The 68,390-nt window shown below is 44.3% G+C and overlaps 2 protein-coding genes across 3 annotated transcripts in view; both read left to right on the forward strand.

Moving 5' to 3' along the window:
• LOC124692188 (50S ribosomal protein L21, chloroplastic-like) overlaps positions 1-1,291 on the forward strand; it is a 2,476-nt gene extending 1,185 nt beyond the window's left edge. Inside the window, exons 3-5 of the mRNA XM_047225511.1 lie at positions 625-726; positions 812-886; positions 982-1,291. Coding sequence (XP_047081467.1) covers positions 625-726; positions 812-886; positions 982-1,062 — 258 coding nt within the window. The 3' untranslated portion in view covers positions 1,063-1,291. The remainder of the gene's footprint in view (positions 1-624; positions 727-811; positions 887-981) is intronic.
• Positions 1,292-36,999: 35,708 nt separating this feature from the next.
• Positions 37,000-42,162, forward strand: LOC124692189. Of its 2 annotated transcripts, none has more exons than XM_047225512.1 (3): positions 37,000-37,216; positions 38,740-38,802; positions 39,620-42,162. In XM_047225512.1, exon 3 carries the CDS (start codon positions 39,897-39,899, stop codon positions 41,772-41,774), a length of 1,878 nt encoding a protein of 625 aa, XP_047081468.1. In that variant the 5' UTR covers positions 37,000-37,216; positions 38,740-38,802; positions 39,620-39,896; the 3' UTR covers positions 41,775-42,162. The 2 variants fall into 2 exon arrangements, with proteins under 2 accessions (XP_047081468.1, XP_047081469.1); XM_047225513.1 differs by lacking the exon at positions 37,000-37,216 and adding an exon at positions 37,294-37,430.
• Positions 42,163-68,390: the final 26,228 nt, after the last annotated feature.

Below are 68,390 nucleotides of genomic sequence, written 5' to 3' on the forward strand. Positions count from 1 at the left end.
TGTGGTTAGGAAAGTATCCCACCTGCGGTTCAGTTAACTTTGTCGATTGGAATGTATAACTTCTGGGAATGAAATCTTGAGGCGTGATAAGATTGTCAAAAGAATACATTGAAAAACAATTTTTTTGGAGGATTGATAAGGTTAGCTGACTTATATTGCTCAATATAGTCGGTTGTGTTAAGCCTGTAAACAAAGATGGTATAAGATGTTGAGGGTGATGAAATAGAGAAAAAATACAAACAATGTAGGTCTACTACGATTATGTTGAATTATCTGTGAAGTAAAGGGACAAACATTGAAAAGATGCTGCAGATAGTACATTGAGAAGTTATGCAGAATTGGTATTGAGTTAGTACATTCTAGGATATAAGGAGTCATTATCCTGCAAGTATAGAAATGTCTTAATGTCAGCAAATGTCTGTGTAGATATTCTGCAACATCACCTTCATCGGGACCTCCAGGGCCTATCTAGTTGGTCCCGGTGTAGTGGTGTATTAGCTTCATTATCTTCCCCATGGATGGCATTCTAATCCAAAGCCTAAAATCTCACACATTCTTATGGATCCTCGACGCCCCTTTGTATTTTGCCAGAAATCTAACTCCCAGATAATGCTCGCTATGCAGATCATATTAAACAAGGTACTACTGGTGTCAACTAGAGACAAAGCTTACATTGGCATGCCAGTGGTGACCAATGCTGCTGTTCATGCGGTGGTTGAAGAACAGGTATGACCAGTGCAAGCTGTGGGATTGATCGTGAATATACAAAATTAGCTAATACGGGTTTCTCTCCCTACTATCTGTTACCCAGGGACTGGATGATAAGGTGATTATCTTCAAGTTCAAGAAGAAGAAGAAATACCAGAGGAAAGCTGGTCACAGACAGGTAAGTATATCTATTTGCCGCCCCCATGTTAGGTGGAAGTATTCGAGTCTAGTCATAAGAACTGATTAAATTCATATTTTGTTTTTGATTTGCAGCCAAATACAAGGTTAAGAATTACTGGCATAAGTGGATATGAGGAGTATCCTGCTGACCCAATACTTCAGGTTCCAGCTTAAGTGTAATTGTAAGTTGTTTAGTGACAAACGGCTGGTAGTACATTAGATTGCAAGAGCCTTTTTTCCCCACTATTTGCTAAGTTGGTGTATTCTAAATGCTGCCAGTCATCCAGTTGTTCCATCCTTTGTTTATTCCACCATCTCTCTTGTTCCACCAACTGTACTATCTCTGCCTAAAGACACGGAAAAGCATTTTACTACAGTGCCAATGCGGGACATGTTAGCTTCAGACTGCAATTCTTACAGCTGTCGAGATCTGAACTACATAACATTGCTAATATTACCAGTGTTCTGGATGACGTCTGTAATCTGCATGCGCTTAGCTTTATGTCTTCAATTTTAGTATTTGGAGTTGTGGTGTTGCAGAACTCGTAGCAAATAAACATGTTTCTGTAGTACTTCGTGCATTACATTCTTTCTGGCAGTTCTGACTTTATTAGTCCTTCTATCCTAGTGCTAGTCATGCTTTGGGTGTTGTTCGTTGTGGTTCTGCTGTAATGGTTTTTGCCTGGTTTTCCGTTAATTAACTGGGCTCTCTTCTTCTTAATTAATAGTTAGGGACAAAGCTTTTGCCTCTGTTTCAAAAAAAAAAAAACAGTTCTGGATCCTACTTGTTTCAGACTTCTCTAGGCCAATTTCAAACTTCTCTGAGAGTAACGTCGTAGCGGATCTAGCGCCCATACTGCCCGGGCTTCCGGCCGTCCGGCACACCGTATTTGATAAAATTTAGCAAGCCTTCAAATGTACTGTTTGCCCGGGTTTTCAAAAATTCTTGGGTCCGCTACTGGTCGTAGCCATGGTAAGGGTTACTTGATCACAACTAATCAATCGTGGTAGCCACTTTCCTGAAGAGAAAACTTGTTGTTTGCCGACAAGTGCATATACCTATACGGATGGGTGAATATAGAAAAATGGACATGCATGTCTATACTTTAGTGTCTGTAGATGTGAAAGTGGCAAATTCAGGTGGAAGAAAATAAAAGGCCTTTTTTTCATGCATGCAGTACAGTTTTTTGTTGTGCCAGGTTTGTTCTTGTAAAGTTGTACTCGGTAGTTATAATCATGTTAATGCCTGACACCCTTGACGGCTGTAGTAGGAACAGGTAGTGAGGGCATCTCCAACCGGGTGACCTATCTCGCGCCCGCGCGTCCGGATGGGTCGAAACGGACAAAACCGCGGCCCAGCGCGCGGACCCATCCCTAAAACGGATGGCCGCGGCGTCCGGGACGACCCAAACCCGTCCTAAATCTTGGACGAGTTTGCGTGGCCGCGGACGCGAAAGGCTGGTCGCTCGCGTCCTCCCCTTGTCCCCCCCTGGCCCGCATGTCTGCCTCCGAAAACAGAAACACTCCACTGTACTCCCAAAACCTAGAGATGGCCGACGAAGCGACTGCCACCGCCACCATCGGAGAGGAGGCACCCGCGGCCGTTGCCGTGGAGGCCGAGCTCCCCCCCGGCCGCCGACGAAGAAGGCGAAGGCCGACCTCACCCCGGAGCAGAGGAAGCTCGAGAGCAAGAAGAGGGCCGGCCGCCGCGGGCGCTCGACCAACGGAAGAGGAAATCGCTGCCGCGGAGGAGCGGCGGCGCGGCGGCGGAGCGGCTTCTCCAACTCAAGACGGAGGCGAAGAGCACCTGTCCTTCAAGAGCAGCGCGGCGCGAGGCCATGCTCTTTTACGGCCACGCGGCGCTCGGCCGGCACATGATCATCCCGGCACCGGCGCGGCCTCGGGGGGAGCTCGGCCTCCTCCGTGACCCCGCCCCTTCCTCCAAGGTCAAGCGCCCCACCGACCGCCCCGTTTGGGCACGAAATGGGGGCGCATGGGCGGCACACGTACCGGCCACGGGATGGGTCACCGGAGGTGGGCGAGTCCATGACGGGCCGTCACCTTCGTCCATTGACCTCGAACCGTGCGCCGGCGAACTCCAAAGGCCCCAAGAACCCGGGAGCAGCTGCGATGTCCGGTGCGCGCAACCTGTTCGACGATTTGTCGGCCGCGCGCGCGCGATCACCTTCCACCGTGCGAGCCCCTCCGTCTTTCGCGCGGACAATGTCGACGACCACCGCCATATCCTTCGACACGAGCAGGCTCCCCGGCCCACCTCCCATTGACACACGGGAGGGCACAACCGCCCGTCCCGGCGACGATAAACATCGAGGAGGAGCCGTTGTTCGGTGAGGGCCTCACACAAGCCGCAGCTGCACAAGCTCGAGGTCGTCGGGTAAGCAAACGAACCGCCAACTACACGGAGAAGGAGGACAAGGTGCTCATCGATGGATGGTTGACCATCGGGCAAGATGCGTTGACGGGTGCCGAGCGAAGGGGACCGCGTTGCAGCGCCGGATCTATGAATACTTCCATGAACATCGCAAATATGGACAGGAGCCATTTGAGAGCGACCGCATCGAAATATCGCTCCAAAAGAGGTGGGGAGCAATTCAAACGGAATGCAACAAGTTCCAGGCGGCGTATGATCACGCGAAGCGGATTCCCGTTAGTGGCATGGGTGTGAAGGACTTGGTATGATTCTTAACCTCAACTTATTCATCCGATGTTTGCACATCTGTTTATCGTTGTTGTCTCGCTTTGCTCTAGGTGTGGCGAGCTTTGGAATTCTACAAAGTTAACAATGGAGAGAAGACCTTTGCCTTCCCTCATTGTTGGAAGGAACTCCAAGGCACCCCCAAGTTCCAGGAGGGGTACGAGGGGTACATGGCGACCTTGACTGGCAACAATCCCGCCAAAGATGCCACGGTCATTGACCTTGATGGTGGGCAGCCTTGCGGTAGCTCCGCTTCTCGTGCTAGTCGTCCACGCGGCCACAAGTCAACCAAAGCCGACATGAAGCGTGATGCTTCGTCCATGCTATTGTATGGCACTTTGAAGGAGATGCATGCGGACAGAGAGGTGTCCACGGACAAGAGGGATGAGAGGAGGCGCCGGGAGAAAGAAGAGGACAGGAAGAAATTCTTTGATGTCCAGCGAGAAGAAGCTTGAGATTGAAGAGGTCAAGGCCAAAACCAAAGCTAAAGAACTTGAGCTCAAAGAGAGAGAACTTGAGCTCATAGCAATGGCAAGGGCCAAAGAGGTGGAGCTGAAGGCGAAGGAAGTTGAGCTCAAACGCCAAGCCGAGGACAACCTCATCATGAACGCCGACTTGACCAACATGAGCGAGGCAAAGAGAGCTTGGTTCGAGAAGAGACGAAGGAGATCCTCGAGCGCCCAAATTGAGTTAGACAATCTCAATTGTAATTTTTATATTTTTCTCAAACTATGGCACATTTTATTTGATTTATCATGGTACATTTGATAATATTTTATGGTATTTGATAATATTTTATGTTTATTATATATTATTCTATGTTTACGAGATATTATTCTATATTTGTTAGACATTGTTTAAGGATCTGTGGCCAGAGGACCTATTTTCCAAAAAAAATAGGCCAAATGGCCAAATGGCCAAATGGCCAAATGGATGGTCGCTGCGTTGGGTGCAGCGTGCGACCCAAACGGACGCGCGGACGCGGGGCTCCGTCCGCGCGTCCGCTCGGGCACGCAAACGGCCCAAAACGGACGGCCCAGCGCGTTCGTTTGGGTTGCTCGGTTGGGGATGCCCTGAGGTAGCGGATTTAACTCATCGTTGGATAGCACCACTTCCATCCTTCCTAAAATAAAGATGAAAGATCGTTTGTCTGACAGAGCAATGGTTGTGCTCCATTGTCTAAGCAGGCATCAGCATCCACTGGTTGCGTATACGTGAATGAATTTACCTCCAACCAAAAAGTGGATTAAACATGATCAGATGATGATGGTCTTCGAGTGCATCAGCAAGCTCAAAAAAATACTACGCTAATCTGGGTAGACAGCATGTGCGACTGAACCTCCGCAGTTTCCTACTAATTACAAGTCATCCGAGAAAATCTTCAACATCAGCAGACAATTGCCGATATGAAACAATGTCTGGGTTATCTAGATTAGTCCAAATGTTTGTAATAGTCAAAAGTAATGCTGTCTGAGGTTGTCATAATCCAACATTAAAGTGATAGCTTCCCGGAATTTCATAGATGAGCTAACCTAATACCCTGGCAGTATGTGAGACTCTTACCAAAGCCTGAAGAAATGCATTGCTCGTTTTGGCCCTATGCAGAAAATTTTGGTTCAGTCGTCGTCGTCTTGAGTATGAAACGAGGAGTACCACGTATAAGTGACGTATCAAAACCACAGTTTTGATGGTTAGATTAAACCTCATCAGTCTTTTTCTCCTCCCAATTCCCAAATAGCATAGGAAAAAAACAGCCCATTTCCAATCTCCCAGATACCTACTCCACAGAATTGGGCCTTCCTTTCCTTTGCTCCTAGACACAGCTCCGGCCGAGTTGTTTGTCTTTCCCTTCGTGCGGTGGGCTGTTTTTTCCTGGTCATTGACGAGGTTTGATGGAATCCATACGCGTGGAATCGTTTGGCCGACCTTTGATTACGTGCTCTAGTCCTTTTAGATCTTGGATTTAGATACTCGTCGCGACGGTGCGCCGTGAGTAGATTCCACGTCAAGAGGGAAAGTGACGCCCAGTTTCGAATCTCCCAGGCTCGTGGGGTATATTCTGTTCTCCATCATGGACGAACCACCGTGCAATTCTTCTTCTTCTACTAGAGCCAACTCTTGACGTGGAACCAATGTGAATAAGATACGTTGTCGCACATACACTGTAATTTCCAAAACAAGCTACAGTGTCTCCAAATCTCGAACGGGCGAGCAGTTCGTCATTACATTGCTTACTTGGTTAGGATTCATTTTAGGTTCAGCATGAAAAAAAAAGGTTCAGCATGTGAGTGTTGTCCCTTGCGGCCTTGCACCAACTATCATTTCTTCCAAGAAATCTCTCAGGAGAGGTCATGGGACGTCCAGATGCACCAACTACTTCCTTTGTTCTAAAGTATTTTATATTAGTGAACGAGAGGGGCATTAGATTATCAACTTTTTTAGGACATACAACTGACATACTATTTATCACATAAATTCATTCAGTGGCAACAGACGAAAATAATCTGAGGTAGGACGAACTTTTAGAAAATGTTGCAAAGACCAAAATAGTCCCAAGACATGTGTTATATATGATTCTAATACAGTCACTTAGAACAATATATATAGAAACGTATTTGATTATAAGTAGAACCTATAACCAACATATAATTTTATGTATTATATCAATGAAGATTTTTTGAATATCCCTTGCTCGATGAGTAACTTGGTCTTGATGATCTTTCTCGCCGGAAAATCCCTTTTGATTATTGCCGTCTCCACCGGTAAAAAACAAAGCCAACAAAATGAGGCGAAGAAGTTGTCGGAGGACACATGGCGTGCCTTTGAAATATCGACAAAAGTCTGCGATTCTCCACGTACTACATCCGTTTCAATGAATAAGGAACACATGTATTCCAAGACGAACTTTCACCAAAATGTTGAGCAACAAAATGTTGATTATATTGCACATAATTAGTACCGTTAGATTCATAATAAAAACACTTTCTAATGATGTTGATTTTATACCAAAAATCTTTTTATATTTTAAATATTTTTTGGTCAAAGAAAAAATATGGAAAACATGGACGTCTTATGCACAGGAATGGAGTATGAATATTAAATGGCTCAAGGTTATCTTCTATATAGTAAGATCCATGCTAAATATTTGTAAAATAAGCAATCTTATTCACATTGAACCTAGAAAATTAGTCTATATTTTTGTCATAATTAGTCTCTTTTTCAGTTCGAAGTCAGTTTTACTCGTAGTGTTCACAAAAAAGCATAACTTTTTCATACATAGTCTATCTTCGACGTATGATCACTCAAATTGTTTAGAAAAAAATATGTGCATCTAAATGTATCCACTCAAAGTCAAGGTAAGGTGAATGCCCTACCTTACCCTACAGGGAGATTCGCCCTCGAATTCAAGCTTGTGGTTCATCTCATATATAAAGATACACCTTCAACCTTTTGTAGAGTTGTATTAAGAGCCAAATGAATATTGTCCAATTTCAATGGTACGAATCACAACAATTCCACTCTTATTTATTTTTTGCACTACAACACGTTGTTGTGGTGTTAGTATTATTTAGGCATCTATCATTCGTCGGGGGAGTGAGGGTGGTATGCTCATTGATCACATTGTGGAGGAGAAATGGAGATGAAAAGAAGGAGAGCATGGAGAAAGAGGAAGAGAAAAACTAGCTGCCGCTCACAAGGAAAAAAAAACCACGGAGGCTTGTTGAGTTTCGACAAAGCACCAATTCTTTTTTCCTAAAAAGTTGGCGGGAGAGACCATGGGACGTCTGATACGGTGAACCCATCCGTGTATCCTTCCACACGCACATTATTCAATCCGCACCGAACTTATATTTTGTTAGAAAGAATCTTTATAAACGTCAAGTTCTCTTAGGGTTAAGAACAAACACACATTTTCATACAACCATGGTACCACTAACATCGAGAGGGGGGGGGAGGAGGAAATGTTACTAGCCAATGGTTGAAAGGCGAAAAATAGGAGATACGGAAAAAATGTACTAGATCACGGCGAGTTTTCATAATACATTGTTTGAACCACATGAGTGGCTACGTACCCTCCTCAAATTACTAACATCGAGAGGGGAGGGGAGGGCGGGGGGGGGGGGGGGGGGAAATGTGACTAGCCAATGGTTGAAAGGCGAAAAATAGGAGATAGGGAAAAAAAGTACTAGATCACGGCGAGTTTTCATAGATTGTTTGAACCACATGAGTGGCCACCCTCCTCAAATTACTATTTCTACGGAAGATGTCGCAGCCATGGATCACAGAATTGGAAGAGTCGAGATGTAGTGAACCATCCGTGCCTCCACTGACCAAGGGACGTCCAGGTGCAATGAACCATCGCACTTTGCATGGCTAGGTATTGCTCACTCCACATTGGTCTTACCTTTTATTTAGCCCTTAATTACAGGCCTTTCCTACGCAAATCTCCCCGGCGGTTAACAACAAACAAGCCTTTTTCTTCCACGGTTTCACCTAGCTAGTGGGGAAATAGAAAAACACGCATTGCATCATCGCTCTGTCAGGTCGAGATTAGGTTAATATCAGACATCAAAGTAATTAATTAACCAGCCGGCAGCAGGCATATTAAAAACGTAATGCGAGGTGAGCCAGCTGCTCAAAACCTAACAACGTGGTGCTTGGATTTGAAAATTTTAATGGCGCGCGTCAAGTGTGCTAGCTTGAGGCGAAAGGTAGCTAATCGTTCACGTCGATCGCCAGTTGTTTACGATGATGGCCGCTTGGTCATCCTCGAAAGGTGCTACCATATGGAAGGATAAAAAAGACGCCGCGAGTCATCGTCGTCGGTGGCAGTCACCAAGGACCGAGGAGATCTTTATTCGGAGCAATATTCTTGTTTAGTTTCGTGCGGAATTAGCTAGCTAGCATCGACGGATCGCCGTCTCAGGTTAGTGGGAGGCATCGTTACGTCCGAACGATCCTTTTCAGCCGTTGATTGATTCTAAGATATCGTTGGAGCTTCCTTTTACAACGCAATCCAAGGTTGGTTCCTTTTCTCTTGGAAAGCAGTGAGGTGATTAGAGCATCTTCAGGTGCATCTTCTTATCGTCGAGCAACATCATTGGATGAGCGTTATTGAAGACGCCTATAAATGTTGCTTCCTATGAGGTTCACAATGTTCCTTTTCATTCGAAATTTAACCGTGTTCTTAAATAATTTTGCAAAAGTTTCAACACATAAATAGATTACTTCAATAATAATAATAATAATAATAATAATAATATAACTTATACAATTCAAATGAACTAAAGCTCAACTAGATCACTCAAGTGGCAACATCTTCTTTGAGCGTCCGATAGATGCTCTATCAGATCAAGCATATCGAGGAAATCAACAACCTCAGCCAACATCTCGTGTCTAACAACGACAAGAGGACCTTGCTCTTCCTTCTTCCAAACTCCGAACATCCATGTTTGGGAGAGACATTCTTCAACTCGTTTCGCTTGTATTTGTAGAAGACAAGCGAGGATCCTCAAGTCCTTGTCTTCATCCGCGGTGACATTGGTTCCTCTCTCGTGAATTGATGGATCATCAACTAGTCGTTGCTATCCATACTTTATGGATAATGCAATGAAGCAACCAATCAAACCAAATGGCAACAAGAGAGGCTTGGTGGTGAGGGAGGGGAGGGGGCATGGTCTTCTTCGAAATCTAGAAATGAAGCCTACCGATGCAAGCGGCCAAACATCTTGCGTGCAAGGCGGGCTGTGTATGTGTGGCTGAACTATCAACGTCGAAGGGTGTGGGGGTGTGGGGACATCCTCGATTTAGTGGGATGGTAGAGGCTCGATCAAGGGAGAGGTGTGGTGGCAGGGGAGCATGGGTTGGTTGGCAAAATGGTACCAGCTTGTCGGTACCTGACTAGTTGCAGCATGTATCCGTCACTTCTAATAGGCTCCCTACTGGGATTGGCATGGGAGCGCCGAATGCGCGAGACACAAAATCACTATTAGCACCACGACTCAGAGTGATTTTTTATTCGACGCTTCCCCACAACACTATTGGAAGGCTTAAGTCATCTCCAACGGAGGCTGCAAATGTACATTTGGTGTATGAAGCTATCCGCGGGAACTAAATGTGAGGCCCAACAGTGACCCACAAACGGGCCGTGCCCCGCTGATAGGTCAGTTTAGGTGCATTCCTAGCAAAAAAATTTTTGGCTGGCTTTGTGGTCCGGTGGAGGGGCCGCAGATGGGTTGCTTGTCCCTCCATGCATGGGCGGACGCAGCGGGGGGGCCGAGGGGTCCGTGGCCCACCCAGAAATTCTGCCGGCCCAACTTATACCCCTTCGAAAAAGGCCCATTTCATGGAGATAGCGTCGTCTGCTCGAGGTCACGACGACGAGGCTTCAGTCTCACGCATCGCATTCTGCACTGGGCACTTCCCCACGGTTCCCCACGCCCCGACCGCCGCCGCCCGCCGCCCCAGACCCAGCGCCGCCGCTGCCCGTCGGCCCCGCCCGCCCTCGACTCAGTCCGGCTGTCCGCCCCGCGCTCGCCCGTCCTCGACTCAGTCCGGCTATCCGCCCGACGCTCGCCCGCCCTCTGCAGCTTTGCCCTCACGGCGTCACCCAGCCCCGCCGCCCCGGCCGCCGCAGTGCCGCACTGACCGCCGGTCGCCGACCGCCGCACTAAACGTCGAGCGCCGCCCTGATCTTCCCAGAAGTGAGCCCCTATTCGGCTATTCCTGCCCTATTCTGCTATTGAGCTGTATGTTAAGTCTTATCAACTGCTAATGTTTGTTCTCTGTACATGTGAACTGCTCTCTGTACATGTCTCTATATGTCTGTTCTCTGTATGTTAAATCTTATAATGATGAAGAATACATAAAATTGCTAATGTTTGAATGTTTTAATTGTGTAGAAATGAAGAGGAATAGCCAAATTCTGCTACTTTTTCAGAAACAAGCATCGAAGAAGATATTGCATGCTAAAGTCAAGGATTCTTCACATGAATACCTTGTACTATTTAGGTTTTGCATGATGCCTTCCTCTCTAGATACCGCAAAATTCACACACCAAAATGCTTCATGATACACTCGTCTGAGAAACTAAACCATAAGATATTGCATGCTTTCCATATCTGTTTATGAAATTTATATAACCAGTGATTTATTGATGAAGTGGTGAATAATTTTGAACTGATTGATGGTGTTGATTTCCATGGATCCAAGTGAACTTTCAGAGTCCAACATTGATGTTACCAAGTGTTCATGGCTAGTCAATCTACTTTAGAACTATAGAAAGCCCGTTAGTTCCTATGTTGGTTCAGCGCAGAAATGTTGTTTACTTAAATTAACCTCCCAGGGGTATGCTGCTTGCATTTGAGTTCTGGAAAACTACAATTCGGTACCACAAATTAACTTTTCAAGCATCCTCTTGCAGAAAGATACCGCACCTCAGTTGAAATTGTCAAGTACCTATCAAAAGACTAGAAAGATTAAAGTTGCAAATTGGCAGTCTAATGTCGCAATTCATAGGTGTTGTATAAATTCCGGTAACATAACCTAACTTTTTAAGCACCATCTTATAGAAAGATCTAGCACCTCGGTTGAAATTTCACATTTTGGGCGGGCGCAAATTTTTTTTTTATAGGTGTGCCCCCCTCCAATTCTTTCCTGCTTCCGCCACTGCCTCCATGGTCCGCAAGTCAGTATGTGCTAGGAAATCGCATTCATTTTCTCGATAGGAATTACGCGTTAAACACAATTAACCTAAAACTAAACTAAGTCGAGCTATTGTCGCCCACATCAGCGTAGCTAGTTTCATCGTTAGTTACTGCCCACGGCACAACTTATTTATATCAAAAGTTGATGAAAATTTAATCACGGTGTGACAAGGCTTGACGAAAATCTTGGATCCACCACTGGTTGTGCTGCGGAGGGGCGAGATCCCGATAGCTAGAAGAGGGGTGGGATGGGCGGGAAATTACGTTCGGGTTGAAGATGGTGGCACCGCTAGCATTTTATTGTACTACCTCTGTCCGTTTTTAGATGTCAAAAATTTATCTAAATTTGAATATATCTAGATATTTTTAGGTGGATATCTATTAACAAACGGAGGGAGTATGACAGACTGTTGATGAACCACAAAAATTGATACGGCCCTGTGGCCAATCCAGTAATCCACGGGTCACCACAGACAAACCGTTTCGATATACTATGATGGCGTAAGAGGGGGGTTGCGATACCTGTAGCAACCGAGGAACATGGTTGGCAATGCTACAGGAGACGCAGTTGCGAGTAAACATTTTGCTTGTTGTCAAGACCAACTTGGCTTCGTTGGCCATCTCAGTTAAAAAAGGTTGAAACGAGCTGGACCAACGCAAGTTGTTAATTGGCACGTAAAAAAAGGAGACGAACTGTGCGCAACTTGGCGGGGGCGTGACTCAGCAGGGCGACACGAGGCAGCGAGAGGATACGTCCTTCCGTGACGTGGGCGAGCACGATCAACGGCGGCAGGCGGTGGCACGTCATCTCCCGCGCCGACCACCAGTTCTCGCTCGGTCGCGGGGCCCAGCCCAGGAGCTAGATAGCCAGCCAGGGTGCCGCCGCAGGCTATGCACGGATCTAGTATTGCTCCCTGGGTGCGGCGTCGCGTCACGCATGACGAGCCGCCCGGCAGCGACGCGTAGGGGGGCCCGCCGCGCGCCATGGACGTCGCTGACGCCTGGGTCCCGCGCATCGGAACAGGGGGTGGCCGTGCGGGAAAGCAAGATGCGCCGCCGAGCGTTGCGTGCGTAGGCTGCGGGATTCTTCCGGGCGGCTTCGTTTTGTTTCGTACGTTGAGCACCCAGGCCCTCTCCAAACCTACAATTTGGTGTTTTGCACCTCCTCTCCCGTTTCAGTTTTCACTCACTCGCTCTTTCTCTTGTGAAGAGGAATAAATCACTCTTTTGTATACGACGATCCGAGCAACCTCACTGCTTTGTTCCTATCTCTGTTTTAATAAAGCAAGCACCGTCCTGCGTTTAGAATCATCCAAAACCTCCGTTGCTCTGTTCCTTGCTTCGTGCTATTTCAGTTTACTTTATAGGTGTTGTTTCTTCTCCTCGTTCATCCGTGCTACTATGTCCGGTGGGCGCATTGTTTTTAATAAAAATAGGTTTTGGTACCATGTGAAGGTACGTCCATTTTTTTATATTGCTTGTACTTCGTTGTTCTAATGCATACATGCGTGTGTGTGCTTAGTAGACGTAAGAATTATTACATGTAACTCGTGAGTAATAAGAAAAGTCATGTAGTACGCTTAATTTATAGATAATATATTACATCAACTATGGGACTTCTTCGTCTAGCCTCCCCCCCCTAGTCAGTGAAGTGGCGTGACTACATGTGGTGACCCGGCATACCACTGCATGGTGTAGTATGCAAGTCTGATATAATACCAATGAAACAATCGTTCCACGAGTATTATATCGCTCGAGTGGTACAACGAAACATATGCGGGTCCAAGGCATGTCTATAGAATTACAACATTGACTCTGTTACATAAGATCATCACGACCTCCTACTTTACAATGAGGTAAAGCTGCGGATAACTCCAGAAGAACGACTCGTAGTCTAATCCTATCACGAACTCTATTTGTAGAGTATTTGACTAGCTATAAAGGCTAAGAATAGATTCTAGCTAAATAGGAGCTAGGTTTAGGTAGCTAGTTCCCTTCTATGGCTATTCTAGGTTTTCTCCTTGTTGGATGAGGTATCTGACTCTTCTGGCAAGGTCCTGTCTCGTGAAGTAGTTGTTGACTCCTCGGCCTTCGAGTTGTACTGTAGATCCTCCTTCGATGTCTCCATATCTAAGCAGGGGATTTAAGAGTGGGATGAGTACGAGCGTACTCAACAAGTTCATTATAGGAAAGAGAGGTGTTTAATGCACTAGCTACAGCATTAGACCAGAATAGTCTAATACCAATGCAGGTTTTCATAATCATTTCTTCAAAAGGTTGCTTTTATTCAGAAGAACTATGTCCGTCAGCCTTCACCGGTTTACTAGAACTTCATGGAGCTCCTTTCCGGCCGCGTTCGCGAGTTCCATATCCCGGAACAGGGAGTGACAGGTCACGGTTCTTTACACTCGCGAGAGGTGTGTTGCTTTACCCATAAGAGATCTTAACCTTGGTGCCAACCGAGCAGCTTTCCCGTCCACACTTCCTTTGGTGTGAGGCCCGGTATAAGGTCTAGCCAATCATGTTCCTCCGCTACCTCGAACACCCACCCTTTGTTGCATACCCCGACCCCGGGTCCTCGTCGGTCCCATTATTCCCGTAATTTCGGGGTGGACCCCGACCACGACAACGGTTTGGGACTCGTTAACCAAACTCCTTCGCCGTAGGCCGCAACCCATCATAGACCACATTACCGTGGGGAATTAGAAGGGGATCCCCACCCACCAATTGTTCCGCAAGCGACAACGCGTCTACGGTAAGCAACAGCTATACCGTGGGGAATTAGAAGGGGCTCCCCACTCCACCAATTGCTCCGCAAGATACAACCGTCTACGGTAAGCGCATCCGTTGATGAACGAGAGGTGGAAACACTTTTGACTACTCCGTCCCACTCCGGATCTTATGGTTAACACGGGTATTACGGCACAAGAATCACTGGCGACATTTGTTGTTTAATCCTAGATGGATATTAACCCTTGCAATGGAACCTCCACCATATCAACACAATCCATGGTTCCATTGCCCACCACATAGTCATATTCATAATTATGAAAGTAGTGGTTTTGGTTTGTATGCAATAGTGATAACCATAATACTTTACAAGTAATTTGATAGAAATACTCGAATGACATGAGCAAGTGATGAACTTGCCTTTCTTGACTGCAAGATTATGCAGGCAAGGTCTTCGATACGCAATAACTCCAAATTCTGAAATAGCATCATCGTCCGGTAAGGACGATGCTTAAAAGATTGGCAAAGATGCAATAATGCATAAGTATGAGATGCAATCGCTCTAAGCGTGACCTAACCCCGATGATTTAGGATTAGTGAGTGGTAATGATTGGTTTAGGGTGTGTTGCACTTTTAGAGTGATTCACAAACAAGGTTCTTATTCAAGTGTGATTACTTGGTATCATGAACAGGTAGATAATAAAGTACAGTAATCAATTGAGCACACAAAGAATGATAATTGGCATAATGTTAACATGTAAAGATCAGTTGTCAGTTTTAGTACTATATGGCATGGTTAATGATTACTTGTTATATTCTTCAAAAGAATAACTTTTGAAGAACATGTTCTTTAATGAAGAACAAGTATGACAATTGGGTTTGTGTTTTGTTATAATTTATTCTGGTTCCAAGTAGTTTCGGAGTAAGTATAAGATGGATCACAACATAGTTGGATTCATCAGCAACTACGGCTTGTAAGGTTGAAATAAGCTTAGGCATCTTAAGCAATTCATTATGCATGGTTGTTGTCAGGGTTGGTTTATCTTGCTAGTGATAGCTGGCTAGGGTTTATAGGTCCTTATAAGCAGGGTTGGTGATGATTCCTTATTTTTTTTAAAAGAATAACTTTTGAAGAACATACTTCTTAAATAATAAGAAGTATATCAATTTGGGTTGAGGTTGTCTAGGTTTTGCTACTGGATCCACTAAGTAAGGAATTATTGACTCCTAAATAGGATGGTTCATAATTATGAAGTATTTGTAGGGTTCAGTGGACTATGGTTATGTAATGATAAATATTGAGCCTAGATGCTATTTGGGTTCATCACAATGGTGTGATGCTAAGCATGGATGAATAAGGATGATGGTTTTGACAGTAGAAGCTAGGATTTAAACTTGGTTGATCCAACTTGATCAACTAGGTTTAGTGATATGCATACATGGAATACTAAATTGCTAGTGATAGGGTTCTACATTTTATGTGGACATAGGTATGTCTTTTAGTTGCTAAGGGTGGCTCTATGATTTGAATTGAAGTACCATGATCACCTGTTCTAACCTTGGGTTTAGGTTAGAAGCAAATTAGGGTTCATATGTAATAACAGAACTAGAGTTCCTAATTAATTTAGGGTTTTAGGCTTCCACCTGAAATTAGATGGTTAACACTTTGTTTTATAATGGAACTAGGGTTTCCTAATTACTCTATAATTCTTGTATTAATAACTTCATTAATAAAGTTGAAGTTATTAATAACTTTGGAATTAAAATAATATTGGATTTGTCCTTTTATTATTTTTAAAGAATTAATAATTAAAGTAAATATTAATTAGGATTTAAATCCTCCTATTAAGGATTTAATAAATTATAAGCAAAGGAAAATTAGTTTTATTATTTTCCTGATTTACTTATTGGTTTTTATTAATTTTTAGAAGTTTTTGTTAATTATTGAATTTTAATTAAATTTGGAATTAAAATTAAAGGTTTAAATAACAAGTGTTAAATTTAAATTTTTATTGAAAATAAAAATTTCCTTTTATATTTTTATTGGGTAGAATTTTCCTTTATAAGAATTTTAAGATCTCATTTATATTTTTCTGACTTAATTTGGATTTTCTAAATTCATTTGAAGTTGCAGTAATTTACTGGAATTAAATTTAAACTAAAATTACTATATGTACCGGGTTAGGCTACCCACCTGGTCACTGACCTGTGGGCCAGAGACACGTCAGCGACCACGGTGGCGTTGAATGGTCAAAATGGGGAACGTGGCCAGGGGGTTTACTGCCGGCGGGTTGCCGGTGACGGCGCCGGAGCTAGGCTGCTCCCCGGGACGAGCGACTACGCCTAATCGAACCGCGGCACGGTGAGGAACCTAATGGTGGCGGCGCCGCTCCCTAATTGTCACCGGAGCGTGAACGGCGGCGACGTGCTGGGGCGGCGCGCACGGGCCAGCGACACAGAGGCGATGCAGGGCAGAATCGAGCAGGCCAGGGACACGATGAGATGCAGGAGCTCACCAGGAGGCCGTAGGGCTTGGTGGCGAGGCCGGGGATGGTCGGAATCGTGGTAATCGGCATCTCCCGGTGGCGGAGAAGACGAGCTCGACGACGGCTCTACAGGTTGCTCTGGACCGATTCCTCTTGCAGGCCGAGTATGTCGAGCACGGCGGTCTCAGTGGTGGTCACGGCGAGGCTTAGGGTTGCTCCAGTCGACGGCGAGGTTGAATGGCCGGCGACTAGAGTTTCGGCATGGATGAATTTTTGGAGCAGAAAGAGAGGAAAAGAACGATGGCTAGGGTTCCTCTGGGTATTTATACCCCTCCGACGGTCTTCGTTGGTCGAGGAAGTCCACTTCGGCGGCCGGGACGTGGCTCGCCGGAGTCGTGGCGCTCTCCTGCGCGTCGAGCAGGCAGAGACGAAGAGGAAGACCTCCTCCTCGCTCTTATCCGCTCGAAGCGGTAAGTTGGACCGTTTCTGGTGGGCTTGGCCTTTTGTGTGTGCTCCATGGGCTGCCTGGTGGGCTGTGGTGCTGGGCTGCGGTGGCCTGTGAGGTCTGGTAAGCTTCCTCTCCTTTTCTTCTTTCTATTTTTTTTATTTTCTGTTTTCAATTTGCCCATTTGAATTCATATTTGAATTCTGTTTTATTTGCAGGTGTTTTATATGTTAATTCCACTTCGATGTTGTGTGATAACTATCACATCATTATTCTATTTGAAACAAGTGTTTCACAGTAGATTATATTACATACTAATGGGTGATTCAAAATAGCAATTAGACATGAATTATACTTTCACTTTGATTTCCCTTTTATTATGAATTCCCTTTAATTTAGAAATGTAAGAGTTGATACTTTCTTCTCAAGGTATTTCTGAAGTTGTTATTATATCTTAGTTCCTATTTGACTAATTAATCACTTGCATGTTATTCTATGTGAGCAATTTTTATTAAGGTTTTGTAGGTTTGTTGATAACCCTTATTAAAATTAACATTGGTGTTATGGTCTATTAACACGTTGAAATACCTAGAGTAGATATTACTCTCCTCAAGGTTGGGTCTTAAGTAAATAGATAAGTGGTTGATAATTACACTTGTGGTTTTAATTATAAGATGTATCACAATGTTTTTTCTCAGGTTTAATAATTGAAGCATAAGATTTTATTAATATGCCACACTAGGGTTCTAGTGATATTTACCTAATGGCAATTGGTTTGGAACTCAAATGTGAATTAGGTTTATAGTGGTGATCACCCAAGTGATACACAAACTAGGGTTGAGATACAATTCTAGTTTATAGAATTGGGATGACATTATATTGCATGTGCTAGGGTTAATCTCCCCTAACCATGATAAAGTGGTTACTTGCTTAATATTTCATGTGCTTCCCTAATTGCTAAGGATTTGAGAATTGGTTTTATCTTGTACCAATTAACTTCTATTATTATTCTCAATTAATCATTAAAATAACTACAGTGGTTATAGTTCTTTTTATAGTTAACTTTGGTCATATGGATGGATGGTTTCTCACCATATAAAGTATAGAGTTTGACTCTAAAGGTTTTCTTGTGGTTCTTAAGTGAAGAATAGGTGGAATATAAATGTGGTAGGATTCTACTTATGATCACCAAGTGATTTATAAGTTAGGGTTGAGATATGGGCCTAGGGTTACTTACTAGTGATCTCCCTATAATTTCATGTGGTGAATTATATCTATTTATCATATAGGGTTTAACTTCTGGCTTATCCTTCTATTTCTCCATCTCATGATTATGGCATTATCTTGGTCCACTATTCTGAATGGCTTCTACTCCCAATTCTTAGAGTATATGATCATTACCCAATTTGTAATGATCAAAGGTTTGGCTTCCAAAGTTATCTCTCAAGAATTAGGTTTCTCTCTCAAGATCAAGTGTTGTCTTGATCAAGTAAATATATACTTTCTTTTGTAGTCTCTTGAATGGGCATGGTTATGGTTGTCTTAATTATCTTGAGTATAACACCATAGGTTGAGCTTTCTCATTTAGGAATGGTTATTCTAGGGTTTATGGTGTACTCCTAATATCTCCTTAGGTATCTAGGCTAAGGTTTCATTTGTCTAGTTTAATTGGGTTAGTCTCTTCCTCACCTCATCAATTCAGGGTATGATATTATTTCATGTGATATTAGGTTATCTCACCACTCCAAGGGAAATGGTTTTCAACCTAATACTTTAATTCAAAGGTTGTCCTTTATTCTTAAATAGGTAAAGCTAAGAGTGGTATGAATGGTCTCTCTCATTTTGGAAAGGACTTTAATACTAACTTAAGGTTAGGCTCCATAGGGATTGATGTGATCATCAATATCTATGTTTAACATAAATGGTTTCTCTCTCTAGGAATGTCTTGAATAATATCCTAGGGTTCCTCTTAAAGATGATGATTTGAGTACTTGGATGTATATCCAAAGTTTAGCTCAAGGTTTGTTATTGCTTCTCTAATAATTATAATAGAACTCTCACCTCTCTAGGTTTGATGTAAAACTATTTGGAATAGAGAAGAATATATATTTCTTAAGTTGAATCTCCTTATCTTGTTTCCAGGAATAAAGTAGAATGAATACCATGAGGTTTATGTTAGGATCATGGATTTGTTTAAGACATGGAGAAGATAAGTGAAGAATAGTTTCTCCAATTATTGTTACTTGATTTCCAATTAAATGGATGTTCATATGGTATGGCAAGGAATATCATGTTGTGATCTTTAATAAGATCAAGTAGTTGATCCTTGATTAATAAGTTCTTGTGTTGATTGTATTTCCATTTGATCTAACCCCTTAGATCAAATTATCTCTACCCAAAACAATGTTTTAACAGAGTCACATTGAGGTTTATAGCGCTTGCCTTGATGAGCTACTTCAATTCCACCAAGGTCAAGTGAAACTTCAGTTACTGTGACTGTTTTACTTTAAAGCGCGAAAATTCCCCAGATTTTCTATGCATGAATGCAATGCACACATCTCGTTTCCTCTATTTTTTGTAACCCCGTTACCGGGATATTACGGTCTCTACCCCTTAAACTAAACTTCGTCCTCGAAGTTTGATATCTCTCACGTTTCGGAGTGTGGATCAGACTTGTGCAGACTACATCTTTTCTCAAACTCCTTGGTGATCTCACTGGATATAATTGAATATATCCCTTGTCCAGACTCTTCCTGGAATCCATTAGGGTTTGTCTCTGAACATTAGTTCTTACTCCAGTTCTATGATTTTCTTCCTGGAATCCAATAATACCTGTCTCTGAACCATGGCTCTGTACTTCAATTCCATGATTTCTTTCAATATTATAATCTCGTTTCCTTTCTCATTGAGGATTCAATGATCGGGACTTCTTCTTGTCCTGGCAGTATTTATTGAGGACTAATTGGATAACATTCTCCTATTTGATAAAATAGGTCTTTGTTTTTCCCTTACTACCAAAACTTCAATATTGGTACTTAGTAAGGTACTGACCATGGAAATGGTCGTGATGGTTTATTTCCTTAAGAATGAATTAGACTCATTTAGTCCATCCAATCATGGTTTATAGTTGATACCTATAACTATTTTAGGTTATTTAGGTTCCATGAAAGGAATCTTTCAACTAGACTTTAGTTTTGGTATGTTCAATGTACTTCGATCTTTGGCCTCCTTGAGTTGTATTTGGTCTATAGTATTTTCTTCATCCAACTTCTTTATGCTTGACTTGAGCTTTCGTACTTCTGAGTAAATACTACTCACTTGCTCAAGTTATAATCCCTTCTTACGTCCTCGAGGTATGAACCTCGGCTTCTGTCTGAAATCCTTCTGAAAGTATTGTCCAACGATCTTATGAGAATAAGATCGAACTTCCTCTCAGTTCAGACCTTCCTCAACTATCTTGCTCAAAATATTGAGTTGTTGTACATCCAACTCAATATTTTACTCTACCCCTTAGAGTTTTCTTATGGTCTTCAACTCCATTTCTTCCAACTATTGGACTTATGTTAGAATATTGGTATAGGTCTTGTTTCTAATTTATATTCCTCTAAGGTTTTGCGAAGAAACTTTGTGGTGTATCCACTCAATCGTGGACATCCAATGTGAATCCTTTGACTAAATGTTTATAGATCTAGCTATTTGGCTGACAAGATTTTTATTTGTTCACAAACTTTTGTTACAACTAATTAAATCGTGGACTATTTGTAATACCAACTGATACCAGTTGTGGTTATTATACCAACTGTGGCTATTTGATATCTAAAAAATGGATTCTATTATAGGTTCTGATCAACTGGACGAGACATCTTCTACTTTATCTCGCAGTATTGATACTATACCAATTGTGGTCTTCTGATATCAACTATGGTCTTCTTATAACTGCTATATTTTCATAAATCATCTTCCTTCATTCAGGGTTTATTTTGCAAGAAAACCCCTAGCTGACACTATGAATATAGTATCCTAAGGGATTTCCCCTGCATTCCCTCTTCTATATTGACTATGGATCTGCTTCAGCTTCACCATAATCATTATATTTCTCACCTTCATGCTTCTTTCGTACTAAAGTACTCCTCTGTTGAGGCTAAGCATGAGTTATGGTGGGTACTTCCTTCAGAGTTTTATGGTTGTTTCCCACAACTTTACTCCTTCTTCTGATGAACCTTCATCTTGTCTTCAGAATCTTTAGAATTCGTCACTTCCTCACACGAATACCATTACCCTCTAGATCTATAGCATCAAGTAGGAACTTGATATTGCAACATGCATTTGCATACCAAAGTCAAACTTCATGTATGGATCTAGTCAAACAATGAAAATCCAATAAAATCCAAGAAGATTCAGCTTTGTGCATATAATACACACCATCATAAACCTGAATATATTAGTTGAGTAAGACATCTCTAAACATCAGGCTGAGATGTGTAGTATATAACACCACATAAATAGGGTTGTATCGTGATACTTAGCACGAATAGATGGGATTCTACTATTTGTCTCAACTTTACCTTAATTGCACATTTGCAATGAGATAAACTTGAAACAAAGTGGGCTAGGATAGTTAAAGTTAACCTAATTTTCTCTGGAAGTACTACTTAACTTCCATTTTGTTGAGGACTATCTCACATGATATGTCTAGGTTCTAACATTGCTACTCTAAACACATACTATGGAAATATAGCTCCTATGCTTCCAAGTGTTTATATTATCATAAGACTATGGTCATGATGTGCTTGGCACACTTCCCATGGTTTTGGAGCACAAATCTTGCACTATTATTGAACACCTGACTTATTATTGTACTCCTCTTAAGTATTTATGATGTTCTAGTACATCACATAATGAATCTCAAGTGAATCATATGTGATTACTATCTCTACTATGTAAGTAGGCATACATTATTCCTATACCTCTTTATTTCCTCCATGATTGACTCATCATGGTCTATACTACTGCATCTAACTTATATTTACCACTTACTATCAAATGTTTCACAATTTGGGATATTTTTACTTATCCATTACTTGTATTGGTTTACACCTTCTAATAGGATATTTTCCTCATATAACTATCTTCATCACTTGATATTACTCCTATTACAGGTCTGGATAATCCTTACTTAACCATAACATGTGTTGGTACATGATGGCGTGTATTTCACACGTTCGTTGGGCAACCCCAAGAGGAAGGTATGATGCGCACAGCAGCAAGTTTTCCCTCAGAAAGAAACCAAGGTTTATCGAACCAGGAGGAGCCAAGAAGCACGTTGAAGGTTGATGGCGGCGGGATGTAGTGCGGCGCAACACCGGAGATTCCGGCGCCAACGTGGAACCTGCACAACACAACCAAGCTACTTTGCCCCAACGAAACGAGTGAGGTTGTCAATCTCACCGGCTTGCTTGTAACAAAGGATTAACCGTATTGTGTGGAAGATGATTGTTTGCAGAGAAAACGGTAGAAACAAGTATTGCGAGTAGATTGTATTTCGATAAAGAGAATTGGACCGGGGTCCACAGTTCACTAGAGGTGTCTCTCCCATAAGACGAACAGCATGTTGGGTGAACAAATTACGGTTGGGCAATTGACAAATAAAGAGAGCATGACCATGCACATACATATCATGATGAGTATAGTGAGATTTAATTGGGCATTACGACAAAGTACATAGACCGCCATCCAACTGCATCTATGCCTAAAAAGTCCACCTTCGAGGTTATCATCCGAACCCCCTCCGAGTATTAAGTTGCAAAGCAACAGACAATTGCATTAAGTATGGTGCGTAATGTAATCAACAACTACATCCTTAGACATAGCATCAATGTTTTATCCCTAGTGGCAACAACACAACACAACCTTAGAACTTTACGTCACTTGTCCCGGTGTCAATGCGAGGCATGAACCCACTATCGAGCATAAGTACTCCCTCTTGGAGTTAAAAGCATCTACTTGGCCGGAGCATCTACTAGTAACGGAGAGCATGCAAGATCATAAACAACACATAAGCATAACTTTGATAATCAACATAACAAGTATTCTCTATTCATCGGATCCCAACAAACGCAACATATAGAATTACATATAGATGATCTTGATCATGATAGGCAGCTCACAAGATCCGACAATGATAGCACAATGGGGAGAAGACAACCATCTAGCTACCGCTATGGACCCATAGTCCAGGGGTAGACTACTCACTCATCACTCCGGAGGCGACCATGGCGGTGTAGAGTCCTCCGGGAGATGATTCCCCTCTCCGGCAGGGTGCCGGAGGCGATCTCCAGGATCCCCCGAGATGGGATCCGCGGCGACGGCGTCTCAGTAATGTTTTCCGTATCGTGGCTCTCGGTGCGGGGGTCTCGTCACGGAGGCTTTAAGTAGGCGGAAGGGCAAGTCGAGAGGCGGCACGGGGGGCCCACACCACGGGGCCGCGCGGCCAAGGGGGCCGCGCCGCCTAGGGTTTGGCCACCCCGTGGCCCCTCTTCGTCTCGTCTTCGGTCTTCCGGAAGCTTCGTGAGAAAATAGGCCTCCGGGCTTTTATTTCGTCCAATTCCGAGAATATTTCTTTACTAGGATTTACTGAAACCAAAAACAGCGAGAAAACAGCAAGCGGCACTTCGGCATCTTGTTAATAGGTTAGTTCCGGAAAATGCACGAATATGACATAAAGTGTGCATAAAACATGTAGATAACATCAATAAAGTGGCATGGAACACAAGAAATTATCGATACGTTGGAGACGTATCGGCATCCCTAAGCTTAGTTCCGCTCGTCCCGAGCGAGGTAAAACGATAACAAAGATAATTTCTGGAGTGACATGCCATCATAAACTTGATCATACTATTTGTAAAGCATATGTAGAGAATGCAGCGATCAAAACAATGGTGATGACATGAGTAAACAAGTGAATCATAAAGCAAAGACTTTTCATGAATAGCACTTCAAGACAAGCATCAATAAGTCTTGCATAAGAGTTAACTCATAAAGCAATAATTCAAAGTAAAGGTATTGAAGCAACACAAAAGAAGATTAAGTTTCAGCGGTTGCTTTCAACTTGTAACATATATATCTCATGGATATTGTCAACATAGAGTAATATAATAAGTGCAATAAGCAAGTATGTAAGAATCAATGCACGAGTTCACACAAGTGTTTGCTTCTTGAGGTGGAGAGAAATAGGTGAACTGACTCAACATTGAAAGTAAAAGAATGGTCCTCATAGAGGAAAAGCATCGATTGCTATATTTGTGCTAGAGCTTTGATTTTGAAAACATGAAAAGAGCATAAAAGTAAAGTTTTGAGAGGTGTTTGTTGTTGTCAACGAATGGTAGCGGGTACTCTAACCCCCTTGCCAGACAAACCTTCAAAGAGCGGCTCCCATTTTATTTTATTTTTGGGTGGCACTCCTTCCAACCTTTCTTTCACAAACCATGGCTAACCGAATCCTCGGGTGCACGCCAACAATCTCATACCATGAAGGAGTGCCTTTTTATTTTAGTTTTATTATGATGACACTCCTCCCAACCTTTGCTTACACAAGCCATGGCTAACCGAATCCTTCGGGTGCCGTCCAACAATCACATACCATGGAGGAGTGTCTATTTTTGTTAATTAATTTGGGACTGGGAATCCCATTGCCGACTCTTTTTGCAAAATTATTGGATAAGCGGATGAAGCCACTAGTCCATTGGTGAAAGTTGCCCAACAAGATTGAAAGATAAACACCACATACTTCCTCATGAGCTATAAAACATTGACACAAATAAGAGGTAATAAATTTTGAATTGTTTAAAGGTAGCACTCAAGCAATTTACTTTGGAATGGCAGGAAATACCATGTAGTAGGTAGGTATGGTGGACACAAATGGCATAGTGGTTGGCTCAAGTATTTTGGATGCATGAGAAGTATTCCCTCTCGATACAAGGTTTAGGCTAGCAAGGTTGTTTGAGGCAAACACAAGGATGAACTAGTACAGCAAAACTCACATAAAAGACATATTGAAAGCATTATAAGACTCTACACCGTCTTCCTTGTTGTTCAAACTCAATACTAGAAATTATCTAGACCTTAGAGAAACCAAATATGCAAACCAAATTTTAGCATGCTCTATGTATTTTAACATTAATGGGTGCAAAGCATATGATGCAAGAGCTTAAACATGAGCACAACAATTGCCAAGTATCACATTACCCAAGACATTTATAGCAATTACTACATGTATCATTTTCCAATTCCAACCATATAACAATTTAACGAAGGAGAAACTTCGCCATGAATACTATGAGTAGAAACCAAGGACATATTTGTCCATATGCTACAGCGGAGTGTGTATCTCTCCCATAAAGTGAATGCTAGGATCCATTTTATTCAAACAAAACAAAAATAAAAACAAACCGACGCTCCAAGAAAAAGCACATAAGATGTGGCTGAATAAAAATGTAGTTTCAGGGGAGGAACCTGATAATTTGTTGATGAAGAAGGGGATGCCTTGGGCATCCCCAAGCTTAGACGCTTGAGTCTTCTTGATATATGAAGGGGTGAACCACCGGGTGCATCCCCAAGCTTAGAGCTTTCACTCTCCTTGATCATGTTGCATCATACTCCTCTCTTGATCCTTGAAAACTTCCTCCACACCAAACTCGAAACAACTCATTAGAGGGTTAGTGGACAATAAAAATTAACATGTTCAGAGGTGACACAATCATTCTTAACACTTCTGGACATTGCATAAAGCTACTGGACATTAATGGATCAAAGAAATTCATCCAACATAGCAAAAGAGGCAATGCGAAATAAAAGGCAGAATCTGTCAAAACAGAACAGTCCGTAAAGATGGATTTTATTAGGCCACCAGACCTGCTCAAATGAAAATGCTCAAATTGAATGAAAGTTGCGTACATATCTGAGGATCATGCACGTAAATTGGCATAATTTTCTGAGCTTCCTGCAGGGCAGTGGGCTCAGATTCGTGACAGCAAAGAAATCTGGAACTGCGCAGTAATCCAAATCTAGTACTTACTTTTCTATCAACGGCTTAACTTGGCACAACAAAACTCAAAACTAAGATAAGGAGAGGTTGCTACAGTAGTAAACAACTTCCAAGACACAAATATAAAACAAAGTACTGTAGCAAAATAACACATGGGTTATCTCCCAAGAAGTTCTTTTCTTTATAGCCATTAAGATGGGCTCAGCGAGTTTTAATGATGCACTCGCAAGAAATAGTATTTGAAGCAAAAGAGAGCATCAAGAGGCAAATTCAAAACACATTTAAGTCTAACATGCTTCCTATGCATAGGAATCTTGTAAATAAACAAGTTCATGAAGAGCAAAGTAACAAGCATAGGAAGATAAAACAAGTGTAGCATCAAAAATTTCAGCTCATAGAGAGGCATTTTAGTAACATGAAAATTTCTACAACCATATTTTCCTCTCTCATAATAACTTTCAGTAGCATCATGAGCAAACTCAACAATATAACTATCACATAAAGCATTCTTATCATGAGTCTCATGCATAAAATTATTACTCTCCACATAAGCATAATCAATTTTATTAGTTGTAGTGGGAGCAAATTCAACAAAGTGGCTATCATCATATATAGGAGGCATATTGTAATCATAAAAGAAAATTTTCTCCTCAATGCTTGGGGGACTAAAAAGATCATGCTCATCAGAGCCAGCTTCCCCAAGCTTAGAATTTTCCATAGCATTAGCAACAATGGTGTTCAAAGCATCCATAGTAATAACATTCCCATTAGCATGCATATAAAGTTCCATGGGTTTTTAATTCTCTCTTCAAACACATCATGTCCTAATTCAAGATAAAGTCCATAAAGATCTCTCATATTTTTGTTGTTTTCCATTATGCTTAACTAGTGAAATAAAAACATGCATGATATTAAATAAAGTAAAACAAGTAACTAATTTTTTTGTGTTTTTGATATAGCAAACAAGATAGCAAATAAAGTAAAACTAGCAACTAATTTTTTTTTGTATTTTGATTTAGTGCAGCAAACAAAGTAGTAAATAAAACTAAGCAAGACAAAAACAAAGTAAAGAGATTGAGAAGTGGAGACTCCCCTTGCGAGCGTGTCTTGATCTCCCCGGCAACGGCGCCCGAGAAAATATGCTTGATGGCGTGTATTTCACACGTTCGTTGGGCAACCCCAAGAGGAAGGTATGATGCGCACGGCGAGCAAGTTTTCCCTCGAGAAAGAAACCAAGGTTTATCGAACCAGGAGGAGCCAAGAAGCACGTTGAAGGTTGATGGCGGCGGGATGTAGTGCGGCGCAACACCGGAGATTCGGCGCCAACGTGGAACCCGCACAACACAACCAAGCTACTTTGCCCCAACGAAACGGTGAGGTTGTCAATCTCACCGGCTTGCTGTAACAAAGGATTAACCGTATTGTGTGGAAGATGATTGTTTGCGGAGAAAACGGTAGAAACAAGTATTGCGATAGATTGTATTTCAGTAAAGAGAATTGGACCGGGGTCCACAGTTCACTAGAGGTGTCTCTCCCATAAGACGAACGAGCATGTTGGGTGAACAAATTACGGTTGGGCAATTGACAAATAAAGAGAGCATGACCATGCACATACATATCATGATGAGTATAGTGAGATTTAATTGGGCATTACGACAAAGTACATAGACCGCCATCCAATCGCATCTATGCCTAAAAAGTCCACCTTCGAGGTTATCATCCGAACCCCCTCCGAGTATTAAGTTGCAAAGCAACGGACAATTGCATTAAGTATGGTGCGTAATGTAATCAACAACTACATCCTTAGACATAGCATCAATGTTTTATCCCTAGTGGCAACAGACACAACACAACCTTAGAACTTTACGTCACTCGTCCCGGTGTCAATGCGGGCATGAACCCACTATCGAGCATAAGTACTCCCTCTTGGAGTTAAAAGCATCTACTTGGCCAGAGCATCTACTAGTAACGGAGAGCATGCAAGATCATAAACAACACATAAGCATAACTTTGATAATCAACATAACAAGTATTCTCTATTCATCGGATCCCAACAAACGCAACATATAGAATTACATATAGATGATCTTGATCATGATAGGCAGCTCACAAGATCCGACAATGATAGCACAATGGGGAGAAGACAACCATCTAGCTACTGCTATGGACCCATAGTCCAGGGGTAGACTACTCACTCATCACTCCGGAGGCGACCATGGCGGTGTAGAGTCCTCCGGGAGATGATTCCCCTCTCCGGCAGGGTGCCGGAGGCGATCTCCGAGGATCCCCGAGATGGGATCGCGCGGCGACGGCGTCTCGGTAATGTTTTCCGTATCGTGGCTCTCGGTACGGGGGTCTCGTCACGGAGGCTTTAAGTAGGCGGAAGGGCAAGTCGAGAGGCGGCACGGGGGGCCCACACCACGGGGCCGCGCGGCCAAGGGGGGCCGCGCCGCCTAGGGTTTGGCCACCCCGTGGCCCCTCTTCGTCTCGTCTTCGGTCTTCCGGAAGCTTCGTGAGAAAATAGGCCTCCGGGCTTTTATTTCGTCCAATTCCGAGAATATTTCTTTACTAGGATTTACGAAACCAAAAACAGCGAGAAAACGACAGCGGCACTTCGGCATCTTGTTAATAGGTTAGTTCCAGAAAATGCACGAATATGACATAAAGTGTGCATAAAACATGTAGATAACATCAATAAAGTGGCATGGAACACAAGAAATTATCGATACGTTGGAGACGTATCAGTACACATCTTCCAATAGGATATCTTCCTTATGGTTGTATCCTCTCTTTGGACTACCATGTATTGTATACCAACTGTGGTCTACTCATAATTATTTTAGGGTCTTAAAAGTATCCTACATAATTTGAGATTAGCTAGCTAACATTACTTAGGAAATATAGGTAAGAAATGTTGACTCAAGTGTGTCAGGATTATTATCAAGTGAATATCCATCTCAAGTCATAAAAAGATTTGGTTTAACTAAGACGACTTCCTATAGACACTACCAATCCTATAGGTCTCCTTTAAAGGGTTTTAATCCTAGGGTCAAAGCATTTGCTTCGATACCAAGCTGTGGTGACCCGGCATACCACTCGCATGGTGTAGTATGCAAGTCCGATATAATACCAATGAAACAACTGTTCCACGAGTATTATATCGCTCGAGTGGTACAACGAAACATATGCGGGTCCAAGGCATGTCTATAGAATTACAACATTGACTCTGTTACATAAGATCATCACGACCTCCTACTTTACAATGAGGTAAAGCTGCGGATAACTCCAGAAGAACGACTCGTAGTCTAATCCTATCACGAACTCTATTTGTAGAGTATTTGACTAGCTATAAAGGCTAAGAATAGATTCTAGCTAAATAGGAGCTAGGTTTAGGAAGCTAGTTCCCTTCTATGGCTATTCTAGGTTTTCTCCTTGTTGGATGAGGTATCTGACTCTTCTGGCAAGGTCCTGTCTCGTGAAGTAGTTGTTGACTCCTCGGCCTTCGAGTTGTACTGTAGATCCTCCTTCGATGCCTCCATATCTAAGCGGGGATTTAAGAGTGGGATGAGTACGAGCGTACTCAACAAGTTCATTATAGGAAAGAGGTGTTTAATGCACTAGCTACAGCATTAGACCAGAATAGTCTAATACCAATGCAGGTTTTCATAATCATTTCTTCAAAAGGTTGCTTTTATTCAGAAGAACTATGTCCGTCGGCCTTCACCGGTTTACTAGAACTTCATGGAGCTCCTTTCCGGCCGCGTTCGCGATTCCATATCCCGGAACGAGGGAGTGACAGGTCACGGTTCTTTACACTCTGCAGAGGTGTGTTGCTTTACCCATAAGAGATCTTAACCTTGGTGCCAACCGGGCAGCTTTCCCGTCCACACTTCCTTTGGTGTGAGGCCCGGTATAAGGTCTAGCCAATCATGTTCTTCCGCTACCTCGAACACCCACCCTTTGTTGCATACCCCGACCCTGGGTCCTCGTCGGTCCCATTATTCCCGTAATTTCAGGGTGGACCCCGACCACGACAACAGTTTGGGACTCGTTAACCAAACTCCTTCGCCGGTAGTCGCAACCCATCATAGACCACATTACCGTGGGGAATTAGAAGGGGATCCCCACCCACCAATTGTTCCGCAAGCGACAACCGTCTACGGTAAGCAACGACTATACCGTGGGGAATTAGAAGGGGCTCCCCACCCACCAATTGCTCCGCAAGATACAACCGTCTACGGTAAGCGCATCCGTTGATGAACGAGAGGTGGAAACACTTTTGACTACTCCGTCCCACTCCGGATCTTATGGTTAACACGGGTATTACGGCACAAGAATCACTGGCGACATTTGTTGTTTAATCCTAGATGGATATTAACCCTTGCAATGGAACCTCCACCATATCAACACAATCCATGGTTCCATTGCCCACCACATAGTCATATTCATAATTATGAAAGTAGTGGTTTTGGTTTGTATGCAATAGTGATAACCATAATACTTTACAAGTAATTTGATAGAAATACTCGAATGACATGAGCAAGTGATGAACTTGCCTTTCTTGACTGCAAGATTATGCGGGCAAAGGTCTTCGATACGCAATAACTCCAAATTCTGAAATAGCATCATCGTCCGGTAAGGACGATGCTTAAAGATTGGCAAAGATGCAATAATGCATAAGAATGAGATGCAATCGCTCTAAGCGTGACCTAACCCCGATGATTTAGGATTAGTGAGTGGTAATGATTGGTTTAGGGTGTGTTGCACTTTTAGAGTGATTCACAAACAAGGTTCTTATTCGGGTGTGATTACTTGGTATCATGAACGGGTAGATAATAAAGTACGAGTAATCAATTGAGCACACAAAGAATGATAATTGGCATAATGTTAACATGTAAAGATCGGTTGTCGAGTTTTAGTACTATATGGCATGGTTAATGATTACTTGTTATATTCTTCAAAAGAATAACTTTTGAAGAACATGTTCTTTAATGAAGAACAAGTATGACAATTGGGTTTGTGTTTTGTTATAATTTATTCTGGTTCCAAGTAGTTTCTGGAGTAAGTATAAGATGGATCACAACATAGTTGGATTCATCAGCAACTAGGGCTTGTAAGGTTGAAATAAGCTTAGGCATCTTAAGCAATTCATTATGCATGGTTGTTGTCAGGGTTGGTTTATCTTGCTAGTGATAGGCTGGCTAGGGTTTATAGGTCCTTATAAGCGGGGTTGGTGATGATTCCTTATTTTTTTTAAAAGAATAACTTTTGAAGAACATACTTCTTAAATAATAAGAAGTATATCAATTTGGGTTGAGGTTGTCTAGGTTTTGCTCACTGGATCCACTAAGTAAGGAATTATTGACTCCTAAATAGGATGGTTCATAATTATGAAGTATTTGTAGGGTTCGAGTGGACTATGGTTATGTAATGATAAATATTGAGCCTAGATGCTATTTGGGTTCATCACAATGGTGTGATGCTAAGCATGGATGAATAAGGATGATGGTTTTGACGAGTAGAAGCTAGGATTTAAACTTGGTTGATCCTACTTGATCAACTAGGTTTAGTGATATGCATACATGGAATACTAAATTGCTAGTGATAGGGTTCTACATTTTATGTGGACATAGGTATGTCTTTTAGTTGCTAAGGGTGGCTCTATGATTTGAATTGAAGTACCATGATCACCTGTTCTAACCTTGGGTTTAGGTTAGAAGCAAATTAGGGTTCATATGTAATAACAGAACTAGAGTTCCTAATTAATTTAGGGTTTTAGGCTTCCACTGAAATTAGATGGTTAACACTTTGTTTTATAATGGAACTAGGGTTTCCTAATTACTCTATAATTCTTGTATTAATAACTTCATTAATAAAGTTGAAGTTATTAATAACTTTGGAATTAAAATAATATTGGATTTGTCCTTTTATTATTTTTAAAGAATTAATAATTAAAGTAAATATTAATTAGGATTTAAATCCTCCTATTAAGGATTTAATAAATTATAAGCAAAGGAAAATTAGTTTTATTATTTTCCTGATTTACTTATTGGTTTTTATTAATTTTTAGAAGTTTTTGTTAATTATTGAATTTTAATTAAATTTGGAATTAAAATTAAAGGTTTAAATAACAAGTGTTAAATAATTAAATTTTTATTGAAAATAAAAATTTCCTTTTATATTTTTATTGGGTAGAATTTTCGTTTATAAGAATTTTAAGATCTCATTTATATTTTTCTGACTTAATTTGGATTTTCTAAATTCATTTGAAGTTGCAGTAATTTACTGGAATTAAATTTAAACTAAAATTACTATATGTACCGGGTTAGGCTACCCACCTGGTCACTGACATGTGGGCCAGAGACACGTCAGCGACCACGGTGGCGTTGAATGGTCAAAATGGGGAACGTGGCCAGGGGGTTTACTGCCGGTGGGTTGCCGGTGACGGCGCCGGAGCTAGGCTGCTCCCCGGGACGAGCGACTACGCCTAATCGAACCGCGGCACGGTGAGGAACCTAATGGTGGCGGCGCCGCTCCCTAATTGTCACCGGAGCGTGAACGGCGGCGACGTGCTGCGGCGGCGCGCACGGGCCAGCGACACAGAGGCGATGCAGGGCAGAATCGAGCAGGCCAGGGACACGATGAGATGCAGGAGCTCACCAGGAGGCCGTAGGGCTTGGTGGCGAGGCCGGGGATGGTCGGAATCGTGGTAATCGGCATCTCCCGGTGGCGGAGAAGACGAGCTCGACGACGGATCTACAGGTTGCTCTGGACCGATTCCTCTTGCAGGCCGAGTATGTCGAGGACGGCGATCTCAGTGGTGGTCACGGCGAGGCTTAGGGTTGCTCCAGTCGACGGCGAGGTTGAATGGCCGGCGACTAGAGTTTCGGCATGGATGAATTTTTGGAGCAGAAAGAGAGGAAAAGAACGATGGCTAGGGTTCCTCTGGGTATTTATACCCCTCCGACGGTCTTCGTTGGTCGAGGAAGTCCACTTCGGCGGCCGGGACGTGGCTCGCCGGAGTCGTGGCGCTCTCTGCGCGCGTCGAGCGAGCGAGACGAAGAGGAAGACCTCCTCCTCGCTCTTATCCGCTCGAAGCGGTAAGTTGGACCGTTTCTGGTGGGCTTGGCCTTTTGTGTGTGCTCCATGGGCTGCCTGGTGGGCTGTGGTGCTGGGCTGCGGTGGCCTGTGAGGTCTGGTAAGCTTCCTCTCCTTTTCTTCTTTCTATTTTTTTATTTTCTGTTTTCAATTTGCCCATTTGAATTCATATTTGAATTCTGTTTTATTTGCAGGTGTTTTATATGTTAATTCCATTTCGATGTTGTGTGATAACTATCACATCATTATTCTATTTGAAACAAGTGTTTCACAGTAGATTATATTACATACTAATGGGTGATTCAAAAATAGCAATTAGACATGAATTATACTTTCACTTTGATTTCCCTTTTATTATGAATTCCCTTTAATTTAGAAATGTAAGAGTTGATACTTTCTTCTCAAGGTATTTCTGAAGTTGTTATTATATCTTAGTTCCTATTTGACTAATTAATCACTTGCATGTTATTCTATGTGAGCAATTTTTATTAAGGTTTTGTAGGTTTGTTGATAACCCTTATTAAAATTAACATTGGTGTTATGGTCTATTAACACTTTGAAATACCTAGAGTAGATATTACTCTCCTCAAGGTTGGGTCTTAATTAAATAGATAAGTGGTTGATAATTACACTTGTGGTTTTAATTATAAGATGTATCACAATGTTTTTTCTCAGGTTTAATAATTGAAGCATAAGATTTTATTAATATGCCACACTAGGGTTCTAGTGATATTTACCTAATGGCAATTGGTTTGGAACTCAAATGTGAATTAGGTTTATAGTGGTGATCACCCAAGTGATACACAAACTAGGGTTGAGATACAATTCTAGTTTATAGAATTGGGATGACATTATATTGCATGTGCTAGGGTTAATCTCCCCTAACCATGATAAAGTGGTTACTTGCTTAATATTTCATGTGCTTCCCTAATTGCTAAGGATTTGAGAATTGGTTTTATCTTGTACCAATTAACTTCTATTATTATTCTCAATTAATCATTAAAATAACTACAGTGGTTATAGTTCTTTTTATAGTTAACTTTGGTCATATGGATGGATGGTTTCTCACCATATAAAGTATAGAGTTTGACTCTAAAGGTTTTCTTGTGGTTCTTAAGTGAAGAATAGGTGGAATATAAATGTGGTAGGATTCTACTTATGATCACCAAGTGATTTATAAGTTAGGGTTGAGATATGGGCCTAGGGTTACTTACTAGTGATCTCCCTATAATTTCATGTGGTGAATTATATCTATTTATCATATAGGGTTTAACTTCTGGCTTATCCTTCTATTTCTCCAACTCATGATTATGGCATTATCTTGGTCCACTATTACGAATGGCTTCTACTCCCAATTCTTAGAGTATATGATCATTACCCAATTTGTAATGATCAAAGGTTTGGCTTCCAAAGTTATCTCTCAAGAATTAGGTTTCTCACTCTCAAGATCAAGTGTTGTCTTGATCAAGTAAATATATACTTTCTTTTGTAGTCTCTTGAATGGGCATGGTTATGGTTGTCTTAATTATCTTGAGTATAACACCATAGGTTGAGCTTTCTCATTTAGGAATGGTTATTCTAGGGTTTATGGTGTACTCCTAATATCTCCTTAGGTATCTAGGCTAAGGTTTCATTTGTCTAGTTTAATTGGGTTAGTCTCTTCCTCACCTCATCAATTCAGGGTATGATATTATTTCATGTGATATTAGGTTATCTCACCACTCCAAGGGAAATGGTTTTCAACCTAATACTTTAATTCAAAGGTTGTCCTTTATTCTTAAATAGGTAAAGCTAAGAGTGGTATCAATGGTCTCTCTCATTTTGGAAAGGACTTTAATACTAACTTAAGGTTAGGCTCCATAGGGATTGATGTGATCATCAATATCTATGTTTAACATAAATGGTTTCTCTCTCTAGGAATGTCTTGAATAATATCCTAGGGTTCCTCTTAAAGATGATGATTTGAGTACTTGGATGTATATCCAAAGTTTAGCTCAAGGTTTGTTATTGCTTCTCTAATAATTATAATAGAACTCTCACCTCTCTAGGTTTGATGTAAAACTATTTGGAATAGAGAAGAATATATATTTCTTAAGTTGAATCTCCTTATCTTGTTTCCGGGAATAAAGTAGAATGAATACCATGAGGTTTATGGTAGGATCATGGATTTGTTTAAGACATGGAGAAGATAAGTGAAGAATAGTTTCTCCAATTATTGTTACTTGATTTCCAATTAAATGGATGTTCATATGGTATGGCAAGGAATATCATGTTGTGATCTTTAATAAGATCAAGTAGTTGATCCTTGATTAATAAGTTCTTGTGTTGATTGTATTTCCATTTGATCTAACCCCTTAGATCAAATTATCTCTACCCAAAACAATGTTTTAATAGAGTCACATTGAGGTTTATAGCGCTTGCCTTGATGAGCTACTTCAATTCCACAAAGGTCAAGTGAAACTTCAGTTACTGTGACTGTTTTACTTTAAAGCGCAAAAATTCCCCAGATTTTCTATGCATGAATGCAATGCACACATCTGTTTCCTCTATTTTTTTGTAACCCCGTTACCTGGGATATTACACTACAGGAGGCATAGAAGTTCAAAAGTTTTTCGAAGGGTCAGATGTGGTTTACAGTTTGGCTAAGGGCCACATTTAGGATGAACAAGCCCCAACTATAGTTCAGACATTATATGACATCCATACCGCACCCTAAGTCTTCTAGCACTACAAGGGGGAAGCATTCTTATGCTAACGTAGAACCCGGCCAACTTTGTGCTTTGCTCCTATGATCCTATCTATATTTAATTAGCAAGTAGAGCACATTAGAATCATCCAACCCTTGGAGTTTGTTCCCTTGTTCTTGCTATTATAGTTTTGTTTATGGGACGCTGTTTCTTCTCCTTGTTCCTTCACGCTATTATGTTCGTTCAGTGCATTGTTTTAAGTAGCTTTTGGTACCATGTGAAGGTACATAATTTGATATATTGCTTGTGCTTCAATGCTGCCAACTAAGACATGGTCAAAAAAAATGATGCCAACTAATAAAATGTGCATGACCGTGCTTTAGAGAGAACAATCAAAATAAATTATTAATATGTGATTTATGAATACTAAGAAAAGTAACGTAGCAAGCTCAATTTATGGATTATATATTACGGAAAAACACATTAAAGCTAAGTATACTAATTGTGGTGCATACATGATATTAAGCTTATTATGTGTCATCTCTGTGGTGCCTACACACTAAGACTTACATAATACTATTAAGGACGCAGTACAATAAATACTAGTGAGTAGTCTTTTTTTAAAGGAAAAAAAAGTAGCGAGTGGAAGCATTTGTTCTATATTCTAAGTCCCCAGAGATCACATAAGTCTTAAAGGGAGTATTAGAGTTTTTATCGATTCACTTGATTCAAAAAAACACATGATTGGAATATCACCACATGTTTGCATCATACAAAATATATCTGCACAAAAAGTTAATTTGATTGTATTCCCGGGGAAAAAAAGACTATGCAACATGTTTGAGTTGGTTAAAACTATATTATAATATGTTGTGTAAAATACACATCATATCACCCAAGAACATTTTGAAGCCTGGGCAAAGAGTAAATTCAAAGGCTTAGGGTGCTATTTTGTGGAAATTCCTACAAGATTAAATGCTATAAATCAAACATTCAGATGTAGGAAGAATTCGTAACAGTTGCAAATACTCCAGAATTTGTATAAAAGAATCAAAGATACCCCAAAATCTTTTGTGAAGATGGAGATTCGATGGAGACAATAATATAATTTGAAACAACCACGATGGCCTACATGCAAATGTTTGTAGGAAAGATACTCTGCCACCAGTCTCTCTGCCACAGTATCACCACGCACTCCGACGAACGAAAAAACAGAAAAAAGGAAAGTCGCTTTTCGTCCGCCGTTAATCTCCAAGCTCCTCCTCCCCCTCCTTTCTCGTCGTCTCTGCTCCGCCTCTCCCCATCCCGAGATCGCATCGCCGCCACTCGCTTTCCCTCCACCGTCGCCGAGGCGGAGAGGAAAAGGACCCCGGCCTCCGCCGCCGTCGCCCCGGCCTCGGTCCCTCCTCCCCGCGAGGTAAACGCCTCCTCCCGCCGTCGTTTTTACGGTGGGGGCGGTTAATTCCTCGTTCTTTCCACGCAATTTCTTTTACTTTCTTGCCCAATTTCCGGGCGGCGCGCGCGCGCGCGTGCGCCTCCTCCCTCCTAGTAGTAGTATTTATACGTGCGGGGGTGCTTCAAGGAAAAGCTCTTCCAGCCCTGCTTCTCGTTTTCAGGAGAGATACGACGAGGTTCGTCTCACATGCTCTTCATTCTAGGCCGTGCTTTAGGTTTCAGGCAATAGTGCAGGAGCGTTCAAATTTCGTAGCCGTGTTGCTCTGAATCTGTTAGTTCTTGGGCCAATTAGGAGGTTCATTTAAAGCTAGATACCCGTGTCCTTGATGTTGATATGCACCTACCTAGTATTGTACAGTTCCGATCGTTTCTGATGTGAGGCTTGCTTGATGGTGTTTTGTTTTGAGAATTCATTGTGTTTCTGCTGCTGTACTGATTAGCTGCCAACGGGGAGAATTCTGGGTCCCCTTGTGAGCCTAGACATTAGAGGAGTGTAAATTATGCCCCTTCTAATTTCGCGTTCTTATGTTTGGAGTAGTTGTTCGGTTTGTTATTCTAGTGAACTCATATCCTCTGTTCTTTGTATAAAAGCTGGATTTAGTCTAGGATTCTATTTACTGTGTTGTGTCTGTAAGAACTTTAGTACCATGTTTACGGCACAAAGCTACAGTCGAAAATAGTATTATGTAAAATAACTTCTGTGCAAAGAGAAAATCCAGAACTTTCTGGATGTGGCTATCGAGCGCTTCAAGTAGTTTTTTCTAGCTGAATGATTCACAGCACCAGTAGCTAAATAGAAATGTTCATGCATTTTCTACATTAGCAAGGAGAACATTGGGTGTAACCTACTGTTCTATATTTAGACGAGTCATCTTTTTCGCCGTGCTAATGAACATGTTAGGCATTTTGTTAGTAGTTAATTGTGTATAAAGCTGATACGTTTGTAAGTTCATTTATTGGATCTTTCTTTCATCCACAATCGTAGCTTGCAAAGTGATAGCATCATTAGATGTCTGCTTTTAGTAGTCAGTGCTTTAGATATCTTTATTTTCTTTTGTGGTTTATCTGGCTAAAGATTGAAACCCAGTTTCTGTTTTTTTTTTGAATATTCTTCTCATATGCGATTTGCGGGTGCCTAAAATATAAAGATGTCTGCTATGGTCCCTTTTTTGGTAGACATATACCGATTCTCCCCCTTTCCCAAGGATTAGGGTACTTATGCTAATATTCGTCATCCTACTGTAAAGTTCTAAGCTTTGGTATTCCTGATAATAAAAAATTGTACATAACTATGTCAGTTGGTGAATCCCTGCTTTTTCAAAGCTAGAGATATGCCATATTTGTTTCACCATAGGAATGTTATGTTCATCTTTGGAAGTTGTTGTTAAATTCTTAGCTACTTTACCTAATTTTCTGCGGGGGAACGATACATTTGTAGAGATTCTATATTGATTGTTGCGTTGGCTTGTATTTTTCAATTTGCAGACACAGTTGCTGGAATTTCCGATTGTCTGCTTCAAATACGTCCTTGCTATTTCATTCTCCCAGGTAATGCCCAGAAGCTCCAACTTCCCCTATTAAAATGATATGATAGTTATATTAGGGTATTAACTGTTAAGTGCCCTTGCTATTTCATTATTATATTTTTTAACTGTCTCATGTAGTACAATCTCACTTTGGTAGATAGACTTTCATTTTTAGATATACCAAATCTACACGTCAAATGCACGTTACAAATATATATTGGATGATATATGTAGTATTCAATATAGAGTGAAGTGAATCATCTCTTTTGGTCATTGGCGTTGGGCCTTTGTAGGAGTCCAAGAAAGCTTGGTACCGTGAGAATAGAGCAGATAATGAATTAACTCTTATATGTGAATATTACTCTCCTTTAAAACTCTTAATTTTTTAAATTATGAGGTAATTTGTAAGGGTCTAACTTAATTTATGAGCCATCAGATGTGACTATAGGTGGTTATGGTCATTTAGTTTCCGCAACTTGTACCTTTTATAGGTGGTTAAGATCTTTCGACTCGATCAGAATCTCTCTATTTTGCCAATAGGCTTGCTACGACAATAAGGGGTTGTATTTTCATTCCCTCAATGTTATACTCCGTACCAAATTTCAGAGCAATCTAAGTCATATTATCTTGTTGTCATGTTAACCATTCTAGGTTTGAATATAGTAAGAGTCGACATTATATTCCATAGCATATAGCAAGAGTCGGCATTATACTCCAGATAGTAGTACTATATGGAATTGAATACCTAAAGAAGCCCTTTTCCTTTGATTTGTTACTATGTTAATTTGTTTTTGTATTGTGGAATTTGTGCATTATTTGACTCATTTTACTGTCTGCAGAACATATCTCACTTGATCAGATGAAAGACCTGGCTTGGTATTCTGGCCTGTAGCATCATCAGTGTTCTGTGAATAAATAGCAGTTCCCTACTTAGAGCGCTGGAAAATGGATCGTAGGGACACTTCAGGGTTTGTGAGCGGAGGCTGCGAAGACAAAATGGAGTACTAGATGCTATATTTCTAACTTGATAGTTTTGTTAACCATTATTTAAGCTGGTCTTTTCCATAGAGGTTGGCTGGGCTTGGGCACCGGAGATAGTCACTGCCACTGAGAACAATGGACCCCAGGCTTGGGCCATCAGCGTTTAACATAAGCTTCTCCAATCCAAATGCCTATGTGAATGAGTTCCCTATCATTTGTTCAGCCAGCCATCCAACTGCTAGTTCTAGTCAGGTTCATGTGCTAGCTCAGGGCAGTTCGTACGATCTGCCAAGAGGGACCAAGAGAAAATTCGATGGCTTGTCGCTCGTTCTCGGAAATTCATCAAGCTCCGATTCTAGCAAGCAAAGCATGCGTACTAGTTCCACCATTTCTTCTGCTAAGGGCAGTGGCGATGATTCTTCTGTTGATTTGGGTTCAAGTTATTTTACTCTGGGCAATGAAGGTACTTCCACGCTGGATAAGCAGGCTTGTGATTTTACAAGGACTATGGGGAAATCTGGGCTTGATCTTGAGCTATCTTTGTCTGTTGGGCCATGTCAATCTTCTATTACTGGGGCAGATCTAAGTGCAGCAACTATACAGAATAATACATATCTTCAGCCATGCATTATGGACTTTGTCCAAACAGTTGATGAAGGATCTACATCGCTACACCGACCAGATGGTGGCCAGGTCCGTTCTTATCTTCGTTCTGCACAGATGGCTGGATTTTCTCCTGGACAAATTTTCCCAGCTAGCTCTAACCAAACTCAAGGTCTGCCAACATTTCTCCAACCACAAGAAAGTCCAGCATCCTATACTTCGGGGTTTGTCAGTCTGCCACACCGCAGCATTAGCACAAAAGTTTGTTCATATCTGGGATGTGTAAAAGGAGCAAGAGGTTCGTCAGGGCGATGCATTGCTCATGGTGGAGGTAGAAGGTGCCATAAAGATGGCTGCAGCAAAGGGGCTGAGGGCAAGACCATCTTCTGCAAAGCTCATGGAGGGGGTAGGCGCTGCGACCATCTTGGGTGCACCAAAAGCGCAGAAGGCCGTACTGATTTCTGCATCGCCCATGGCGGTGGTCGGCGTTGTATCAATGAAGGATGCAGAAGAGCAGCCAGAGGCAAATCTGGTCGCTGTATTAAACATGGTGGAGGAAAAAGGTGCCAACAGGACAACTGCACAAAGAGCGCAGAAGGGCGTTCAGGCCTATGCATTGCTCACGGAGGTGGTCGTCGCTGTCTGCAGGCTGGTTGCGGCAAGGGGGCACAGGGCAGCACTGATTTCTGTAAAGCTCATGGTGGTGGCAAAAGATGCACGCACCCTAGTTGTACTAAGGGCGCCGAAGGAAGCACACCATTCTGCAAAGGCCATGGTGGTGGTAAACGTTGTGCAACTCAAGGTTGCACAAAAAGTGTTCATGGCGGCACCCTCTTCTGTGTCGCACACGGAGGTGGAAAGAGGTGTGTAGTAGAAGGATGCACCAAGAGCGCAAGAGGCCGTACCGATCGCTGTGTTGGTCATGGCGGGGGCAAGAGATGCAAATCTGCTGGCTGTGATAAAAGTGCACAGGGAAGCACTGATTTTTGTAAGGCGCACGGAGGAGGCAAACGCTGTTCATGGGGATCTGACCTTGGAGGCCCTCCTTGCGATCGCCTTGCGCGAGGAAAAATGGGTATGTGTGTCCATCATAACCCACTGCTGGATGACGATCGCATTCATGGGGGGCAAACACTGGGTGCCCTTGTCCATGGAGATTGCCTTCCACATACTGAAACAAGCAGGCAAAACATCTTTGTGCGTCCAGTGGAGGCTCCTTCTCGTGTGCCGGTCCCGGCTCCTGAGCGTCGGGTACACGGTGGCAGAAGCATTATGTCCATGTTTGCTAATGGCATGAGCTTTGGTGACGAATCCACCAACAATGCGGAGGCTAGCACTTCTGCATCTCGCAGCCGCAGACCTGTGAATGGCTTGGAAGCAAGCATCCCTGGTCGTGGCAACTGGCTCTAGTGCCCTCAAAATTCATCGCCTGCCCTCCACTTTGGTATGACTCGCTACATGTGGCAAGTATCTATCTTCTGCTCCTGTTCTCCTGTGTGAAAACTATGGTGTGATTGTGTGAACTGTCCTCATGCTCTCTTCGTATTAAGTAATTAATCTCCCCTGTAAGATAAAATAAAAGGGGAGAGGTAACATAATAGGTGGTCAAGTGTGAGTTCTAGGTCCTGTATTACAAGTCTGTATTGGAAGTCCATATTGCTGGTATTCGACGGCGCGTCCAGAGTTACTCCTGTTGGAGGTTCCTATCAGTATATATCAGGAACATTACTTCAAATGTTGATGTTGCTGCTACTGCGCTGCTGTAAACAATAAATATGATGTTTGCCTGCCTGTTTTCTCTGTCCGAAACAAGAACCTTATACTACACTCCTATATCGCTGTCGATGTTGTGTTGTCAGATAGTCAGTTGTCAACATGGCAGCTACTGTGTGCCTCGTGTCAGGATCCTGCACGCGTTCTTTCAGGAAATAATTTGGGTGGTTTACTTTCCACAAGATGTTTCAAATCCTGAATGCCTTCTTCTGTAACCTGGATATATCATTTTGTGGTACAACATGACGACCGGGGCGTCACAATAATTTCAGTTTGTCAGTTATCATATCATATAGAAATACCAGATTAATACTGTTTTTCCCAAAAACCTCAAAAATAATTCCTTCAGGTTCAGTTGAAGTGTGGTACTACAACGGTTAAACCGGGGAAAGATAGACGGCTAAAGTACTGCTAACTGACATTTATATGCCTCCAAATACTCGGCTGGGTAGTAATGCAGTGGTGCTGAAATCCTGAGATGGATATGTTCTCGTGATCCTAGCCTGAGACACCCGTGCGTCATCTAGAACGAGAAACATGCTGCCTCGCACGCTGCTGCTCGTGGCGATTTGCAAAAAATAACCCGAAACTTAAAAAAAAGCACAGACTACTCTCCGGACAAACTATTTCACCCATCTAACCCTTTTGTGCGGCGCTCCTCTCATGGGCGCCACACATGCCAGTGTGGCGCCCCTCCTGCCGACGCCACTCTCCCAGCCAACGTGGCGCCCTCGACGTTGAGCTGGTGCGCCGATCCGACGTGGCAGCATGTGTGGCGCCCCTCCCATCGGCGCCACACATGCCCTTACAATTGCCCAAAACATACTGTGAGACAATTCGTCTGGGACTTAGTCGTTTTGGCGAGGCTCTATGTGTGGCGCCGACGCCACGGGCGACATACTAGCATGTGTGGCGCCGATGCCGCGGGCGCCACACAAAGAGCCTCGCCAAAACGGCTAAGGACTTATCGTCCGGAGCCCCTGGATGTTTTCGACCCAATAGTTGATATAGGTTGGCATGTGTGGCGCCGATGCCGCGGGCGCCACACGAGTGCAGTGTGGCGCCACTGTGAAGGGCGCCACACATTGACTTGTGTTAAAAACCTGAAAAATCCTACCAAACTCCAACAGTTTTGAGTACAACATTGGACACAACAAGTAGCAATTTCAGAACATACACATATAACACTTCATAGCTCACATCGTAGCAAGTAGATTCAAACAACAAGTAGCATTACAGACATGGTTCGAAATGACATAGGGTTCACAACTCGATACTTATGAAGATATAGTTCACAACAACACGGAGCACATCCTAGTGTCGTCCTCGACGTGTCGTCCTCACGGGCTGCTTCTGGACGGCCATCCTCTTCGTCCGCTGCCGTGGCTCTTGTTGCTGCTGCTCCTCCTGCTCCTCCTGCTCCTCCTCCTCTGAAGATAAGGGCTCGTCGTTCCTCATCCTCCTCAAAGATGATCTCCGCGGTGGCGCCTCATCCTCCTCAATGACAACCTTCTTTCCTCGGTTGACATAATCTTCCGGAGTGTACCGGTTTGGAGCATTGCCCCTTGGCTTCAACTGGTAAGCAGACCGTGGGGCTTGCTTCTTGCCGCGACTAATGCTTTGACTCAAAATTTCGCCGTCGTCAGGAATCTTCACAAACATGAACACATGAGATTACAAAAGTTGAAATTAGTAAGAACATGTTTGACAGCAACAAAATAGTCCATACCTCCGGCTCTTCAGAAGAGGAAGATGTAGGAATTCGGTGTCGCGGCAACCTAGCAAGTTGGCTAACCGCCGCATCTTTCGTGCAGTGTTCTGCGTCATGGAACTCATGGTTACAAAGCCACCAGAACATAATAGCGTACATTCAAAGTTGGTGATCATACCTTAATGAAATGCCGCAACGGTCCGATAGGCTTTTCATCTCTCCCGCTCTGCTCCCACATAATCTCGCACTCCTCAGCTGTTTTTGTGATCTCCGTCCGCTGTGACAAACATAGCATACACAATTTAAGCGAGCACATGGCAATCTAGATGATGTACTAGTTAGTGAGAGAATCCATTACCACGAAGTTCAGCTCGGAAGCAATAGAAGTCGATCTCCCTCTGCGAGCAAAGGTGTCGTGCTGGCTTTGCGCAACCTCATCGAACTCAATGGGGTCGTCCAAGATGTGCTCAGCATACGCGTGCTTCACTAACTCGATACGCGTGTTTTCATGGAACCACTGGAGGTAGTTGTTGAAAGCGGCCAAGTCGTGAGGCACAATCTCCACAGGGCCAGCAGTTCGTGTCGCTTCCAAACAGTGTTGGAACGCTGCGACGTGGCCGCTATGATGGACTGGCCAATTTGTGATCTTCCTCTGCCGCTGCCTATCAAGCCTGCAAGAATCAAGAAGTTAGATTCTACCTCTTCTATCAAGAATCTTCCATCGCATGATTCCAGAAGTTTACCTATGAAGCGCCTTGTCCGTGTCTTGCCACCGAGGTGGGCACTCCGATACAGCCCAAACCTGTCTCATCACTCGTGCGGCTGGTGGTATTCAACAAGCCACATGCATATGAGTGGGCAGCGCATACGCCAGAACCGCGCCTCCTCCGTGCACTTGTGGTTGAGGTCAGACATCCCCGCGCCAATACGGTAGTAGGTACCATATGGCTCCCATTCCACCTGCAGCATACAAATATTTCAGAATTTACAACATGCCAGTAGAATCAATGAAAACTAGGATTGCAAAAGAGTGATCGGTTACCTGCTCAGCGGTAAGAGTGCCCAACTCCGCAGTGTACTGCTCCGTACATGATCTTTGGATCGCTCGTCATCTCCGAGACATTGTCCCAAAGGTATGCCCAAGTCGGCTCCCGATCAAGGTTCTCATGGTGATGAGGCCATGGCCTCTCGTTGAGTACCCTGGGATGCTCAACTGATAGACGGTCCCAGCTCCATACGGAAAGTAGGAGCAAGCATCCTCCAATACCGCCGCTCCCAGTCCTGCTCCCAGTCCCGCGACAAGCTTCGTCCAACTGCGTACATAAGACATTTGGTTAGTACTTTGTCTAGCACACTACTATAGGAAAATAGTACATAGAACAAGTCATCACCTGCTGGTAGAGGTAGGCAAGTGCCGCTGTTCCCCAACTCCACCGGTGGTCCAACACCGTAAGCGCCTTCAGCCAACACCAATGGGCCAGCTTCCCCCCACTGTCAGGAAAGAGAGTCCTCGAAATCATGTACCATAAGTACACGCGGGCGTACGTCCTCCGAGTGTCCTCGTTGGCCCCGTCCGGGCATTATCGAAAGTTAGTCCTGATCCAAGAGAAAGACGCGCCGGCGGGAACTCTCTCCTTTGGATTTGCTGGCGCCGGAGGAGCCTTGCCAATAAGCGCCTCCATCTGCTGGCGCCACCCATCAGAAGCTGTGTTCATACACAGTGGCTCGCCCTGAATAGGTAGTCCAAGGATCATGGAAACATCCTGGAGAGTAGGGGCCATCTCGCCGGCCCTCAAGTGGAAGGTGTGCGTCTCCGGCCTCCACCGGTCGACAAGAGCGGTGAGTGCCGCGGCGTTCATGTTCGGCCCCCACGGCTTACAAGGGATATGAACGGGAGAAGACCGGTAGGCTGGATGAACTCCGTGTACCTCTCGTCATACGGTATATCCATCGTGCCATGGTAACGAATCTTCAAAGGGTGAAGATCCGTTGTCCTCTCCGTCATATGAACAGCCCGGTGATCCCTGTCATACTCTTGATCTAGGAGCCACACCATCCTACATGTTTACACAAATACACCATATTATGAGCAATGCATACATGAGAATATATCCAAATAAGCCATCACAAATACATCAAATACATACATATACATTCATATCTAGGGATAGAACACCATATGAGTTATTCCTTCACATACACATTCATGAAATTTGATGCCTAGGGTTCGTCCACAAATCTAGGATACATACATATCTAGGGTTCCTACACATACACATTCAACACTTACATACCCATTTCAACACATACATAGCCATAGCAAAATTTAACATCTATGGTTCCAACAAATCTATGGTTCAAACACATGCATACAATCTATGGTTCCAACAAATCTATGGTTCAAACACATGCATACAAATCTATGGTTCAAACACAACAAACATTTCCAATCTAAATCGAATTAAATCGGAGCAAATCTTGGATGAATCGAAGGGGAACGAAGGGGAATACCTTGAGGATTGTATGGGGATGGATTTGGCCGGCCAGATCTGTCCAATCCGTGGAGGATTTGGTGGGGGGCGGAGGAGAGGCGGCCGGCGGCGGCAGTTGGAGGAGAGAAAGAGAGGAGAGAAAGAAAGAAGAAAGAGGGTCGGGCTGGGTGCGGGCGCCACACTTAAGTGGATGTGTGGTGCCCGTGGCATCGGCGCCACACATGCTAGTGTGGCGCCCGTGGCATCGGCGCCACAAGTAGAGGCTCGCCAAAACGGCTAAGTCCCAGACGTCCGAAGCCCCTGGATGTTTTCGACCGAAAACTTGATATAAGTTGGCATGTGTGGCGCCGATGGGAGGGGCGCCACACATGCTGCCACGTCGGATCGGCGCACCAGCTCAACGTCGAGGGCGCCACGTCGGCTGGAAGAGTGGCGCCGGCAGGAGGGGCGCCACACTGGCATGTGTGGCGCCGATGGGAGGGGCGCCACACAAAAGGGTTAGATGGGTGAAATAGTTTCGCTGGAGGGTCAGTCTGTCCTTTCTTTCACTTTTGGGTTATTTTTGTGCAAATCGCCGCTGCTCGTCAAATCTGGGCTTCGCCAAGTGGCAAGTGCCAACCTATCGATTCGTTATCCAGCAATTTCATTTGTGTTCTAAAATATTGTACGCCCGGCTATTCTGTAAGGAAAACGCTTTGTTTCGGCCGGAGGCTCCGCGTTTCCCAACCTCCGCCTCCTGCTCACGACGCGTGTCCCCTGGGCCCGCACAGGAGCGGTGAGGCTTATCTCTTCCCAGCGTCTTATCCATCCCCTTCTTTCTTCTTCCTTTCTCCGTCGTGGCTATGGAGAGATCCCACGCCACCGTCTTCGCGGCCATGAGCCACCGTTTTCCCAGCCACGCGCTACGCGCCACCACGCCCCTCCGCCACCGCACAGCAAGAGGCACAACCATGGCCAACCAACCGCGCGCCGCCTCTCGCGCAGGAACACGGCAATGGTGCGCCGTGACGACGAGGACATAAATGCTGGGGAGAGCGGCGACGAGGGGCCGTAGGAATCGCACAGCCACGGCAATGGTTGCTTCAGGCTGCCGGTGCTGCAAGCTGTCCATGCCAGAGCTGCAAAGCGCCGGCGTGGCACCTTCAAGGCCGGTGTCGAGCTGCTGCAAGCCGGAGGTCGTCGCTGTCGCTACCCGCAATAGCTCGATGCTGCCACGGCGCGACGGTTGTGCTGCCTGGGCGCGGCGGCGGTGCTTCCAGTATGGAGGTGCGATGCTGCAAAGGCACTCCGTGCCAGCCCGGCGACTGGAGCAGGCGTCGCCGTGGATGCTGGCAGCGTATACCATTGGAGCTGCAAAAGGCTCTCATGGATGTTACCACCACCTACCGTCGGAGCTACAAAGGCCTACGTCGGAGCTGCAAGCGCCGCTGCTACGAACATCCACCGGCGGAGATACGAAGGGCCGATGCGGATGCTGCAAACACCTACTGCCGGAGCTACAACGGCGGGCCGCGAAAGCTTCATAGTGCCTACGTCGGAGCTGCAAGCGCCGCTGCTACCAACATCCACCGGCGGAGCTACCAAGGGCCGATGTGGATGCTGCAAACACCTACAGCCGGAGCTACAACGGCGGACGCGAAAGCTTCATAGCGCCTACGTCTGAGCTGCAAGTAGCGCCGCCCCGGATGCAGCGGCGCCTACCACCGGAGGGCCGTCGCGGATGCTGCTGCAAGCTTACGGTGGCATGATCTTCTCGGCCGACGACCAGGTGACGATGCTCCTCTCCGGCGGCATGATCTTCTCGGCCTCTCAGGCGACATGGTTTCTCGGGGACGCGGTTTTCTCCGGCGACGTTCCGGCGAGCGCGGTCTTCTTCGACGACAGGGCCGGTGATCTGGTGGAGTTCCAGGCTGGGGCGTTGTCGATTTTCCTGTGTACGCAGTTGCTGTAGGTGGGCAGGAATATTTTTTCTGCGTATAAAGTAGGACACGTGTCAAGCGGGCAACCCGGAGGCTCGGACGGTTTCAATCCTCCGGAGGATTTCCAGCAAGGTCCATTCTGTAATGCCAAAAGCAGCAAAAGTTTACCAAATTCCTTCTTAGAAACACTACTCCCTCTATGTTTCTTTTGAAGGGGGCATTTCGGCACTTCACATCTCCGGGCTCTATGCGCTTTGGTGCAAGATCCAAGAGATACAACTCAGCGAGTGCACTGGGGATATTATAAGTTGGAAGCATACAATTGATGGGAAATACTCCGCCTCAGCCTATTTGGCGCAATTTGATCTTCCCACAAACTCGTACATGATGCCGGCTATTGGGATAATTGCCCAAAGTGCAAGTTTTTTGTGCGGCGGATAGGCTTGACCGACGAGGTTGGCCAAGTTGTGGCCTTTGCCAACTTCGCAAAAGGGAGCCGGAGTCCGCAGCGCACATCATGTTTAAGTGTAGATACTCCATCCAAACTTGGAGGGGCATCAAGGAATGGATTGGCTTGGTGGATCTTGACATCTCCTAATGGAGCAATTTCAACACGGTGAAGGAGTGGCGGTGCTCAATCTCGGGGGTCGGTGCCATCGTTGCAAGGGTCTCTCATCTCTACTCATGCTCGCCGCTTGAGAGATTTGAAACGAGCGTAACGTCAGGTTTTTTTAGAAACTTTGCATCTATGCCCTACATTGTCTTAGAGGCTATTAAGCGGAATGCCACCCTTTGGAGATCCGCGGGGCTAAGCGTTTGAACGCAATTGTACCGTGGGAGCAGGCTTTTGTTTCCCTAGCATCTTGGCTAGGCTTGTAAACTTAAACCTCTCTTAATCAATGAAATAGACAAAGCTTTTGCCTTTGTTTCAAAAAAAATCACCTATGTTTCTAAATATCAGACATTTTAGTAGTTTAAATTGAACTGTCAAAACGCCTCTCATTTTAAAGCAGAGGGAGTAGTATATATTTTAACTGGAACATATTTTATCGCTACCAACCACGGTAATTATTTCGATCCAGGATTAATTGATGGATGCCAAATCATCCTCACGCAGACAGATCGATGGCACGCTTGTTTAACAAATTGACAGCAACACTGCAATTTCACTCATACAAGGCTGAAACCATGGTACAAGCTGCGCAAGTGAGCTTTTCTCTATCTACAACTACCTCTGTTCCGAAATTTAAAACTTTTAGAAGACTAAACTAGCTTTCTAAAATGTCTGATATATTGCAATCAGGAGTCCATTTTAACAGCGCTGCGTCTCACTACGTTCTCTCTAGCAACAGTTATTACTTCTTCTGTTATATTGCAACTTCAGTTGTAGCGCGAGGAATATAAAAAGCTCATGTATTTGTGTCCTTTGCTTTACCTATAGTGTCGATAATAATGAACTCGTTTTGCACCAAAATAGTCTTATTTTGTGACGGTACGGATAATGCAACAGTATGTTCTATTACATCCGTTCGAAAATAAGTATCTAAGCTTTATCTAGGTACGCATGAACGAATGTATCTACACATTAAAATGCGTCTAGATATGTTCGTACCTAGACAAAACCACATTATTTGTTTGGAACGGAGGTAGCAGGCCTTAAGCTATCGTTTCTTGGCGCTCGCTCGCTAACTAGCTTCCGATGCAGAATCCAACCCACACCATTTTATCAGCATAAGGCCTCGCATCGCCCGGAAGTTTCCTTGCCTCCGGCGGAGGGGTTGTGAAGTTACGCGTCCTGACAAATCTTCTAAGATTGTATTTGTGTTCGTCGGTGCGGTTTCATGTCTAGCTCTGCAAATCCAAGGATGTCTTCATTTGCGATGGTTGCTGCTCTGGTGCGTTGGTTCTTTAGAGACTTAACACGATAACTTCTCGTTTGTCTACTAAAATAAATTCTACTTAGTTTATCATATTGCTTTTAGTCGCGATCCTTAGGTTGTTTTTGCTCCTATCGAGTGGGTATCGATTTTCTCTTAGCTTGGAAAACTCTTAGAGCATTATAATTTATCTTTGGTCAAGTGGTTTTTGGAATGACATATAAAGTATGGTGTCATCCATGATTATTTTGTTTGGTGATTTATGGGTAACATTCATGCAGATATGCGCCTCATATTTAGAAGTTTCAATTACATCTTGCCTTAAATTAGATTAACTTGACTATGTTGGACAAACATATAACTTCTCAAACCAGCAAAACTTGCAACAAAGGAAAGATCCATGCAAGTGATGTTTATAAACAAAGAAAAAAAATACCTTGAATTAGGGGTGGAGATGTGGTTTTGTAGAACACATAGTTAGGAAGAGATGATGACAATGGGACATGAGATACAATTGTACTACTTAGTAATGAACGGGTAAACTGAGGGTCATAGATATTTCAATACATATGCGCAACAGAAAAGTGAATGAAAAGGTATGCACCCGAGGATTCGGTTAGCCATGGAAAGTGAAAGATAATGGTTGAGTAGAGCATATGACATGATTGAAAGTTCCATGAATAAGGTTTATACTGGTTACTAGGGGTAAGACCGTTAACTGATGCCATTTAAAGATGGTGAAAATGTTTGACAAAAGTAGAACTTCATGTCTATCTTGTTGTCAATAAATTCTCTTCTTTTAACTAGTTGCTCTATGAGTGTTTATCTTCATTTCAAAGGCAAGATTAAAAATCAAAGAAAGCAAGGTAAAAAAGCAATGGCAAAGAGAAAAATAAAAATTTGAGACTTATTCAATTGTCCAACGGTGCAATGGTTAGTTTTGTTCAAAAGCAAGGGGTAGTTGCTAGAACTCCTATTATATGTATCCCACATTTTTATGATTGTTAATTCAAGGATCTTTTAAGAAAAGTAAATATGCATAAGTTAATGATGTCATGCTCGTATTCTTTTATCAACCATAAGCTAATTGATACATGATATGATTTATTCGCTTATTGCTCGAGGATTAGCAAAGGTTTAAGGTTGGGGGGTTGATACGTGCATTTTACATCATCAATATATAAACTTATATGATTAGTTTGAAATAATATTTGCCATGATCAACCAGTATTTATTCCTTTTTAGTTGATTTATGGGACTTTCTTACAAAGTCCTTTTCATTGGTTTTTAATTTCTGGGAGGCATAAAACCTCCTTTTTCGTATTTTGCTGTTTCAGGGACCTTCTGGACATCTAAAAATCGAAGGAAAAATACCTGATCAGTTTTTAATCAAGAGGAAGACTGTGGGCCAAAGAAGTACGAGTGGGGAACTCCTATTATATGTATCCCCTTTGTTGGGCGCGCCACCTAGGCCCATTTGGACCTTGGGCACCGCCTCAAACCTCCTTATGACAGTACCTCCGTCACGCCAGAAAACCTATGCCATAATTTTCCAAGATTTACAGAGGCGGTGGCGGAGGCGAAAGTCCTCACCTACTCTGGGGGGATAGCAGATCCTGCAGCACTGGAGCCTCCGGTGAAGGGGAAATCAACGCCATCGCCATCACCACTCCTCCTTGGTGTAGGGGAGGCCTCTCCATCACTGGCGGAGCGCCTTGGAGGCGAAACTGGGCTGCGACCCCCCCTCCAAATGTGGCCCCTCTATTTTGCTAAGCATATTCCTCAGTGTCAAGTGCAATCAAGCAGAACCAAGCAAAGAGAAATAGGTCTCGCCGTCTGGGTTATGATCGTGCATTTACTTGCCCTCCTCTACGCATTCATATGATTGTGATGGGATTCGTAGCATAGAAAACAAAAAAAATTCCTACCGCAAAAACGAATAACAAGCCAAGATGCAATCTAGAAGATGGTAGCAATGAGAAGATCATGAGACTAACCCTCGAAGATTTCCAAAGCCTACGAGATTAGATCTCGTTGTTGCTGTAGTCGATCATTTGCCGCTTTCGAAAGCGCGTAGAAGATCTTAACGGTGCCACAGTCGGGCAGCACCTCCGTACTCGGTCACACGTACGGTGTTGATGAAGACGTCCTTCTCCCCGTTCCAGCGGGCAGCGGAAGTAGTAGATCCTCCTCGGAATCCCGACAGCACGACGCCGTGGTGGCGGTGGTGGTGGAGATCTCCGGCAGGGCTTCGCCTAAGCGCTGTGGGAGAAGATGGAGGAGGAGAGAGGCTAGGGTTTGGGAGAGGGGGGCTGCTTGGTGCCGGCCTGGGGGGGCCTTGGTGGTGCGGCCAGGTGTAGGCTGCCCCCTCCCTCTCCTCCTCATTATATAGGTGGAACACCCAAGGGTTTGCCCAAAGATCTGAATAAGACCCCAATTCAAAAACTGCCATATGGACGAAACCTAGAGGGACAGGGACTCTCCCATTCCCCCCTTGTTGGCCGGCCAAGGAGGTGGAGTCCACCATGGACTCCACCCTCCCACTTGGTTGGCTGTTTAGGGTTGGTGGAGTCCAACCGGGACTCCACCTTCCATGGTGATTTCTTTCGGAAGGTTCTAGAACATTCTAGCGCCTTCCATAAATGCACCGGATCATTTCCAAACTTGGAAAGTGACTTCCTATATATGAATCTTATTCTTCGGACCATTCCGGACCTCCTCGTGATGTCCTAGATCCCATCCGAGATGCCGAACAAATATTCAAACTCCATTCCATATTCCATATCTACTAAAAACGACATCAAACCTTAAGTGTGTCACCCTACGGTTCGTGAACTATGCAGACATGGTCGAGACTCCTCTCCGACCAATAACCAATAGCGGGATCTAGAGATCCATAATGGCTCCCACACATTCAACGATAACTTAGTGATCGATTGAACCATTTACATACGATACCGATTCCCTTTGTCACGCGATATTTTACTTGTCCGAGGTTTGATCATCGGTATCTCCATACCTTGTTCAACCTCGTCTCCGACAAGTACTCTTTACTCGTATCGTGGCATATCATCTCTTTGTGAACTATTCACATGCTTACAAGCTAATCAGACGACATTCCACCGAGAGGGTCCAGAGTATATCTATCCGTCATCAGGATGGACAAATCCCACTCTTGATCCATATGCCTCAACTCATACTTTCCAAATACTTAATCCCACCTTTAATCCCACCCATTTACGCAGTGGCGTTTGATGTAATCAAAGTACCCTTTCGGTATAAGTGATTTACATGATCTCATGGTCGAAGGACTAGGTAACTACGTATCGAAAGCTTATAGCAAATTGAACTTAATGACGTGATCTTATGCTACGCTTATTTGGGTGTGTCCATTATATCATTCATCTAATGGCATAACCTTGTTATTAATAACATCCAATGTTCATGATCATGAAACTATGATCATCTATTAATCAACAAGGTAGTTATACAAGAGCCTTACTAGGGACTCCTTGTTGTTTACATAACACACATGTATCAATGCTTCGGTTAATACAATTATAGCATGGTATGCAAACATTTATCATAAACACAAAGATATATAATAACCACTTTATTATTGCCTCTTGGGCATATCTCCAACAGATTGTTTGCTGTGTGATGGGATGGGTCCTGCTGGAGTGCTGGGTACAGTGGAGTAGTACGTTCTTTTTTACCTTGGAGCTTCCGGACATTGACTGATTCTTTTTTATGCTCCTTTCTGGCCATCGGTGGATAGATGCTCTTTTTCTTGCAAATAAAACTAGAAATCTCTTGTCATGCCACATCCTATATTAATCAGTTTTAAAAAATCTTTGTATAATAATCAAGAAATCAATATTGGCCATATCGGTGAATCTTGGCCAATTTTTTCTTCACTTACTTGTTAGGTCTATTCCTGTGTAAATAAGGAAATTAAGTACATTTGAAGATTGAAAATTATATCTTGTCGATACGGAATATAACGTGAAATTGCAGCAAATTTTGGGTGCATAGCTTAATTTTTTTCCGAAAGGTTTAATTTTGCCCCCGCTTTGCCTTTAGTCACGCTCCGCCACTAATCTCCATCAACATTTCCACCAGCACCATCACCATCTTGATCTCCGATATTCACTTCATCCCCCTCATAGTTTGTGATTGATTGAACCCCGAATATCGTTTAAATGTTATTTTCATGATTGTAATTGGTAACTTGTCTTTATTTGGTGGACAGATTATAATTTCAGATTGTGTTGTAATCCATATGCCTCTGATACATACCATGTTTGTCACTTGTGACTAGATCTCCATGTTCCTGAAGGCATATGATAAAATTGGCTATGATATCCATATAATATGCACTGAGTATTTGGTCAAATTTTTATATTTTATGTGGTTCGATGATGGTTCTATGCGAATGTCGACTACATATTACTTCACCTATATGGGTTCATAGGACTTCACTTTGATGTAATGACGAGGGTTGGAAGAGACGGAATGACAGGAACCGTTCCAATACTTTAAGTTGCATTAGAGGGGTTTATGTCGGGGACTCATGGGTAAGCTAGGCAAGTTCGGGCCAAGGGGTTCCTAAGGGCCCTATGTGGCTATACGCTCAGTCTTGGTTCTGAAGGCGAGAACCTCAGGTCCTAGTATCGGAGAGAACGAGTCAAATCACCACCTCCCCATGTGGCGGCCCATCCAAGCCTTTAAGCATGTTTAATTATCATCACTGATCTTACCACGCCATCCAGTCAAACTAGGTTCATTCGTAGCTCTGATTCATCAACCGGATGGATCAGAATTCGTCAACTAAGCATGGCTAAGCATATTCGATATAACGGCTCTAGCGATGCACACATAGCTCAAATCTAGTCTTGCTGGGAGCAGTATATCAGAGTATTTAGGCTACAAGGATGGTAAATACAACACATAGAATAACTATATCTGTCGATAAAACATATTGGAATCGTATGCAATATGTAGGAACCAAAAGTAAAAGCATTTCGAAACCATATATGAACCAGGTTAGGACTTGCCTTTGTCCCTGACAAACCAATGTGGATCTTTGGAGATCCCATGCTTGACTTGTTCGTCGGTGGACAAGTATTGAGTTACGTCGTTGTCGATCTTCATCGTCTCGGCACTTGCTCTATCGATCGCGAAGAAGCAAACACTAAAAAGGTAAAGGAACAATCAACACATGGCATCGATGCAATGCACATACAAGAATGATGACATGACAAGTTAATTAGGTACTGAAACTAACCCTAAGATATGATCATCATCTTAACTGGGGTTCGACGGGACTAGGGTTAGTAGTTCCGGAGCGTCAGAGGGGTTGATTAAGTTCTTCTAAAACAACTAGGGTTTAAAGTTATTTAACAATGCATGATTTTGTAACCAAATTCTAGATCTCATTTTTCTGAAAATTTTGATATATTAAACATATTTTCTGATTTAAAATGAATAAGTTATGAATTTTACAAGTTTTATTCATTTTAAATCATTTTCTAAAAATTCTATAAAAATATTAAAAGTCTGACAGATCTGGACCCACATGTCATAGTTTTAACCATTTCCTAAAAATTTGTGAAATTAATAAATATTTGACAATAGGGCCCACATGTCATAGCATTTTCTAATTAAAGAAAAGAATTACAGAAATAGAAAAACAATTTACAGAAAATAGAAAAGCATATATGGCGTCACGCTGACGTCATGCTGACGTCAGCGCGGCCATTGCCCACAGGTTGAGCTCGGGCTCCACACTACGGGCCGCGAGAGGGCGCGCGCGAGGGGGCAATCGACGCGGCGTGACGCGGGCGACCGATTGGTAGCGGCGTCGCCCGCTATTGGTCGCCGGAGCGTGGCCACTGGCGAGGTGCGGTGGCGGCTGGGGGCAGTAGCCCATGGCGGCGGCGCTAGAGGGGGTTAGGGGGCGAGGCGAGGGCATGAGGGAATGCAGCAGCTCACCGCGAGCGAGATGGAGGTGTCGGCGGCGCCGAAGGAGGCTCGCCGGCGGCGAATCGATGTGGGCGGCCGATAGTAGGTTAGGGTTTTCCCCTCGCGGTTAGCATGCGGGAAAGGGGAAAACAGGGGTTAGGGTTCCTGGGAGCAGCGGCGAAGCTATGTATGGGCCGGCGGGGGCGGCGGCGAGCATCTCCGCGCGGCGGCGCATCGGGCGGTCGGTGCCACACCACCGAGCAGCTTCGGTCACTACTAGGGAAAGGCCCATTGCCGGCGCACCTAAAACCCCCATTGCCGGCGCACCACGAGCCCGCCAGTGCGAACGCGCCGGTGATAAACGGACACTGCCGGCGCACCATGTTGTGCGCCGGCGACATCTCCGCTACCGCCGGCGCACCACCCTTCTTCGCCGGCAAAGATCTATTCCACCGGCGCACCGTCGGTGCGCGCGCAGTAGTGCTTCCAAGACCGGCGAATGCCACGTGCGCCGGCAATGTGTCATTTAGGTGCGCCGGCAATTAATTCGAAAATTCTTTTTTCCACTTTTTTCCAGCATATTACAATACAATTTTGACAAGCATATTACAATACATATTTGACAAGCAGTATATATTTAAACGCAGTTCATATTTATACAGTATTACATGCAATATGAGAAGCACATAGAGAGCCAAGTTTCATTTCGGAATGTGTTGATTCATACAACACACATGTGCATATGCAACACCGAACGGCGAAGTTTCACAAAGTTAGAAGTCTTGGTACATAGTCGTCACAAGTATCGTCATACACCTCACAATGTAGGTCCTAACCTAAACTAGAATCACATAGAACATGACCAACATGGTCATGACCATCATCACGAAGGCCATGGTCTTCATCCGGTTCCTCCTCATGTCCCTCATCTCTCCCGCTAGATAACGGGCGTATCTTCCTTCCGCCTCCACCCTAGTGGGGTATCCCTTGTAGCTGTTGCCGCTGAAACGGTACACCTGTCTCCGACAGTCCTCCCAGTCGTCGTAGACTCCAGGAACCCTCCCCTTGTACACGACATATGTCGTCGGCATCTCCATTCACAAGACAAGTAAAACGTTAGTACCAATGCAATGAACAAGTGCCAACTCAAATAAGAGACAAGTAGTATGAACTAAATAGCATGTGCCTCATACTTTGTTGGTCGAAATAAATAATAACATACAGGGATGGGGTCAGCGAGGCTAGGTAGGATGCACAATAGATTGATATTTGTGGCCATCACACCAAGCCTCACTGGCCCCACCCCGGAGTGTACAAGTGACCGAACATTTTAATCATCGGCCAATGCAATTAAGAAGTGCGAACTCAAATAGAAGACAAGTAGTACGAATTAAATAGCGTGTCTCATACTTTGTCTGGTCGAAACAAATATTAACATCCAGGGATGGAGTCGGTGAGGCTAGGTAGGATGCACAATAGATTGATACTTGTGGCCGTCGCACCAAGGCTCACCGGCTCCACCCCGAGTGTACGATTGACCAAACATTCTAATCATCGGCGAACTCCAAATACGAGGCAAGTAGTGGTCGAGTAAATGCAAATAATTATTAAGCTATGTACGCCATAATCTTGAAATATATAGCAAAGTAAATGAAACTACAGACACATGTTCACATGCACATTCATACAACTAAATAAAAGCAACTACTCGATTCTATGGGAATATATAACAATTATTACAGTACGGAAGTTCAAGGACATATCGTTCAAGCTTTAGCAAGTGTTCCCGTCGTAGGATCAGGTTGTACGCCTAGGGGGGAATGGACGGCAGCCCTCAAGCGAGTTGAACGGCCTCTCATCACGCGACATCTCCAAGCGGAGTTCTATCTCGTCATTAGGTGGTAGACCGTAGCCGTAGAAGAACTCGCCAGACCTATTGTTGACATCCTGCAGGATTATCGTGCAAATGAACTGCTGGATGCGACCCCGGCTCTTTCTAATCTCTCTATCGTGGACATCCGCCATGTTTGCAAACCTGTTTCCGAGATTATCCGGCAGCAACATGTCATCTGCGTACTTTATGTACTCCCGCATCCGAAGGATGGCGTACCACGCGTCCATCCCATTGTCGGGCGTCGACCGCTTGAGGCGGGGAAGTTGGTTGTGTGGGTTAAGACGAAGCCTCCTCGGGATTTCCTCTCTACTTTGAGGGGGCCTCGCCTTGTTGGTGAAGCCGGTGAGAGCATCATTGAGAAGGGCCCCGATGTGGGAGTAGTCTTTCTTGCGGTCCCTACCCGAGTCGAGATAGACCGCATGCGAGTGTTGCGGGTGCACGACGATGAGGGTGCAGAACTTGTCTCTACGGAAAACACACGGATTAACCTTTGGAAATGCAAATGGAGATATAGGATAGAATGGTGATGGGGGACTAGCGAGTGATTACTTACTCGGGGAAGTAAGGGATGAGAATGGCGCCCTTCTTAATGTTCGCCGGCATGAAATCCTCGACCTGCTTGGGTGGCAATCGCGCGATCCCCGGGGTTGCGGATGATGCTCTCCCGCATATAGAAGGGGTCCATGATCGCGATGGTCGGCGTCCCCTCCTTAACAATCTGGGAAGACATGCTAAGAGCAACTAGGCGAACCACACTAAAGTGGAGCGCTTGCATGCGATAGATGCTGAAGATGTCGTTGAACCGGATGAAGCACAAGTCCGCGGGGTACTTCTCGACGAAGTTCATGCCGCTTGGCACCTTCGCCACGAAGAGAGGGTAACCAGGATCTTTTGATTTGAGAAGAATGTTCTCCACATGCAAGACAGTCTCATGCAAGCTCCTCATATCCGGGGTGAGTTTCTTCACGACATGCTCCGCAGACATCGGCTGACCCAAGTGATGCGGAGGTCGCCAATTGTTTGGCAACTTGTCAAGGAGTGGGACCTTGTCCTTGGATTTGGCCGCCGCCTTGTCTTTGGCGTCCTTCTTATTTGCCCTCTTCCTCTTCTTGGGTTGTAGTGCTGGACCATCCATCGCCGTAGTGGCCGTAGCACGGAGTGTGTTTGGGCTCAACATATTTTTTACGCCGGCGGTGGCGACCTCCTCAGGATTTTCCTCCTCATCAGCCGTTTCTTGAGAATCGAACAGCCTTCTTGGAGCACACATATTTCAAGCCCGGCGCATCCTCATGGACAACTTGTGAAGACGTAGGAATATCCCATTGGAAGTTGTCACGTTCATATTCCTCGGCCTCCGGCGCAGCCTGGCTGTTGTGGTGGGGCGCCGACCTCCGGCGCAGCCGGCCGTTCGGTGGGGCGATGACCACGGGCGCCGCCGGGCCGTCGTGGAGGGACGCCGACATGTGGCGCCGCAAGGTGCTTGTCTTTTCTTGCCGTCGACCCCGAGTAGGTGTTGATCCGAATTAGGGTCTTCGGCCATAGCAATAGCCAACCCTTCGGTGAGGCCGATTCAACGGGCTATCGTCATCGGCACCATGCGGTTGATTAGGAGGAAACAAATCCTCATAGCCCGAGTAACGCCCGATCCACTTCAACCCGGTAAACGTCATCCGCCATATCTCGTGTGTGCCACTTCTTATCCAGGGGCCGAATGATGGACCCCTCGCGACGTCTTTGAGTTCGTCGTTTACTCTCATCAAAAAGGTGCATGGCGTCGAGAGAGCTCGCGAGAACATGTGTATGGCGTTAGAGAGAGGGCAAGGATGACGAAACTAATATATTAACTTGATGTACACATTAGTTAATTACCGTGAGGGCGTTGAGCTCGGCCAATGTCGACGGGCCAGCACATGCGGCGGCGGGCGTGCAAGTGACGGAGGGGCTGCTACCCGGCATGGACGGTGAATCCCTAGCACCAGCCGACATTGCCGGCGGCCGGAGGAGTCTCCATTATAACATTGTCATTGCCGGCGGACGGCGGCACCATCGAGTTGCTGCCGTTGAAGCTAACCACTTGCATTTTCGGGGTGGGGCCTTGTTTGCCACCCTCATACCACGCTTGCATAGCGTTGAAATCTGCTTGGACTCCAGCGGCGACTTCAGCTTTGACTTCAGGTACGAGTGTAGCTTTGAGTTGCGGTACCAGTTGCGGTACCAAACCAGCTTGGACTTGGGCTAGGATTGACTCCCTCATTTCCTCCGCCTCCCGCCGCTTCCTCTCATTACGCGCATTTTTATCGGCCGCGGACGACAAGCCATAGTGACCATGCTTGTAGCCTCGTACCGGCGCCAGCCACACGGCCTCTATGCGGCCTTCTCGTCGGTGAATGCTCATTAACGATGTTTAGCGCCCGTACGAGAGGCTTGTCCCGTGCTACCCTGCCCGTCGACGCCTGGGACGAGGAGCCTTCGTCACCTTGGGAGGCTTGAGAAAGTCTTTGTCTTTCTTCTTCCTCGCGGAAGAAACGCGAACCATTTAGAAATGTTGCTACTATTATATGAACAATACTTGATCTAATAAAACCGGTAAATTGCTTACCAGTTTTTTCTCCAACGCCAGGACCTTCTCGGTCGTTCGTGAACCAAATTATGTCGGTTACGACCTTCGGGTCCGTGACAAGTTCCCCGGTTAGTTTCTTCTTATGGTACCGGGACCTCGATGAATCTTCTTTCAAGCGGGTCCTTGTACTTGAGCCAGGGGTTCTCAATGCCGGCATTTACATACGCCTCGTCCTCCTTCGCCCAATAGGGCTCCTTTCCCTCGTACCCACGGCTCCCAAGGTTGTGGTTGCCGATGTTAAGCTCCCGCATTTCCTTCCCCCACAACTTGCGATTCTTGGTTGCTTGTAGCTCTTCATTGGCCACAAAAGCATCAAAGTCCGCCCGGGTGACATGCGGAAAGGCGGAGTGGACCTCTTCGAAACCTTTGCCCTCGAGCAATCAGCCTCCGCACCATGTACTTATAGCTGCCGAGGTGTTTGGTGAACTTCAGGAGGGCTTGTGAGTTCACAATGTTGTTGGTTTGATGACCGGAGGCGTAGTCGCCTAGGAACTTGTATCGTGCGTGCAACCTCGCAATGAGCCGGGCTCGCAAAGGCGCTTGCTCTCGGCTCGGAGGTCCGTCTCGTTGAGATTGACGACCTCTCGGAGGATACATGCCGCTTGGTTGCCGTACCCCTTGGCAACATCCTTAGGCAACACCGGCAAACCACCGGCGGGGTCCACCTCTCGTGATCGTGTCTCTCGCCGGTGCCGACCGTGTTTTGGCGCCTTGCCTTCCGCGGCCTCTTGGCTCCACTTGTCCCGGTGCCACTACTCCCGGCGGCGGCGCTAGGATCGTCGCCGCTTGTCTCGCCGCCACCCCGGCGGCGCCGGTTGCCTCATCGCCGCTAGGCTCGTAGGTACTACCCCCGGCGGCGGCGCTTGCCTCGTTGCCGCTCGGCTCGTCGGCACTACCCCCAGCCGGCATCCTCCATCTCATGGTCCTCGTCGCCGCCAACACCTGCGGCCTCGGCATCCTCCTCCGTCCTAAAGAAGTGCCTATTGTAGTGCTCCTCTAACTCTTCTTGAGACGACATGGTGGCTTGCACTAATAGAAGATGAAAAAGAGTTAGAATTCACGGAAAAATTCGGCATGACCTTTGCTAAAAATTGGTCATGCCGAGTGCTAGAATTGCCGGAACGGAAATGAATCGACATTCCGGCACTCAATAGCAACTCAATCCCTCGTAATAGAAATGCAAACATATAAATGCCATAACCATAACCATAACCATCTCCATAACCATGCCATCACCATAACCATCACCACATAAATTACAGTAGCTAGCTTTTTAGCATATACATTACAGTGGCATTTTACATCAGCATAAAAATAACACTTGACAACCTCCATTTCATACAACATATAAATGGCAAGAGAGCATTTTCTCTCGGTTAAGGGAACATATAAATGTTGAGAATAACATGTATTTTACAATAGCATGGACCATTTTCTCTCGGTTAAGGGGACCATTTTCTCCGCAATGGCATTTTCTTTTGTCCGGAGAATGAATTGAACCACCATACCACCATATCTCAAATTCTCAAACAAGCATAAATGAATTGAACCAGAGAATGAATTTAAAAGAATGAATTGAACCAGAATACATTCTCAAACAAGCATAAATTCTCAAACTTGCTACTGGTAGCATTTGATGCTTAATTAGTTTTTCAGATATCTCAAATAACACTTGACAGCATCCATTTAAAACCAGAGAATGAACATAGTGAATTTTATATATCAACCAATTCTTGGCAGTAGGCATTTAAATGAAGAACCACTTTATCAACTAAAACAACACAAATATAACCAGAGACAATAGAACTTGACCACTTTAGTCTCTCGCCAATATAGCAGCATCCATAGCATTACCTAGCACTAACTAGCAAGTAGCATAACTAATTCATTTTAGTGTACTCGCCTAGTGAAACATAAATTGAAACCCTAAATAGTAACCAAGCAATGAACTCCACCTAATGAACTAAATACCTAATGAATATGAGCTAGCAAGTAGCATAGCATTAATTACCTAGCAATAGCAAGTAGCACCGCACTTCAAATATTGTTAGAATATCTGGTAGCATTTTATGAACCAGAGCTTACTTTCCATTAGCCTTTCCTTTCAAAAATGACTACTAAACCTACTCGCTGGCATTTTATGAACCATTTTTTAGTAATAGCCAGAGAACTAACTCATTTCATTTGCTAACACTAACCTACTGCAAGCATTTACCAACAAGTTAAATGAACCAAGAATTTGCTACTACATTTCATCATTTAAAGCAAATAACAACTAGCAAACAAACCTACTGCATTTTAAATTTTCATTTGTCATTTTAAACCAAGTAGCATTTTTATTTTCACTTCACCCAATTCATTTACAGAGAACCATGTACATCTAAATATATTTTCAATAGATATATTTGTGTAGGACATGGTGACCATAGGCCAAAATCATGTTCCTAGAAACTAAACCTAAGCATATGCAAGCCCTTCATGCAATTTTGGTCGATCCTAGAAGTATGTGCATCATTAGTTGAATTGGTTCACAGAGAAAGAAGCTTTGAAATTGAAACTACTACATTTTCACCAAATTGCATTGTATTCAGCCACAATTCATACATTCAAATACAAGGAATATGATGCAATTTCATTTTCCTAACCAGAGAGCAACATGAACTTAATTGTTCCATTTTCTTATTCAACAATTTTAGCAAGTAGTTCATTTGAATGTATGAATAACATTCAATTTCATTTTCAACATGAACAATATGATGCAATCTATCTATGCAACTAGAGAGCATCTAGCAGAACCCTAGCCCTAACTAGCAAGTAGGTAAATCCTAACCCTACCGAGGAGGGAGAGCGAAGGCGGAGGGAAGGGAGAGGGAAGGGAAGAGGGAAGGGGAAAAGGGAAGCTCACCGTGGCTAGCGCGCGGCTCCTTCTTCTCCAACGGCGGCGCCGACGTCCCCTCCTCCAACGGTGGTAGCGTACGGGTCCTCTTCCGCGGCGGCGGCGGCGGTGCGGGGTAGGTGGTGGGGGCTAGTGGAGGGGATGGTGGAGGGGCAGAACGGCGGCGCTCGAGAGGGGGCGGCGCTCGAACTCTGGATGGCGGCGGCGCTCGAACTCTGGAGGGGGAGATGGTTACGTTTGGGGAAGATGGGGGTTCGGCCGAAACGACTAAGTCATATGACTAGTCTTATTGCCGGCGCACCGGGCATTGGTTCGCCGGGATAACCTTGTCCCCGGCGAACCAATGCCCCGGTGCGCCGGCAATAAGGCTAGTCTCGCTATAGCTACGACTTAACCAAATTCACGTATAGCTATAGGCCCCGGTTATTTTTTTGATTCCTTTTTCTTTTCTTTTTCTTTATTTTATGTTTCTTTATTCAGATATGTTAGTTATACATGAGTGTTATTATGCAAAAACAAAAATATATGTGAGTGTTATTATGCAAAAACAAAAAGATATGTGAGTTACATATACACAAAAATATTGACCAACACCATATTAATAACCAAGATATGTGAGTTACTATTTTATTTCCTTCTCTTTTCAAGATAATAACCAAGCAATTAATATTAGTTATACATGCATGCAGAAAATAGACCAACACAATATTAATTAGTCATACATAAAATATTGGCCATGACAATGAGTAGTTATGAATTACACAAAATATGAGTTATACATTGCAAATAAAGTTTTACATCATCGATTGAGAAGAGTGTTTCGCTTTTTTCTTGCTTTTCTTGCTCGTCGTTGAATAATTTAGCCCCGTGTCGTGACTTCTTCTTTTGAAGGGTCGACCCGACCTCTGTAGCGTGGTCCTCGCTTCTTCTTGTGGTGTATGTTGTGTCTTCATCCTCGGATTCTTCCATCATTGGGTCTCCGACTTGTCCTTCGAAGTCTTCCTCGTTGGCGACTCCATCCATTCCGACGATGGTCCTCTTGCCTCTCCTCACGATAACACGGCTAGGCCCGGATGGGTCGGTTATGAAGAAGCATTGGTGCACGTGTTCCGCCAGCACTCATGGCTCATTCTGCGCGGTGGCGTTCGTGGATTTTGATTTGTTGGCTTCGGGTAGAAACATGGTGGTGAAATACCGGTCTTCTTTTCTGACGCTCTTAGCCCATCTCGATACTGAACATCGGCACTTTCTCCCCAGCCGTAGCTAAGCTCCCGCATTTCCGCGATTCTTCCGTAGTATCTAGTCTTTACGTCACCCGTCCGAGAATCCATCGTTACCCCCGAGTTCCGGTAAACACTCGTTCTTGTCTTTTTCTTCCGTGTAGAATGTGTACCCGCTGATATCGTACGCTTGGTAAGTCATGATGTTGGGCGCGGGGCCATGTGACAAGGCCAATACTAGTTTATCCTTGTCGAATCCATTGGTGGGGGATTAGCAACAATGTGGTCTTTGAACCAGCGCGCGAAAGAGGAGTTGTGCTCTCTCGTATATTTCGCTTCCGTCATCATCGGCTTGCCACCGTTCTCTATCATGGTTTTGTGCTCTTTCAACCAAGGATCGATCAAGTCAATGTGTTGTAGCGCTACTAAGTTGGCTCCTGTCAAAGTCGGAACTCCGACCAGACATGTGCACGTGCAGTTCCTTCCTTCCATTTTTGTGGCCTACTCCCTCGAACCTACGGAGGTACTTGTTTTGAGGCAAACCAACAGGGTCCTCGATGTCTAGATAATTCGTGCAGAAAGAGATGCACTCTTCGGTGAGCCAGCCCTGTACGATGCTTCCATCCGGATGTGACCTGTTACGAACGTATCCTTTAATGACCCCATTCATTCTTTCAAACGGCATCATGTTGTGTAAGAATGCCGGCCCTAGACTCGACGATATCATCCATTATATGGACCAACAGATGGACCATCACGTCAAAGAATGCAAAGTGGAAGTACATCTCCATCTCACATAGGATCACCACGATCTCTTCCCCGGAGCCTTGCGAGTTTCTTCACGCTTATCGACTTCCGAGTTATGACGTCGAAGAAGTTACGTAGCCCACCAGCGTTGCACGGACATGGTCATCCATTATACCTCGGATTGCAACCGGAAGAATCTGCGTCATCATCACGTGACAGTCATGAGACTTCATGCCGCCGAAGTTTCGTTTCTTGGGGTCCATGTATCCGCTTATTACCCCGGAGTAACCGAAGGGCACTCGACTCCTACAAGGCAATTGGAAAATTGATCGACCTCGGCCGGACTAAAAGTGAAGCAGGAGGGGGACAGTAATAGTCCGGCTGCTTAATCCTTTTGCGCTTCGACCGCCGTCCGCCTCCTCCTCCGATCGTCCCTCTTGGGCCGGCGGGATCTCGAAGCTCTTCCCCGATGCCCAAAACTTTCAGTGTCCTCGTCTTGCTTTCGGCCCATCTTTGGTCCGGTCCGCATGTTGAGAAGAGTGCCAAGCAAGCTCTCGCACACGTTCTTTGTAATATGCATGACATCAAGGCAGTTGAGGTGTATCGAGAATTTTCCAAGACGGCAAGTCCCAAAACACGGACCTCCTTTTCCATACACCAATGAGCGGCGTCGTTTCCTTTTTCTTCTTCTTCTCTCCAGGCTTTTGACGAATCTTTCCCGGCCGCAGGCACTCCTTCCAACCTTTCAGCAATGTATCGATCTCTTCGCCGCTCTTCTTACGTGGAGGTCCTCGGGGTTCATTTGTACCATCGAACGTATCTCCACGCTTTCTCCACGGGTCAGTTTTCCGTAGCCACCTTCGATGCCCCATGTAAACTGTTTTCGAAGAGCCATCCTTACCAAGCTGCAAAAACATCGTCTCTTCCATGCACCCGACACATGCCTTGTGTCCATGGCACACCCGGCACGAAATGTAACCGTATCCGAGGTAGTCCCGCACCGTCGTGATCAACGCGGCTCTCAAAGGGAAATATTCTTCCGCGACGGCGTCCCATGTATCTACCCCTTCCTCCGCCCACAACGTTTCAAGCTCCTCCTTTAATAGTTCGAGATACATGTTGATATCGTTTCCTCGGCCGTGTCGGCCCTTGAATTAGCATACTCATCCGTATGTACTTCCTCTTCATGCACAGCCAGGGCGGGAGGTTGTAGATCCATACAAACACGGGCCATGTGCTATGTGTGCTGCTTCTGGTTTCCGAACGGATTGAATCCGTCCGTGCTCGCACCCAACCCGATGTTTCGGGATCTGCCCCAAAACTTCCGAATTCATTGTCTAATGCTTTCCACCGGCTTGCATCCGAAGGGTGCGTCGAGACCGGGTGCTCAATCCGCTCTTTATCATTCAACACCGCCTCCTTTCTTCTCGCGTGCCGCCGCATGAGCTTTGCTTCCTTGCGGTCCGCGTAGAACCGTTGAAGCCGGGGGCGAGCGGGAAGTACCACACAACTTTCCGAGGAGCTTTCTTCTTCCCTTTCTTGTACCGTTCAGCTTCACACACAGGACATTTGGTCTTGTCCATGTGCTCCTTGCGATACATGATACAGCTCGTTGATGCAGGCGTGATACTTTTCGTGGGGTAAGTCGAGAGGGCACGTGATTCTCTTGGCCTCGGCTAGACTACCGGGACACGTGTTCCCGCAGAAGGAGATCTTTCACGTATTCCAGGATGTCGTCGACGCTTGTGTCCGTCCATCCGTGTTTCGCCTTCATCCGCAGCGACATCGAGAGCTACTCTCAAGCGAGACTCCCCAACCCGCGACCCGAGTCGTACAACGGAGTATTCGAGTCTATCTCGAGTTGCTCAAGCTTTGATTTCCGCTTGGCGCCTTTCGTCTTTTCGAGAAGCGGATCTTGAAGATGAGGGTCCCGCACGACCGAAGCTAGCGGCACCTCTTCGTCGTCGTCAAGGTTATTGTCGTCGTCAAGGTTATTGTCGCCGTCAAGGTTATCGTCATGTGCGACAAACTCTTCATCGTCATCGGTATCATGATGCCCTCCTTCTTGCCGGCCATTTTTACCAACCGCCGCCGTCGCCCCATTGACCTCCGCGCCATCATCACTCATCCATTGAGTGTGTCCATGCATGAAACCATTAGTGAGCAGGTGCCCTCGCAACTTGCCTCGAATACGGGTCAAACCATTTCCCTCGTTTGCATCTCCAGCACGGACACAATACCTCCGTGCGGTTATTTTCATACATGTCGATGATCGCGTGTTTCAGTATATCTCATCACGATGCTTTCACTCATCTCGATAACCATTATCGCCTGCATGGTAAGATTACATAATTCATTAGAACCATGCATCCGTTCGGTAGTTTTCACGGAAAATTTCGGCATGACCTTCCTACACGGTAGGACATAGGAGCGCCGTAAATGTGCCGAAACGTGAAACTTGAAGAATCAACATTTCGGCGCAACGTTGGCAACTCATTTTCAACGCCAACACACACACAAGCACAAGCACAACATATATATATGCCACACACGAGAGCTTTTCTTCAAATGTCCAACATACATCGATTTCATTCCTTAATTTGTTCATTAATCACCTATTTGTTTGATATATTCCTCGATAAGATCGAGACGACGCGCCGCGACAATGGCGTATGGAAGCCGACTTTCTAGATCTAGATCTAGATTGAGCGGTCAATGCGGGATAGTAGATCTAGATCTACATAGGGGGATGTGGGAGATGCATGTAGGAAGGGAAGATTTGCTCAAAAATTTTGATTTTGTTTGGTCAAATTGGTGAAATTGGGGATAGAAATGGGCAAAAATGAGCTGGGTTGGGAGAAGGCTCGGGTTTGTGTGGAGAAGTGGAGTGTAGTGAGTGTGTGAGTGAGTGGG

The sequence above is a fragment of the Lolium rigidum genome, chromosome 2 (genome assembly GCF_022539505.1).
Source record: "Lolium rigidum isolate FL_2022 chromosome 2, APGP_CSIRO_Lrig_0.1, whole genome shotgun sequence".
Lineage (NCBI taxonomy): Eukaryota > Viridiplantae > Streptophyta > Magnoliopsida > Poales > Poaceae > Lolium > Lolium rigidum.

What these genes read in the sequence shown, in the direction of transcription:
- LOC124692189 (XM_047225512.1), top strand. Translation starts at nt 39,897, where the DNA reads ATGGACCCCAGGCTTGGGCCATCAGCGTTTAACATAAGCTTCTCCAAT.